This window comes from Triplophysa rosa, linkage group LG11 (assembly GCF_024868665.1).
Source record: "Triplophysa rosa linkage group LG11, Trosa_1v2, whole genome shotgun sequence".
NCBI classification, from domain to species: domain Eukaryota; kingdom Metazoa; phylum Chordata; class Actinopteri; order Cypriniformes; family Nemacheilidae; genus Triplophysa; species Triplophysa rosa.
In genome coordinates, this window is record NC_079900.1 from 17,546,293 (window position 1) to 17,617,466 (window position 71,174).

General features: G+C 39.3%; 4 protein-coding genes across 6 annotated transcripts in view; 3 read left to right on the forward strand and 1 right to left on the reverse strand.

Annotated features, from left to right (window-relative positions):
* The window catches only part of mafk (v-maf avian musculoaponeurotic fibrosarcoma oncogene homolog K), a 14,319-nt gene extending 13,520 nt beyond the window's left edge, over positions 1-799 (reverse strand). Inside the window, exon 1 of the mRNA XM_057345658.1 lies at positions 611-799. The gene's annotated coding sequence lies outside the window, so the exon portion shown is untranslated. The remainder of the gene's footprint in view (positions 1-610) is intronic.
* Positions 800-4,449: 3,650 nt separating this feature from the next.
* On the forward strand, positions 4,450-31,621 carry ints1 (integrator complex subunit 1). Of its 2 annotated transcripts, none has more exons than XM_057346462.1 (48): positions 4,450-4,533; positions 4,888-4,975; positions 5,068-5,355; positions 6,695-6,891; positions 7,060-7,197; positions 7,277-7,436; positions 7,507-7,612; positions 7,699-7,885; positions 9,811-9,956; positions 10,084-10,225; positions 10,714-10,890; positions 10,976-11,084; positions 11,167-11,287; positions 11,398-11,475; positions 11,562-11,719; positions 11,949-12,045; positions 12,262-12,353; positions 12,452-12,512; positions 12,592-12,789; positions 12,884-13,013; positions 13,096-13,275; positions 13,867-14,016; positions 14,112-14,291; positions 14,376-14,480; positions 14,645-14,812; positions 14,901-15,012; positions 15,092-15,250; positions 16,217-16,363; positions 16,463-16,561; positions 16,665-16,789; positions 16,887-17,141; positions 17,226-17,385; positions 17,534-17,665; positions 21,409-21,589; positions 22,728-22,851; positions 23,165-23,289; positions 23,366-23,453; positions 25,887-26,134; positions 27,644-27,773; positions 27,867-28,000; positions 28,742-28,934; positions 29,166-29,287; positions 29,398-29,507; positions 29,591-29,707; positions 30,013-30,083; positions 30,160-30,251; positions 30,330-30,439; positions 31,273-31,621. In XM_057346462.1, the coding sequence occupies exons 2-48, from the start codon at positions 4,921-4,923 to the stop codon at positions 31,386-31,388; spliced, it is 6,573 nt and encodes a 2,190-aa protein (XP_057202445.1). In that variant the 5' UTR covers positions 4,450-4,533; positions 4,888-4,920; the 3' UTR covers positions 31,389-31,621. The 2 variants fall into 2 exon arrangements, with proteins under 2 accessions (XP_057202445.1, XP_057202446.1); XM_057346463.1 differs by having other exon boundaries at positions 29,594-29,707.
* A 251-nt stretch (positions 31,622-31,872) lies between these two features.
* Positions 31,873-45,164, forward strand: si:dkey-43p13.5 (paired mesoderm homeobox protein 2). Of its 2 annotated transcripts, XM_057346968.1 has the most exons (5): positions 33,380-33,555; positions 33,664-33,696; positions 40,120-40,405; positions 41,657-41,814; positions 42,798-45,164. In XM_057346968.1, the coding sequence occupies exons 3-5, from the start codon at positions 40,180-40,182 to the stop codon at positions 43,206-43,208; spliced, it is 795 nt and encodes a 264-aa protein (XP_057202951.1). In that variant the 5' UTR covers positions 33,380-33,555; positions 33,664-33,696; positions 40,120-40,179; the 3' UTR covers positions 43,209-45,164. The 2 variants fall into 2 exon arrangements, with proteins under 2 accessions (XP_057202952.1, XP_057202951.1); XM_057346969.1 differs by lacking the exons at positions 33,380-33,555; positions 33,664-33,696 and adding an exon at positions 31,873-32,731.
* Positions 43,714-58,046, forward strand: micall2a (mical-like 2a). The gene is made up of 19 exons (XM_057346967.1): positions 43,714-43,737; positions 45,428-45,778; positions 46,615-46,663; positions 48,525-48,666; positions 50,406-50,737; positions 51,008-51,138; positions 51,718-52,218; positions 52,330-52,523; positions 53,189-53,264; positions 54,037-54,149; positions 54,230-54,328; positions 54,417-54,518; positions 54,753-54,808; positions 54,898-55,021; positions 55,930-56,032; positions 56,137-56,210; positions 56,696-56,810; positions 56,960-57,006; positions 57,115-58,046. The coding sequence occupies exons 2-19, from the start codon at positions 45,636-45,638 to the stop codon at positions 57,198-57,200; spliced, it is 2,487 nt and encodes an 828-aa protein (XP_057202950.1). The 5' UTR covers positions 43,714-43,737; positions 45,428-45,635; the 3' UTR covers positions 57,201-58,046.
* The last annotated feature ends 13,128 nt before the right edge of the window (positions 58,047-71,174 follow it).

Below are 71,174 nucleotides of genomic sequence, written 5' to 3' on the forward strand. Positions count from 1 at the left end.
ACACAGTGCCCTTTGTCCCAGAATTCCTAAATGCAGACCACGTGTTTTTTCGTGTGTCGTAATATTAATTATTTTAAAATTACCCGCAGTTAAAAAGCGACCAAAATATGAAATCGCATCGCTACGTTATAATAAAAGACAAGGCGCTGTTTACATGGATAAAAGTGAAGGCTACTGCCTACGACTGATTTACTTATTCCCTTTAAAATGTAACAAAATCGTATGTAAGCGATACTCGGGCTATTTCCCACTCAGATCTGTAATATACGTATAAATAAAAGTTATTGTTTATACAAAAGCGGAAAACAAGAAGTTGTATTTGTAAGGCAATCCTGTTGTCAGGTTGCAAAATGTAACACGTGTCCGTACGAGTCTTGATAGTTTGTTGTATTTACAATCAAATGTTCCACACATCAAATGCGTATGTTTCTTTTCAACGTTACCTTATAACTTCTTATTAAACCTATTTTAAAGAAAATTTGATTCGCGCGCGCTTAGCTCAACAACGTGAATATTACGGTCAGGCTGAATTCTTATCGATCATCGTGAGAACATCAGCAATTTCAACAGGAATTCCAAAACATCTCCCAGAAAGGCTCGTACACTTTACCTTGTGAACGCTGAATTTCTGTCGGGAATGCGCAGAATCTCCGAAAAGTGTCCTTTGATCAACAGGTTGAACCTCGGCTCGCTCGTGATACGCGTCCTGCAACCGAAGCGAAATGTTTCTCTGAACTAAATTAACTACAAAACAACAACAATGTATCAACATTCCACTCTCTGCTTCCGCAAGCACTGGCGTCACCGGCTCCTCGTGACCGCCCCCTCCATTCATGAAAATAACTTTATGCTGACGTCAGCCAGGCGGGAAACCAGGGGAGGCCAGAAATAGACGCAACTGGTGAATACTTTGGACGACTATGTTATAATAATCGCTAAAAATGACTAAATTAACAGAATGCAAAGGTCAGATCATACAAGCAACATGCTACAAAAATATATTTCTTTCCTTGCTGGATTAGAAACATGGTTGATAAATGTAGAAGTTTACAAGTCTGCCAAAGTATATTTGTGAGATGACAGGTCTGTTATCAGATCTCATCTACACCAATGTACTTCATTTTTTAGTCTATTTGCAATGTATTTATCATAAATATAACGTACGTCTAGGACAAGAATCCAAAGCGCCACCTGTCTTCCAGAAACGTTTCTCCGTTTTGCAAGTAGTTGGAAATAAGCTTACGAAGCAGATGCAAACACCTGCTATGGTTACACCTCATTTAGTACCACATGGAAAGCAACTGCTGTGTCAAAGTTAGACAGTAAGCCTGTCATTCTGGGTGCTTGTATTAATCCTGCATTTATTTCTAGTCACTGGTTTTGGAAGCTGACTGAGTGGATATTTTATGTCACACATCTTTATACGCACAATAAATAAAAACATGATTATACATAACAAAATACAAAGTAGGGACTTATGTAGTAATAATAAATAAATAATTGTATGCATTTGGCAGATGCTTTTATCCAAAGCAACCTGCAATAAGTGTGTTCCTCGGATCAAACCTGTGACTGTGCTAATGGGTTAGTTACAGAAACATTACATGTCGCTGCTGTCCTACTGAAACCTTGTATCTCTATATTTCGTGATTTTTATTTCTTTGCCATAAATCATTATTAGTCACCCTAAAAATAAAAACAGCAAATGTGTACATACAAAATTTTGAAAGGACAGTGACAATATGTTTAACTGCATTTATTTGTTCTTGTTATTTTATTAATTTGATTAAATGTTAACAATAACCATGTTCATTTTTGTATTTATAGTTTGTGTATATGACAGATTTAGTCCCATTCCTTCTCTATCTCCGCCAGTGGGTGACTCAATGCAAATATATTTTCCTCTGAGGCAGCATATGGGTTTAATGATATACTGTAAAAGTTAGGGGAATCTGCATTCTTTATTGTTTCATGCCAAATGTCTTTTATAAAATTTCCAGATCTGTATCACCAAGTGAATATAGAGTAAATACAATTATTCAAAGCATCATACTGCTTGTATTATATAGAATTTGATTGGGTACTGTGTGATGAATGAGTGTGTGTGTAAATAGTTTATAGATATTATACGTAAAGCACTAAAGTAAATTTTGAAGTTTAATTAGATTATATTTAAGTTTTGATAAGTTAAATTGTGTTAGAAAAATATCCCACACCTGATCTTCGGACCTTTTGTAAGGCGCAGCATAACCATTCATCTATATACACACCTAAAAAAGGACAAAAACCTAGCTCAAATAACACAAAAGAAGTGATGGACTCACATTTTGCTTCCCGTGGGATCTGTGGGAAACCACCATGTGAAAGTCAAAAGAGAAATCTTCTAAGTGGAAACACATCCTCATTTTCTTAAGCTTTCTTGCAGCTTATACGCTATATAGACAGACCTTATTCTTATTTTAACTTTTTGATTAAAGTTTAGACTATATGACAATTTGTTCATGTTGTATTTTCTTTATAATTTAACTATACATACAGTATAGTTTCTTCTAAAGAAATCCACAATGGCAGAAAATGTTGAGGTTGTCATTTATTTGTTCACAGTACCAATTAATTAGGAGACAGAACCCACAAATATAGACTTTTTTAATCTTGGTAAATAGGAGAATAATTTATTTCAGTAAAGTTTAATCCCAAGTGTCTAGTAGAGGCTTTGTAGAAAAACATTGGTTCTTTGCAAAATACTTGCAGGTTTAAATCTTCTATGACACTAAATTTATATTTGGTGGAATGACTAAGCGTGCCACTGACATTACTGAAAATATGTTTAATACGAAAAACACCTTATGTAACAAGTGGTCAGTTTTGTGTGGTGAACACGTTTAGAAATCCTGCCTGTTGACTTGGCTAAAATTGATGAGTATGCAATGAAAAAATCCATTAAAATATCTATTAATGTCTAGCCAAAAAACTTGAGGTAAGGAAACATGACGTATTTTGTTTCATTCCATATTCAACATTTTTGGAGAGGTATTCATTTTTTATAAAGGACATCTGAAAGGCTTTTGAAGAATACATTTTTAACAGTATACAGCAACTGTAACCAGGCACATGTGTACCTTCTTTGAAGAGGGCAGATTACAAGCATGTGTTGTTTTTGCTGAGTACAGTATGTGCTGTGTGGTTTTCTTTACTGGGTGAAAGTTGTGTTTTCATTCGGCTGGCAGACTGGCAGAGTAATGTCTGTTTCCATCTCTGACATCATTCACAAAGTCAGGTTTCTTGGAAACATCATTCCTTGTAGTCTCCAAAGGACCCATAGAAACAGTGCCACAAAGGGACATTTAGCCACCTTGATTTTTACGACAAGGGATTTTGAGACAATTGTAAGCTTGCTCACATGCCTGGGACAATCATGAACATTGATGGGTCAATTTTGCTATAATTGACAAATTTGCTTACAAGACATTAGATTAAATAATCAAATTAAGGCACAGATGACCATGGTGAAACAAAATCAAATGATCTATAAAAATTCTAAGTATAATGGCAGACTATATTTAGGCTATTTTGTGCTGACTGCAAAAATTGTATACTACTGTTCTGTTAAGTGAAATGGTGTGAACAGCATTAAAGAATCCAGGTAACACTTTACAATAAGGTGTCTTTAATAACATTAGTTAATATATTAGCTAACAAGAACTAACAATGAGCAACATTTTGTTAAATTTAGTTAATACAAAGCAAATTAAGAGTTTGGTTCCAAAATGAGATAACTCCGTTTTAAAAAAAATCAATAATGATGTTTTTAATTATGTTATCATGTTTTTATTTTGTTTTATTGTGTTAGTTAGCTGTATTTTTTATTTTTATTGCTTAAATAAAAAAACTGCAGTATGATTGATATTGATTGATATTATTTGGAATGTACAATAAAAAAACATGATTTTTGATTTTTTTAAGAGCGGAGTTATCTCATTTTGGAACCAAACTCTTCAATTGTTAATTCATGCTGTAATTAATGTAACATATACAACCACGGATTTAGTGAATGTTAAAATGAACATACATGTGGTGAAAGTATTGTTCATTGCTAGCTCATGTTAATTAATGTTTACAAGCAAAATATTTTTGTATTCAAATGTTGTAGCTGGTTTTGCTTTTAGGATAAATATTGAAAAACTACCAAAATTGTTAATAACATTCTAATTCTGCTAACAATGACAATAATTATATAAAAGAAATGTAATAAAAGAAATGTAAAGCAACTATTAAAGTTAATTTGATTTGCTGTTCAATCCATGCATCACTCAGCCAACAGATTCAAACTTGTATGCTTCCGCATGTTTAAGTCGCTTTGAGCAAACTGCTAAATGAGAAGAAATAAATGCATGAAACCCTTCCCTTTGGTGCGATCCTGTAGTTAGACTCCAGTGCTGCAGGTGGCGCAATCGAGCGCATAATATCTCACTGCAGCCGACGGAGAAACACAGTGCACGGCTAATCATGTAGCAGAGCCTTTGGAAAACTGAGGTAGCTCTTAAAATGTAAAATAAATATTTCGTTTTTACAGTAGTAGTCTATTGTATGTCCTATACTGTTATATTATGTATCGGACGATTTTTTTTAGCCAAAAAGTTTCGTCTAGTATTTAATTGGTGTATTGCTAATACATTAGCTGTCAAGACAATGTTGGAAAGACCAACCAATTACAGCTTGTGTTAAAGTTAAAGTAAGAACTCTTGAAGGACGTAAAAAATAAGTTTTATCATCCTTATTCATAGCAGGATTACTAAAGTGAATGCTGTGGGGGCCGAAGATAAATAACAAAATATATTTGTATAGTATAAGTTACATGAAAACAATTTGTTTTTTTATGTCTTACAGTTTCACTAAGCTCGAGCTTGAAATTGTGTCATAATGAATAGGCCAAAACCAACAAGCATCAGGCGACCTAGTAGTACTAAACCATCAGGTAAGTATTTTAACTGTGATTACATACAGTAAAAAGCCATAGGTGAAGTAGCCCTGCATGATGTGTCTTTATTGTCTTTTGATGTTCCTCAGGTCACCCACCTCCAGGGGATTTTATTGCCCTTGGATCGAAGAGTCAGAGCAGTGAGCCAAAAGCAAATCCAGCTCTTCTGAAACCGGCATCTACGGGTTTGCCTCCGGACCGCAAGAGAGAGCCACCCTCATCCCTGCCCTCATCCTCTGGCCTGTCCAGCCTATCAAAACGGCCAAAACACTCTTCTACTCCACCCAGCGCCCTCTCACGCCTCGCTGAGGTGGCTGCTGTTGACAAAAGATCAATTTCTCCCTCCATCAAAGAGCCATCTGTAGTTCCTATTGAGGGTAGGAATAATGGAGAACTACATGTTCTTTGACTGCAAAGAATCTAAAGAGTCTGACTTAAAGGGATAGTTCACCTAAAAATGAAAATGCTGTCATGAATTACTCACCCTCAAGTTGTTCCAAACCTGTATACATTTCGTGGTGTGGTTGAACTCAAAGAAAGATATTTGGAGGAATGATAGCAACTGAGATTTCTGGGTCTCCATTGACTACCATAGTAGAAAAAAATATACTGTATATATTTTTTTGTTCTGTTGAACACAAAATAAGCCATTTTGAAGAATTTACAGTAGTATTAGTACCATTTTAATTGTTTCAACAATGGCAGTCAATGTAGTCCCAGAAATGTCGGTTGATAGCAATAAGGGCTCGGCATACTACATTCGAAATCGAAAAACGACCGTCTGTGACCTGATTTCGAACAAAATCTGGTCCAAACGAAAATTCGTTTCACTAGTTCGCTGCAGCAAACCAAACAGAACTATCAGGGAAAGTTCGTGTTGGCCGTAGGGCTGAGCGATATATATCACGATTCAGGCAAATTATACACGTCTAAATCGATTCGATGTTTTATGCACAGCTATTCTGTGAACTACGGCTGTTTGGTCAGTAGGAAGTACTGCTCGTCTGCTCGATCTAAAATCACTTGAAAAAGCAACACTTGTCTATCATCATTACTATAAATCAACTTTATTATGAAAAAACCTGAAAAGGTTTGAAGAACAGCGATAGAATATGACCACAGGCATTTCATGGAACTAATTGTTCTTCTTCGGTTTCCCATATTTGGAGTTACTGCGCAAGAGCGCCCTCTGGCTTTCGGATGTGGCGGCATTTAACCGTAAGTTATTGAGAAACTGAGAGCATAAGAATCGTATGATATATCGGCCAGCCCTAGTTGGCCCGTAAACACCCTCGAGCCACCATTGGTCCATGGTCATTACGTAATAGGTGGGTGTGTTATGTAGCGGCGCCTGGTCTGTGGGAAATAACGCGTCCTTTTATTTGCCAACGTTATGTAAACCCCGCCTCCAGAAACAAAGGGGTGTTGGATTGTTCGAAAACACTATTCCGTCTCTCAACGTTTTCGAGCTTCGTTTTACCCCCAAATGCAGAACGAAAGCGCAATTCGCCTGGACTATGCCAAGCCATTTATTCCAAATATATTTCTTTGTGTTCAACCAAACGAATAGAGAGTGAGTAATTCAGTAATTCATGATTTTCTTTTTTGAGTGAACTATCCCTTTAAATACTTTCATAATCACTAGTTTCATCCATGGAAATGTTTTGATCCAAATGTTTTGACTGTATTCAGATAACATGTTTGCTTGTGTTTCAGTCTCTCCTGCTGTTCTTCTGGATGAGATTGAGGCAGCTGAGGCAGAGGGTAATGATGACCGCATTGAGGGTGTTCTCTGTGGGGCCGTCAAACAACTGAAGATGAACCGGGCCAAGCCTGACATGACGCTCTACCTCAGCCTCATGTTCCTGGCCAAAATCAAGCCCAATGTCTTTGCCACAGAAGGTGTCATAGAGGTAGATAACATTTTTGTCTTTTATAATATAAAAATGTTTAACGGTGCTACTGATAATGTAACCCATTCAAAGATGGTGCTTGCAAGACCAAAGTCGTGAGTTCAATTCGCAGGGAACACACAAACTGATCAAATGTATATTTCGGATGTGTTTTATGTCTTTGTTCAGGCTCTCTGTAGTTTGCTACGCCGTGATGCCTCCATTAACTTCAAGGCCAAGGGAAACAACCTAGTGTCTGTTCTGGCCTGCAATCTGTTAATGGCCGCCTATGAGGAGGATGAAAACTGGCCTGAGATATTTGTCAAAGTGAGGGTCAACGTCTGTGACATACGTCGATATAAGACTGATCATAGAATTGATTTACAGTCATTGTGTTGGTTACCAGGTCTACATCGAGGACTCGCTAGGTGAGCGTATCTGGGTAGACAGTTCGCACTGTAAAACCTTTGTTGACAACATCCAGACCGCCTTCACAACCAATATGCCTCCTAAGAGTATGCTACTACAGACAGATACGGGGAGATCAGGGGGAGATCTCAGTGCAGGTTGGTGTCCGTGAGCCTGTTTCTCTGTCAAAACCTGGAATATGTTATGTGTATATGTTTGGGATCTTAGGGAACAGCCCCCATCCTTCCACACCAGATGAAGATGAAGGTCAGACCGAACTTTTAATTGCAGAGGAGAAACTCAGCCCAGAGGATGATGGACAGATCATGCCCAGGTATTACGTCTGGTTTCGGTTGTTATATGTGTGGATGCTGCAGTTGGTGTTTGAAAGTTTGAGAGTCTTGAACTCTTTGGCTGCAGGTATGATGAATTGGCTGAAAGTGTGGAGGAGTATGTTTTAGAAGTTTTGAAGGACCAGCTGAACCGTCGACAGCCTATGGACAACGTGTCCAGGAACCTCTTGCGCCTTCTGACCGCAACGTGCGGCTACAAAGAGATTCGACTGATGGCTATCCAGAGACTTGAGATGTGGCTGCAGAATCCAAAGGTACATGAACATGCCAAATTGTGGAAATGTTGGTTTCTTAACTAATGTTTTTTGTTTGTTTGTTTTTGTTAATAGATGGGGCTGTCAAACGATTAATCGCATCCAGAATACGAGTTTGTGTTTACAGAATACGTGTGCAATATATACAGTATATACAGTGAGGGAAATAATTATTTGATCCCCTGCTGATTTTGTAAGTTTGCCTGTTTACAAAGTAATTAATGGTCTCAAATTTTTATGGTAGGTTTATTTTAACTGATAGAGACAGAATATCAAAAAAATTAGGGGGAAAAAATGTTATAAAGGTTAGAAATTGATTTGCATTTCAGTCAGTGAAATAAGTATTTGATCCCCAAGCAAAACATAACTTTGTACTTAGTGTAGAAACCCTTGTTGGCAAGCACAGAGGTCAGACATTTCTGATAGTTGGTCACCAGGTTTACACATGTGTCAGGATACATTTTAGTCCACTCCTCTGTCAATCTTTAAGGTTTCTTGGCTGTCGCTCAGCAAATTGGAGTTTTAGCCTCCTTCACAGAGGTTCTATAGGACTAGGGTCTAGAGACTGGCTAGGACATTTAATGTGCTTCTCCTTAAGCCACTATTTGGTTGTCTTGGCAATATGTTTTGCGTCTTTGTCATGTTAAAGGCTCATCCATGACCCATCTTCAGTGACCTAGTTAAGGGGAGGAGGTTCTCGTCCAAGATTTTAGGGTACACTGGCCCGTCCCTCAGCCCCTCAATGCGGTGAAGTCATCCTGTATACCTGTAGCAGAGATAAAGCCCTAAAGCAGAATGTTTCCAACACTGTGCTTCTCTGTTGGTGTTCTTGGGGTCATAGTCAGCATTTCTCTCTATTTTGTATTTCTTCTATTTCCAAATAATCGCACCAACAGTTGTCTCCTCCTTACCAAGCTTCTGTCTGTAGCCTATTCAAGGTTTGTGCAGGTCTCCAATCTTGTCCCTGACATCCTTTAAAACCTATTTGGTCTGGACCATGGTGGTGGAGAGGTTGAACTGGAAGATACAGATTCTGTTGGCAGGCATCTTTTATATACATAACAAGCTGATTTAGGAGTACTTTCTTAAAGTGACAGGACTAATCTGTGGTCCATATAGGCACATAACCAATCTGTGGAGCCAGAATCCTCACTGGTTGGTAGGGGATCAAATACTTATTTCACTGACTGAAATGCAAATCAATTTATAACCTTTATATACATTTTTTCGATATTCGGTTTCTATCAGTTAAAATAAACCTACCATAAAAATGATAGACCCTTCATTTCTTTGTAAGCAGGCAAACTTACAAAATCAGCAGGGGATCAAATAATTATTTCCCTCACTGTATGTGTGTGTGTGTGTGTATTTATAAATACAAATTAATATGCAGAGTACACAGACATATATTATGTTACCATAAACTTTTATTTTGGATGCGATTAATTGTTAGACAGCCCTATTAATAGACTAATCAATTGAACAATATTTTGTTCTTTTTTAGAATATTAAGAGCACTTGTATTCCCTTTTGGCTTAAAAAAAAGAAGTTGTTTCTCATCGAATCAGTTTTCAAATCTGTTTATCAATGTAATAGATAGTGAATTGATTTTGATATCAACGTTAGCCGTATTATATCGAACAACCATTAGTCAAAATATCGTCACTGTCAAACTGAAAGCTTGTTTATCCCAAACTTCCACTTTTGTAGGAAATAAAATGAACACTGTGTTGTCAAAGTTGAAAAGCTCGTATTTTCTGTTGGCTAAATTTATGCAAACCCCACAGACAAACATAAATTGTGACCAATTCTAATGATTTATGAAAAAATATGAAAAATGTAGAGACAAGGTTTCATTCAACACAGACAATATAAAAACCACTGGTCCGATGATTTGGTTTGGTGTTACTTGTGTTTTTTTCCAGCTGACTCGGCCAGCACAGGATCTTCTCATGTCTCTTTGTATGAACTGTAACACACACGGCTCAGATGATATGGAGGTCATCTCAAACCTCATCAAGATCCGTCTCAAACCTAAAGTTCTCCTCAACCACTACATGCTGTGTGTCAGGTGAACATCACTTTTTCTGTCCTGTGTTCCTGAGTATCTTTTAGGACATAGTAGCTCTATACAAAAGCATATTTACAATGTTATTTATTGTTTTTAAATTCACATTTGTCCATGTTTTTCTCTGCAGGGAGCTTTTGAATGCTCACAGAGATAATCTGGGCACCATGGTGAAGTTTGTGATTTTTAATGAGTTGTCAAATGCCAGAAATCCGAATAATATGCAAGTGCTCCATACACTCTTGCAGCACAGCCCAGAGCAGGCACCCAAGGTAACTTTGTGCTAATCCACCAACATCTAGAAACATTTAGATAGCTTTGGTCATATATCTTGATAATTTTCCCTCGTTCTTAAAGGGATAGTTTACCCAAAAATGAAAATTCTGTCATCATTTACTCACCCACGAGTTGTTCCAAATATGTATAAATGTCTTAGTTCCGATAAACACAGAGAAAGATATTTGGAAGAATGCTTGTAACCAAACAGTTCTTGGACCCCAATGACTACCATAGTAGGAAAAATTACAATGGTAGTCAAATGTGACCCAAAACGGTTTGCTTTCCTACATTCTTCAAAATATCTTCTATTGTGTTCATCAGAACAAAGAAATTGACACAGATTTGGAACAACTCGAGGGTGAGTAAATTATTACTTTAGTTTAAGACCCCATGAAATATTTTGACAATTTGATTCTCAGCTTCTTCCCCCGTGTTGACACATTACATAGTAAATATTCTTAGCCTTGTTTTTGTCTTCCAGTTTCTGGCCATGGTATTCCAGGACCTGCTGACCAACAAGGACGATTACCTGCGTGCATCCCGTGCCTTGCTTAGAGAAATCATTAAACAAACCAAACACGAGATCAACTTCCAGTCCTTTTGTTTGGGCCTCATGCAGGAGAGAAAGGAGGCCAGTTATGTAGAAATGGAGTTTAAAGTGAGCACTTCTTCTGGAGCTTCTATCTGTGTGCACTTTAGGACACTTACGCAGGCATGACTGTTATATTAATTTCTTGCTTTAGGAGCGCTTTGTTATCCAAGTGACAGATCTGCTGACGGTGTCCATGATGTTGGGCATCACGGCTCAGGTGAAAGAGGCCGGCATCGCCTGGGACAAAGGAGAGAAGAAGAGTAAGATCTCTTATTGATTTTTTGTGTGTCATATGGTTGGAACTGTTACATTAAGTAGGATCCATACGTGTCTTTGTTTCAGACCTGGAGGTGCTGAGGTCCTTTCAGAACCAGATCGCTGCCATCCAGAGAGACGCTGTGTGGTGGCTGCACTCTGTTGTTCCTACCATCAGCAAAGTCGGGGCTAAAGATTATGTGCACTGGTACGTATGGACCCCTATCCCATAGGATTGTACTGCATGTTACAGGACACATGTATGTTCAAGACTCAAAATGAATGAATATTGTTTTACTGCTCTTGTTCTTCGGACAGCCTCCACAAGGTGCTTTTCACAGAGCAGCCTGAAACATATTACAAGTGGGATAACTGGCCGCCTGAGAGTGAGAGAAAGTAAGAGATCATCTCCCTCTGGAATTTAGTGAATAATACATGCTTTTGTGTTCGATCTGAGCTCAGGCGTCTTGTTTCTTTGTTAGTTTCTTTCTTCGGCTATGCTCAGAGGTTCCTCTGCTGGAGGACACACTGATGCGCATCTTGGTGATCGGTCTGTCACGGGATTTGCCGCTGGGCCCTGCCGATGCCATGGAGCTGGCCGATCACCTGGTTAAAAGAGCCGCCGGAGTTCAGTCTGATGGTGAGATAATCCTGGTTGAAAAGAATGCATCTACGTATTTTACATTTACGTTTAATATACTGTGTAAAATGCCAAACTTTAAAAAAAAAATGCAGCGCTCATGGCGCTGAACACTGATGAGCAGACACGGCCAAAGGCACGTCCTGTTTGAAGAGCTGCTTTGTGTGTACTTCAGACATCATAATGTGAACACAAATGGTCATGAGATGATGTTTGCTGTTAAATGTAGACCTTGAGGTGTTGCGGGTGGAGAGGATCCAACTGATCGACGCTGTGCTGAACCTCTGTACGTACCATCACCCAGAGAACATCCAGCTGCCAGCAGGGTACGGCTTTCACCTTTCACCCACTTTATTCTGCTTTTCACTTTTGTTTCACTGTGCTGTGATTCAGCAGCGTTGTATTGCCAAATAATTACCGGGTGTCATGGGCTATTAGCATTGAAAGTTGCGGTTGGACTGATCCTGGCGTCCACCACTGTGTTTGCCTGGGATGTTTTTAACTCAGGGTTGGTGAAATGACTTTAGTGTGTTCCATGTTAGGTATCAACCTCCAAATCTGGCCATATCGACGCTTTACTGGAAGGCCTGGCTCCTGCTGCTTGTGGTGGCAGCGTTCAACCCACAGAAAATCGGTATGGGCGGATATTACGCAATTTTTGCATTTCACAATTTATCGTATTAAGACCACCGGATCGCCGTGTGATGTTGATGTTATCGCTGATGGTTTTAGGTTTGGCAGCCTGGGATGGATACCCCACTCTGAAAATGCTGATGGAGATGGTTATGACAAAGTTAGTGTTCTGCACATGATCCGATTGTAATGTGGCTGTCGTTACGTTTTTTTTTTTAAGCAACCTTCTTTTTCTTCAGTAACTACTCCTACCCTCCGTGCACGGTGGCTGATGAAGAGACCAAAACTGAGATGATCAACCGGGAGTTGCAGATCTCTCAGAAGGAGAGGCAGGAGATCTTGGCCTTTGAGAGCCACCTGGCTGCTGCCTCCACCAAGCAAACCATAACGGAGAGCAACAGCCTTCTGCTGTCCCAGCTCACCAGCCTCGACCCAAAGTATGACTTCCTGTTTGTTTCTCTAGTGATTAGCACTGAATGCATAAACGCAGGTTGGTGAATCATACGTTCTTTGGTTTTCTTCTGTGTTCAGGGGACCCCCACGGAGACCACCTCCTCTCATACTGGAGCAAGTGAAGAGCCTCAACCAGTCCCTGCGACTGGGCCATCTGCTGTGCCGAAGCCGCAGCCCTGACTTCCTGCTCAATATCATCCAGAGACAAGTAAACACACACTCACTTGCTGGTTTTTTCTTCATATAGAGTCGTGACTAATTTGTTAACGCTCATTTCTGATTTCATCCAGGCCTCCTCTCAGTCTATGCCATGGCTGGCTGATCTCGTCCAGTCTAGCGAAGGTTCCTTAGACGTGCTGCCCGTTCAGTGCCTGTGTGAATTCCTCCTCCACGATGCGGCCGATGACGCTGCTTCCGTTGATGATGAGGAGGAAGGAGAAAGCAAAGAGCAGAGAGCGAAGAAAAAACAGGTAAAGCTCAGGCTTACCTCACATTTCTGTTTTTTTAGCAACAACCTTCATATCAATTATTACTTTTTATATATCTTTAAGAGTTAATAATATGACAATAGTTTTTTAATAGTCAATCTAATTTAGTTCATTTGAAGCCCTCTTGTCATTTCAAACCTATATGAGTTTCTTTCTTCTGCAGAACACAAAAGAAGATATTTTGAAAAATGTCTGTAACAGAACAGCACAGCCCCCTTTTACTTCTAACCAATGCAAGTGAATGGGGGGCTGTTAACAACATTCTTCAAAATATCTTCTTTTGTGTTCTGCGGAAGAAAGATGGTCATACAGGTTTGACATGACAAGAGAGGAAATGATGACAGAATTTTCATTTTGAAAGTGAACTACTCCTTTAAGCTCAGTTTAGTTAAGCAGTTTTTTTATTTTGCTACTGTACCTTGAAGAATTCTTTAAGTAATTCACAAGGAATTCATAAGTAATTTTATAGTGTCTTGCTGCACTTGAGGAAGCTTTTATTTTTTATCATTTATCATTTAAACAATCATATTTCATGTTACTTTTAAAATTGATCATGATTTTCTCTTTTCACAGAGACAGCAGAAACAGAGGCAGCTGCTTGGGCGACTACAGGACCTGCTGTTGGGTCCTAAAGCTGATGAACAGACCACATGTGAGGTCCTGGATTATTTCCTACGCCGTCTCAGTTCTTCTCAGGTGGCCTCCAGAGTGCTGGCCATGAAGGTAATTTGGATTTCTTCAAAATCACCCATTTACCAACTTTTGGTTCATTTAGATTTGTAGGATTGTGATAAACATCCATGTGATGTTTGTATCAGGGTTTGTCTCTGGTGCTGACGGAGGGAGGCTTGAGGGACGGTGAGGAGAGAGATCAGCTCATGGAGGAAGACTCGAGAGATGCCGAGTTACTGCCAGGTTACCAGTGGCTCCTCCAGGACCTGCCCAAACTGCCTCTGTTTGACAGCGTAAGAGGCTTGACCTCCAGTGCCCTGCAGCAGGTCAGTCTGTATATGCCTCATGGTTTATGCTAATGCATGACGGTGTCAAATGATATTCATTGAGACATTGATTTTTATTTACAGGCCATTCATGTGGAAACGGATCCTCAAACCATTAGTGCCTACTTGATCTACCTTTCCCAGCATGCACCGGTGGAGGAGCAGTCACACCACAATGACTTGGCCTTGGTGAGGTCATATGATTTTAAAACAACAGGATTTCTGATGTTAAATGAGTTCTCACATCATTCACTCATGTGGCGCTCTACTGATCTCTCTATAAAACGACTTCTTGTCTCATTTCCTGTTTCCTCTGTCCTGGCTGGCATTTCCTCTCTCTGCATGTCTCGCAGGATGTGGCACGTCTGATAGTGGAGCGCTCCACCATAATGAACAGCCTGTTTTCCAAGCACTCATGCAGGCCCGAGTCCGAAGCCGTTCTCTCCGCTCTGATATCCATCTTCTCTACCTACATCCGACGTATGAGGAAGACCAAAGATGGAGAGGACCTTTACAGCTGGGTAAAGAGAATATAAGATGGACGCACTAATTCTTTTTCTTTTTGATGTTTTGGTTTATGAAAAACATTATTCATATGTTACTCAAAAGTCAGAGTCGCAGGATCAAGTGTTCTTGCGATGGACTTCAGGAGAAACGGCTACTATGCACATTCTGGTGGTCCATGCCATGGTCATCTTGCTCACACTGGGACCCCCTAAAGGTCGGTGTCTCTGCTCTGTTGGTGGACTTGGGTGATGGATGCTTTGTTTGATTTGTAGTAAGTGTGTGTTGTTTTTCAGGGGAGAGTGAGTTTTACAATTTGTTGGATATCTGGTTTCCTGACAAAAAGCCCCTTCCTACTGCTTTCCTGGTTGACACGTCTGAGGAGGCACTTCTGTTGCCTGATTGGCTGAAGTTGAGAATGATCCGCTCTGAGGTGTCCCGATTGGTAGATGCGGGTATGGAGGATGCTAATGTATTTAAGAACAATGATGTCAAAAATAGCACGTAATGATATTCACACAAGTTAATCTCTTGAGTTTTTTCCTCAACCACAACATTGGATCCCATTGACTTCCATTGTACAAATCGCAGAGACATTTTGAGGGTAAATAAGTGACAGACTTATTATTTAGGGGTAAACTATCCCTTTAAATTAGAGAAAAATAATACAATTTTTTTCCATAATATCAGTAACACCAAATCAGTTTGAAATGCAAGTCATGTATCAGTTACTGAATATTAAAGAGTAAATATTTTGTGATTTTTAAGGTCCTACTTTGGTTTCTGGACTGTCCAACAAGTTTACGTACATACACGGTGTAAAAACACTTTCATTTTCTAATAATAGGCAGTTATTATTACCTTACTTATTGACTGACTCTCAAATGATTCGTTCGCCGAAAAACACTCTTTTCTGTCAGCCTACTCTGATCTGATTGGTCAGATGGTCTAGTCTGCTGTGATTGGTCTACCGCGTGGAACGTACAGTAGGCGGGCATTACACGGAGTGACGCAAATCTTACGCGGAACTGAAATTAGAACGACAGACGAGTTCACGTGATTCAGAGTCGACTCCTTTTTACCCCAAGCCTTTGTTATTCGTTCACTTTCGGCTTTACCGCTTGGCAGACTGCTTACATTCACACACAGCAACATTACACACTGCATGAAATGTAATTTCAAGGACATTGTAATAGTTACGCTTTAATTTGGTTTTGCTGTTTTGGATTCAAGCAGTGGATTTGCTGTGGGTTGTAACATGCCATTGCGATTATTTTTTTTGATGGAAATGTTTTTATTTGGGTATTACAGTTTAGATATTGGAAATTTCCAATGTATTTTGAATTATTAAGGAACTAAATAGCTGGCTCACAGGCAGTAGTCATGGACAACTCTATTTGTTTCTCAAACTCTTTCCGCAGCTCTTCAGGACCTTGAGCCTCAGCAGCTTCTGTTGTTCGTCCAGTCTTTCGGGATCCCCGTCTCCAGCATGAGCAAACTGCTACAGTATCTGGACCAGGCCGTATCCCATGATCCTCAGACACTGGAGCAGAACATTATGGATAAAAGTGAGTATGTCTCATTTCACTTTGCGCCTCTACTGTCCCATCATTCATTGTGTGTCAAATGATCGCGGCTATGTTTACATGTTCATGACTCTTCTGTAGACTACATGGCTCATCTTGTCGAGGTTCAGCATGAGAGAGGAGCAACAGGTGGACACACGTTTCATAGTTTACTCAGTGCTTCACTTCCTCCACGCAGAGGTCAGCATCTACACCTGTAGATGAAGTATTTTACTGTGCTTTTACCACATAGTGCCATCAGGGCTTATGTGATAATAATTTGATCGATACGAATGTGTTACAGACAGTTCAGACGTGAGCAAGGCTAAGGTTACTGTTGAAACACCTCATGGCTCTGTAAAGATGAGAGCGGTGAGTCAGGTGCCTGTCATCGGCCCTGATGATGATCTCGCGGCGATTCTACTACAGGTACATCATGTGATTCTGATCTGTGTATTATCTAGTTCTAGTCATTGGCTTCAATCAAGTTGATTTGAAATTGTGGATTATCTCTCTCGCCCTCAAGCTTTTTCCACTGCAGGTGGATCCACGTTGGCCTCCACCCCCGGTCCGGCCCTTGGCTTTAGCTCTGCAGCAGTCTTTGGCCCAAGAGGTGTTACGTGCACGGCAGGGTCACATCCAGCAGGGCGGAGCTGCTGGACGACTCTTACAAGCCCTAGCAGCCCTTTTGAGTTCCACCCACGCTGGAGCTCTGGTCATGGCAATGCATCACAGCCACACGATCTCCTGCCCTCTACTGCGCCAGCTCCATCTCTACCAGGCATGACATCTACATATATTTACTTCATATTCATCGTTACAGGTTCTTTATCTCCCGCTCGTTCCCATCATTCTTCTCTTGTAGGGGTTGGTGTCTCAAGACGTCGGCTTCTCCACACTGTTCTTTAACACCGTCATTCAGACGTTGACCTGGCTGGAGAGATCGGCAGTAGAAACAGGACCACTCCAAAGCCTGCTGAAATCTCTGGCCGCTCAGTACTCTCACAAACATCGCATCACAGATGGTGAGTGGGTCTTTATCGTGTTATATTATTAGATTTGACGAAAAAACAGCATTGTAACACCTCAAACTTTGCAGCGCAGAGCTGGCAGATTGAAGTTAAATGTTCAAACTTTCTCTGTGATTGTGTTGACTCTTTTTTTTCTTATAAGTTCGTACAGGGTTTCTGCACCTGGCTGATGCTCTTGCATACAGACGTGACTCTGAGGTTGCGATCAGGGGCATTATTGCATCATTGAAAGCGGGAGAGAAATGCAACGTTGAACCTGAACTCATAAGAAAAGGTATTTAAGTCATCATGTGTTTTTCAGGTTGTCTTATCATGATGAATTACATTTTGATCTTATAAAAGAGAATATGTAACAATGTTAACTGTTATTACTAAATACTATTGTAAAGATACAAACCATTTGTTTAGATGCTGTTTGGGCAATTTGATGCAAAGGTTTTTTACCATACAGATGTCAATATTTGGTGGTATAAATACCTTCTCGTGATAGTGATAGTTTACCTAAAAATGAAAATTCTGTCATCATTTATGCACCCTCTTGTCATTTCAAACCTTTATGACTTCCACAGAGCACAAAAGAAAATATTTTGAAGAAAGCTGGTAACCGAACAGCACTGGACCCCATTCACTTTTATTGTATGGACACAAAACAAATGCAAGTGAATGGGGTCCAGTTATCAACATTCTTCAAAATATCTTCTTTGGTGTTCTGCAGAAGAAAATGACAGAATTTTTATTTGTGGGTTAACTGTCACTTTAAAAACTTTAAAGTACAGTGTTCCATAGTCAGATAAGTGAATTGTCACATCCGTAATGGTCCTTATTCCTCATAAATGGACACATACATTTTTTTAAAATATAATAACTATTTTGTGTACTATAAAGAGTGATCCCTTCTCCATTTGTTGGGTAATATTGCGTCTTAATTGACAGAAATTGACAGAAAAAAGTGTGTCACATCCATAATGCATGAATTTTTCTCTCTTGTAAAGGGGTAATATGACAAGGCTAAAACGAGTATTATCGTTTGTTTTAGATGTAATACAATGTGTATACACGATTTAAGGTTCAAAAACACAGTATATTTGTATCTGCTCTTTGCCCCGCCTCTCTGAAACGTGCAGATTTTTTACAAAGCTCATGGCTCTGAAAAGCGAGGTGTGCTATGATTGGCCAGTTAACCAGTGCGTAGTGATTGGTCGAATACTGCAAGTGTGTGACGGAAATGTAACTTCTCTTACCATATTCGGAACATCAGGTTCCAAAGCAATTGTACTGACTGGTACGCCCACCTTACTTGTGTATACATTTGGGTGGTCTTAGTCAAATCATACCACGAACTGATGTAGATTTGTGGGGGTGTGGTTACACGAGGCGTTTCAGGCAGGTCTGGGTGAGCATTCACTTTTAGATAGAATGCATCTTTTGTTCCCACACTTTCATTTTTGCAATTTTACGTGTCTAATACATGCATGGGCAACTTATAACACACCAAAGACACAGAAAAATTTAAAATAGACCCATTTAAAATAGAATACTCATGCATAGACTGATATTTTTCTGATTTCTGGAATCTATCATCATAGGTTTAATCAAATATAAACAGGTGGTTCAATGTGTTGGTAATAACTAATAATTTATATTCGTACAGTTTTGACTTAAACGGTCACATCCATAATGCTGGAATTGGCTATTTGTAAATGTAAGCTGTGTCTAAAACTACTACCTATCTCCTACATAGTGCACTATATCAGGTGTCTGCCATTTTGTAGTGATGTCCAAAACCTGAGTGAACTACTTCATTCCCTACATTCGTTCACTCTTTTTTACCCACAATGCACTCTGATTTTGAGTGTACATTCAATGTACACTCGTTCAATCAATATTTCCCATGATACAACACGAGACGACCGCTTGATTAGAATCAGCTGGAGGACACTGACCGTTAATGCCACAAATGTATGATTATACACACATATGTTTGTTATTCTTGACAGTTATTTTCCACTTTAAAGAATAAGCAGATCAAATACATGTGATAAACAGTAATGTTTCAGGGTTTTCCTGGCTCAAAATGAGGCAGAGGTGGTGCCATCCTGATCTTGTACACACACACATACGCCTACCGTACCTTTAAGTGGCTTAACCAAAGTGACTTTCACATATTAAAAGTTCTAATAAAATTAGATAAAAATGACAATTATGAAGTTATATAAAACATTACTTTTATTCAAACAAACAGAAATGTTTTTTTAATCAAATAAAGCTTTTTTTTTTTATCATTTTCAACTAACTTTTCAGCCCACAATAGCCAACTGAATTAACCAGTCTTACTAAATGAGCAAAGCTCATTCACATCTTTCATGCTCTGTGGTTCACTTTAAATGATTCAATGATCTCTTATATTCGCTAGTGACTGAAAAGTTCAATAGTTTAAATGAATCGGTTCAAATGAGTCATTCGTGTGCGAGTCGTTTTGAACGCAATGTGCAACTCGCTGTGTACAGTCTACGCTGATTCGACGATCTAACTGCACAGCTAAAGACATTACAATGATGTGCGGCATGTTAATTTAAGAAATTTCAAGAAGTTAAACGTACTTGGAATGCAAAACGAACTCTTGTTCTGCGACTCTTTTTAGCACCTCAGTGTGCTGATAATGAAACAGCGCCTCCACTGTGGTGTAATGTCGCAACTGCAGTTACAAATGACAGTCTGTTAAATGCACGCAGCATTTCTTGTGAAGACACCCCACATAATTTTGGCGAGAGTCTGAGGCGGCACAACATTTGACAGAGGCGGCCGCCTCCAATTTCTCTATGCAGGAAAAACCCTGTGTTTTATTTTAAATATATTAAATAATTTTATCAAAGGGGGTAAATAAGCATGCCTGCAAATAAATGTAACAGTTGTTTTTTCTCTTTTCTATTAAACTAATACAACAAACGTGACAAATAAAGTGAAAATGAATTTGAGTATTTTATAAAAGAATTCACAAAAGCCACACATGTGTAATATAAGCTAATCGTTATGTTTATGAAGAACATCTGCGACAGTACTATCAGACGCAGGCTATAGACGTCAGTGTCCGAAACCACTCACTCATTTTCATTCACTTCATCCCCATATAGTGGACTCAATTGTCATTCGCTATATAGGAAATAGTGAAGGAGTGAACGAGGGAGCGGTTTCAGACACAACAGAAGTCTCCCTTTTCATGTAAATGAATTCACCTTTTACGATCTTTTATAGTAGTTCTCGCTGTTTTGGTACCATTCACATGAGCTGTGTGAAACCGACCTGAGAAATTGTGCAAAATGGTCATGAAAAACAAAGTTAGGACTGTTTCGACACCAAACACACATTGTAAGTGGACCTCAGGGAAACAAAGAATCATAGAAGAAAACATATAATATGACACCTTTTAAATGCATTAGCCAAAACTTGTTATTAACTTTAATAATAGCCCCTCTTACAACCACACAGTGGGTTTTAAAAACAACTTATGCCACGGAAAATATTTTCAACTCGTTTTTGTCTGTAAAATATCTGTGGCTAACGTAGGTCTGACAGACGAGGAGAGGGGGTAAGTGAGATATCCAGTGGTAGTCGAGCTCTGCGTGTCGGTTGCCAGCATTAGTCAGTCTCTCCGGAAGGTTCATGAAGGCTCGTCTGACTCATGGCCGGCATCGCCGCCGCTGTCCTGAATGTGTTTCTCTTTATACGTTTTAATATGCCGCCCTAAAAACTCACTCAAAACAAAAACAACCACACACAGCAGGGCCACACATCAGAGCTTGTTTTTATGTCCAGCGACCGAGGTTAAGTTTGAAAGAGACATTAAACCCTCATGAACGTTACTGTGGGCTGGGGGCCTGGAGGACGATTACTCCGAAACGAAGCGTGAAGTGGTTCTCATTTTTGCAGTGTGTGATTGGCTTGTTTTTTATTCCTGGACCTGTGTGTGTTTTTCAAGAACACTTACCGTTCGATAAAAACAAATGTGTTTGTGTGTAGTGTTGCAGGGGCTGATAGAGATAAAGTCCCCGTATCTGGAGGAGCTGTTGTCCATGCTTATGACCGTCGGTACGGAGACCGGAGCCCCCAGAAACACAGCGGGCCCCGTCGCCATGGTGATCTCTCTCCTGCTGCAGGAAACAGAGGAGCGAGGGGTGAAAATAGAGGTGGATTCCAAAATGTGAGTGCGATGAGTCACTTTTGTCTCGTCACTGGGCCAACAACACTTCATAGGTTTTCTTACTGTGTGCTGGTGATACTGTTTCTAGGTGGGGATGGAACACAGTAAAAATTGGTTAATGCTTTCTTTCTATCACGCATCCAACAGCACAAGTTACCATAGTGAGACCAAAAACACATTAGTCAGTGTTTACTAAAGGATACTGGCTTTGCAGCAGGGGAACCCTGTCCACCCCTGTAGTTCCCCATAATTGGTCTTTTTTGAATGTTTTAAAGGAATAGTACATCTAAAAAAAAAGAAAATGTTATTATTATTAACCCTCTTGTTATTTCTTCAATGCAAAAAATGTCTTACTAAGCACAATGAGTTACTAAGAGGCAAAACTGGTGGTTTTTGGGAAAGAGAGCGGCTGCCATTTTGGGGTGAAAATGCTTGATAACTGACATGGTTTTTAGCGAGCCAAGGCTTTTGTCATCATGTATTATCATCATTCGGGTTGAATTTTGGCTTTAATGTTTTTATTTTTTTAACAAAGCAGCTTATATTGCCATCGCGATAGAAAAAAGCGGTCGCTTTCACCCCAAAATGGCGAAAACGCTGGTGTTGCAATGGAACGTTCTATTGAGCTTCTACTCTCGGTATCTATACTCTTTGCTAAGCATTTTTTTGTTGTTTTCTAGGACAAATATAAAAAATTCCTAAATAAAGATGCATTTCCTTGACAAGGAAAGTGACCTAAGTGACCTTAGTCTTAGAAAGTCTTAGACCTTAGAATTAGTAAAAATTCTGCCATTGGGGTAAGAAAAACAAACTTGCATTAGTTACTTGATGTCCCAGTGTGTGAAATTTAGCGGCATCTAGTGGTGAGGTTGCGAATTGCAACCAACGGCTCACTCCACCGCTCTCCCCTCCCTTTTGAAGCACTACGGTGGCTGACACAGAACTAAGATGTCGTCATGTTTTCGCTTCTTTGCCGAAGCACATAAAGTATTTACAAAATTCGCTCTATAGAGCATTTTGTCTGTTTAGGGTTACTGTAGAAACAGCATGGTGAATTCCATGTCTGTTATATTTTACTGACATTTATTGAGAACATGGTGTATTGTATGGGCTGATGAGCGTGCGTTCTCTCTGGCAGCTCTGAGTCAAAGAAGCCTGGCTCGTGTTCAGGGCTGTTGGTGGATTGGCTGGAACTGCTTGACCCCGAGGTGACCTCCGTGTGTTCAGATCTTCAGCAGAAGCTGCTCTTTGCTCAAAACAAGGTAAAAAAAAGACATTCCTGAACTGTGACAATGTAAGTGGGTGTGGGCAGTGTTTTAGAAGTAGTGTGTTGTACTGTTGGGCCACACAGATGTTTGCGGGCCGCCTGATGCATGTTTTGCATTAAAATGGCAAAGACCACAATTTGATCTGGTTTGATCTTTGGTTTTGCTTGATAATTTTAAAAGGGGAGGATTCAAACCTGAACACACCTGTGCGGTATAGTCTGCTTTGTTATCCACCCTGTAGAGTGGGAACCCTGTGATGTGGACTTGACATTATGCTAATTGTTAACTTTCCCATTGTTTGTTTCAGGTTAAAGGCGGTGGTGTGAATGTGGCCCCCTCCTACAGGCCGTATCTGTTGGCCCTGCTCACACACCAGTCCAATTGGAGCACACTGCATCAGTGCATTAGCTCTCTGCTTAACAAAAAGCAGAGGTGAGCGAATACCTCCCGGCACTGTCATCTTTCCTATGCTGTACTTGACTGAGTATGTGTTTCATCCGTTCTCCAGGCTGGACCCAACCTCAGCTCTAGACTTTCTGTGGGCCTGCAGTCACATTCCTCGGATCTGGCAGGGGCGAGACCAGAAAACTCCTCAGGTTTGGCTGGACTCGCATTTTCCTCACTAAAAAATAGTTTGTTCTTTGTAAACCAACTTAAAATTCCACTTCAGTCCACATGGACAAAAATTCACAGTATTGATGTTACAACTATTACCACGTTAATATGTGACTTCTCATATAAAAGGTGCTGTGTGTAATTTTTGGAGCATAAACTGACAGAAATGCAATATAATACACATAACTATGCCTTCAGAGGTGTATAAAGACCTTACATAATGAAGCGTTATGTTTTTATTACCTTAGAATGAGCGATTTCTATCAACGCGGGTCCCCTTAAATAGAATTCATCATGTTGTTTCTACAGTAGCTCTAAACCATGGGTCTTCAACCAGGGGGAACTGCAAGGGGTCCGTTAATTACTATTTACTCACAGGCAACTTTTTGTTAAAAATGTAAAGCATGGGTAACAAAAAAAAACAATGTTCTCTGCATTCTCATATATTTCTGAACTTCTGTTCAAATTTGTTAAAGCTGTAAAGCGCAGGCAAATGACACCACACCGCTTCTGCATTGTAAACTCGGACAGAACTATCTTACATGTTTAAAATCAATGAAACGCGCACCGTGTACTGCTTGTGCACGTCAAACAAGTTTCCCCAAAAGTAACGCGGACTCGTTGCATCATGTTGCTCTCCTTAGTCTGATATGATGCTCTGCAGAAAAAACTCATGAATTTTTGTGTAAGAAAGACCACGGAGCTCAGAATTATAAAATAATAAGCGGTGTGTTCTTCAACACACAGGGAAGCGGGAAAAAAGAAAAAAAAGAATTACACTTACTAAAACGGCCTACTTTTACAACAGAATGCATAACATCTTCACTAATTTCTTTCGCATCTACTAGAATAGTCTTTGTGCCATTAACCAGGGTCAGTCATCTAATTGAAGCCTTAAAGGGGTCATATGGCGCGAATATGTGTTATAAGTTGCCCATGCATGTATTAGACATGTAAAATTGCAAAAATTAAAGTTTGCAAAAACAAAAGATGCATTGTATCTAAACGCAAATGCTCACCCAGATCTGCATGAAAAGCCTCGTGTAACCACACCCCCACAAATCTACGTCAGTTCGTGGTATGATTTGATATGCCAAATGTATACGCAAGTAAGGTGAATACCTGTCAGTACAATTGCTTTGGAACCTGATGTTCCAAATATGGTAAGAGGCATTGCATTTCCGTCACACGCTTGCAGTATTCGACCAATCACTACGCACTGGTTACCTGGCCAATCATAGCTTTGTAAAAATCAGCGCGTTTCAGAGAGGCGGGGCAAAGAGGAGATACAGACATGCACGGTATGTGGAAAATACAGCGTTTTTGAATCCTTAAATCGTGTATACACATTGCATTACATCTATAACAAACAATAATATTCGTTTTAGCCGTGTCATATGACCCCTTTAAAAAAACGAAGGTTCAGGACAAGTAAATATTTAACTGTCCATCTCACAGTAAAATGAAAATGTATGATGCTGCAAATCCCTTAAAACAATCAAAGAATCTATATTAACAATAAAAATAATAAACAGAAAAGTATGTATGTGCAACAATAACATGCATATGACATAACATGTAATGTCTTAACATAATATTGCTGTGACATTAAGGGTTGTTTCTATTTAAATAGCTCCGTTTACGCATTTAGGTGGCTTTCACAGTTGAAGTTTAGTTCGGAACGGGGCACGGTTCGCTTGAAAAATCGCTAATGTGAAACCTGTCAAGCGAACCCAGGTGCGCGCCAGGCCACCGAACCTGAGACTACCTGAAGGAGGTGGTCTGAGTTCGGTTGCTGTCTAACTGGGGCAGTTTGCATGAATATGAAAGTAACACGGACCCGGGTGCGCATTTGATGAGGAAGTAAAGTGATCTGCGTATGCGTTTAAGCCGATTACGATGTATTTCCTTCAATAAAACAGATTTTGTGTTGATGATTTACCTTGGATTCAAGCAAGAGTGAGCCTGCATCGTATTTCTGCGTTGTGAGTGGAATCAGAGCGGCAGGTCAATGGTAATCCACTGTTTCCTTAAAATAGTCTGTTTGCAAGCAGCAGAAAGCCGTCTTCATGCAAGACGCATACAGCAAACCCAAATGCCATTTACAAATTAATAAAAACAATATATTGATCCGTGTTCTGTTTTTTGATGACGTAAGACAAACGCAAGCGCACCAGGGTTCGACATAATCAAGTTGAGTGTGAAAGCAAACCAATGCTGCGAGGGTGCCGGGAACAATTGCACTCAAGTTCAGACCGCAGCAAACGAGTTTTATTTTGTATACATAGTTTAGAAAACATAGGTCATTGTAAAGGTTTTAAAAGTACAGCCGGTCCAGCAAATTTTGACTCATCTTTTGTAAGATGTTCACAGCAAAGTAAGAGGCCGTGTTGGTTGTGTGTATGTTTCTGCAGAAACGCACTGAGAAGTTTGTCTTGAAGCTGAGCCCTGAAGAGCTAATAAGTCTGGTGGATCTCATCCTGTCTGAGTCAGAACTGAACTGCCGTGACTCACCGACCTCCAAGAGCAATCTGGACCAGGTCTCTTGTTCTCTCCTTCAGTCCCGCCTGCCTCTGCTGCACAGCTGTCTTCACTCAAACTTCGACAATGTCAAGAAAATCTCTGAGTATCTCATCAGTTGTGTTAAAAAGTGGGGAGACAGGTATGTCCTCTCAGTTCCTCTCAGTTCAAATATATTTGGAGGAATGTTAGCCATTTTCAGTTCTGGGACATCATTGACTACCATAGTGGGAAAAATTACAATGGTTGTCAAAGGTGCTGTTTGCTTTGAAATTCTTACAAATATCTAATTTTGTGTTTAACAGAACAAAAAAAGTAAAAAATGTTCTACTATGGTAGTGAATGATGTCCCAGAACCAAAAATGGCTCAAATTCAACAGAACAAAGAAATGTATACAGATTTGGAACAACTTAAGGGTGTGGACATGGTGACAGAATTTTCATTTTCGGTGTGAACTATCCCTTTTACTGTCAATAAAACACTGAATTAAAAGTAAAATACGTTGACCTCCAACCTCTGTTTGAAACGAAATTAAAGGTAACTTTATGTTCTTATCTTCACTTTGGTTTAGGCCAAGTCAGCATTTTCCATGAAATTGTACTCAAATTGTAAATCATTATTATAATATATTTTTATTTTTAATTCAAAAAGGTTATGGACTGCAGCTTTAAATTGACATAAAATAAGAATTTACACAAAATCTATTTAAATAAATAACCATCTTTGTCCTCCTGCCTTCATCACATTGTATTCGCTCATTAACTATATTGGCATTATATAGATCATCGCCCACACTGCTCCCTCTAAAAATCAGCCAATGAAAAACCACATGGACTATAAATAAAAGATACAACAAAGATCGCAGCCTTAAGCAGAGGTCAGTGTTTGCCCCATATGCAACCAAACACATACAGACATTCCCAACAGATAATCCCTGAACGTTCTTCCTAGAAGCCTCACATCATACAACAGAAGCACTCGCAGCGGGCACAATAGTGGGAGGGGCTGTAATTAGCTCTTGTGGTGTGAAATGAGAGGCAGCTAAAGTCATTCGCCGCTGTGATCTTCCAGAAAGCGCGGCGTAATATAATGAATGCAGGATTAAGACTCCAACTTTTCCTTTGGCTTCTGTTGTGAATCGCGACTCAGACCGGGCTGTCAGACAGATCAGACTGCAGCATTCGTTTCATGAATGTGCCTTTGGTTATTAAACCCCCTTAATGAGGGGGAAAACTTGGGACCGGGTCAGACGAAGACGTGCAGTAGTTTTAAGTGGAGCTAAGCTGTCTGTTACACAGGGTAAAGTGTGTTTAGTGGGAAAAACGCCTGTGTGTTTGTTGGGAGTTCAGTTTTTCTATCTGTTGCTAGTGAACACAACAGCGGATTAACAGGCATAAACCACAATTAGGCAACAAAATGTGTTTAAACAGGCCTCCGCTTGATTGGACAAGCAGTTGTGAGTGCTCTCGAGTGTTCTTCAGTGGCTGATAACACGAAGGCCTTGTTGTAAACCATCATCGGTGCTTTTTCCTAGTTACACCATGCAAATGTCTCGAGGGCTGTAGCGGACCTTTTCTGTTGCCTTTTTGTAACTTAGTGTTTGTGGTATTCTTATAAAACGACAGTTAAATGTTGTCTATCTGTTTTCAGTATAATGAGTAAGAGGTGTCAGACGCTGCTACTGCAGATCTACCTGCACTTTCCAGAGGTCATCCATCACGTCCGCCTACCAGAGGCCTCACTGAGCGGAGAGGGAGCAGCCGACGGCAGCACCTGCAAGGTAACACATGCACCATGTGACACCTGATATCATGAAGCTCCTGTTAACAGAGTTTGTGATGATTATAGTGGGTGTGTGTGGGCTTGTGTTCAGTTGGATGTTCTAGTGCATCGTCTCATCACCCTGCTAGCTGACACAGGAGACTCTAAATCTGCAGAGAACCGTGTGGCCGATGCTAATCTGGCCTGCAGGAAACTGGCCGTGTCCCACCCGGTGCTTCTGCTCAGGTTTGCTACATGGCACTTTTTCAAAAATCATCATTGAGCAAACAGGATTTTATATAGCAGTAGGTTTTAAAGACATGAAACCTATTGGTATTCATTTCCACCTCAACGTGACACATTTCCGAGTTGAACTTAATATTCAATAATTGTTGGCAGATTTGATTTATTGACATTTGACCTGATCATGAAATCATTTTAAAGATGCAAGTCATTATTTGATATATTTGATATAGATATAGAGTTTGGTTCTAAAATGAGATAACTCCATTATTATTTTTATAAATCATGTTTTTTTGTTATGTTATGTTTATATATGTGTGTGTGTGGCCTTGTTTTTATATCCCGGAGGGGACCTAAACCTGAATACACACCAACTCATGGGGACTCGTGTCACCGTGGGGACCAAAGTTGAGGTCCCCATGGGCAAAAAAGCTTATAAATCGTACAGAACAATATTTTTTTTAAATCTAAAAATGCACAAAGTTTTAGGTTTAGGGGATAAAATATACAGTTTGTACAGTATAAAAATCATTACTCCTATGGACTGTCCCCACGGAGATAATAAACCAGACATGTGTGTGTGTGTATATATTTATATAAAATATTATAAAAAGGCTATAAAAACAAGCACTGGTAAATTGTGCACAGTAAGATTAAGTACATTTATTAAAAAAGGTAAATAGATGTCTGTTCTTGTCTTCAGTGTTTATACTAAGAGTGTAACAGAGTGATGTGTGTTTTCAGACACCTGTCCATGATTGCTGCTCTCCTGCATGGCCGCATCCATCTGAACATGCAGGAGATCAAGCAACAGAACCATGTCACCTTCTTCAGTGATGTTCTGGCTATCCTCGAGCTGCTGCAGCCGCTGGTTTTCCATTCTGACCACCAGAGGGCACTGCAGGACTGTCTGCTGTCCTTCATCAAAGTCCTACAGGTACAGCAAGCCATCAACACACTAGATATAATATCAATTAAAAAATATACATTTGTTTAATGATTGTAATTCTTTTTTAAAAAGGTAATGTATGTCTCTTTTTTACATTTCTGGGGGATTAAATATAATATTAGTTTAATCTTTGCTGATATACTCTGAATATAACATATTCTTTACTTATCCGCTGAAAAATCTTAAACTAAGCATGAATCTCAAACCATTTTCTTGCAGAACTTTAAAAGATCATCCCGTTTGCCGATCATAAATAAATTCGTACGGTTCATCCAGAAATACATTACCCACGATGCAGCATCTGCTGTGCCCTTCCTTCAGAAACACTCTGATATTCTCCAGTAAGACTTCTATTTGTGTTTGTTTGTTTTTGCATACTTTTTTGCATGATTAAAGTCACTCTTTTTAGATCGTGAATGTAAATGTGCTCCTGGTGTTTTCACTCTTACAGGGGTCTGTCCACTGAGAATCCAGACCTGGTGCAGCTCAAGTCTTTGCTTGCTGGACTGGCTCTGCCTGTAAAGTCTGGTTCCTCGGAGAGCGCCGCAGAGGACAGAGATGGTGAGGAGTCGCACACCTAACATCACAAGGAAATGTGTGATATGTTCTTTTCCAAAACCTGTGTCTCTTATATGTACTTTCAGTAGATGATTCGTCATCAGGTTCCCTCCAGCTGGTCAACATCTCAGCCTCTTTGCCTCTGACTGCAGCCGACATGACCAAATGCCTGAAGAAAATCTCTAGAGGAGAAGCTATTGAGGGTGAGATCTGTACAACACTTCTTTAAGCAATCTGTTTTGTAGGGAAATGGAATGGGTTGGTTCAAACCAGAAATGGCTTTTTCCAGAAAATAATAAAAGAAAAATAAACAGAGCTCGGAGAACAACACTCTTTTTTTGGTAAAGGAAAGATGTGGTTAATAAAAATATATATATATATTTTTTTTAATATAGTTATTCATAAAATGTAAAATATATTACGTTTTTATTTATTTTTTAATTGAATACGTTACATTTTATATAATTAATTATATTATATTAATGATGTGTGGTGTATTTTGTTCTAGATGTGTTCGAGGGATTGACGGAAGTGGACGAGAAATCCAAAAGGAATCCTGAAATTATTCAGTATTTTGTGGTAAGTACATGGCAGCATTGCACGCTTAAAAACAACAAGATTAAACAGGTACATGTAACATGTCATGTTTTATCAGAACGATCTTCAGAGGCTGATGAGTTCACCTGAGGAGGTGTGCCGTAACATGGCGTTCAGTCTGGCCCTGCGGTGTATCCAGAATATCCCCAGGTGAGAGTCAATAGATTGTATAATGTTTATCGAACGTTACAAATACATTCTGACTCTTGTTATCTTTGTTGACTCTAGCATGGCTGCTGAATTCCTGCCAACATTCATGTACTGTCTGGGCAGCGGGAACTTTGATGTGGTGCAGACAGCCCTGAGGAACCTGCCGGAATATGTGCTGCTCTGTCAAGGTATTCTGTCGAGTAGGACTACAGTCGTGTGTGGATGTACTTTTGATTGTGCTTCACTGACGTAATTGGAGTGGGTGGATTTTTCTGTGTAAACTGTTCTTTGTGGATAGTTGTGTTCATCTCTTTCCGATATCCTTGCTGGTATCTGGCAAAAGTTTTAAGTAAAGAAAAACGATTTTGTCATGTGCTTGTTTTTACAAAATGAGAGACAAGCCATAATGCTTCTATGGTAGTCGGCAGCATGCCACAGATGTTCTTGATAATGTTTAAGGTGTGTTAAACCTGGAATATTTTCCAAGGGTGTGGGTTTCTTTTGTCTTATAGACGGTTTCATCGGACACATGCACCTGGCCCGAAGTTAACTTCCGGTCTGTGTGTGTTGATCGGTCTGGCTAGTGGCTAATAATATAACTTTATATTATACATTCATAAGTTTATATTTTATTTATATTTAATTTAATTGTATGATAATTGTAATAAATACAAATTTGTTAAATTTTATTGTATATAAATATTTTTTAAATAAACAATTTGTTGAATGGGTCGTGAGACTTTGTTGCATTTAAGTTTAGCCAAGTAACGGCTCTTCTACTGATAATAAAAAAATCACACTGGCTAGACATACTTTTAATTAGACATTTAATTAGACGTTAACTTTTAACTAAGCTAGCTAATGTAATTTCCCTTGCTTGTTATCAGAAATAATCTACAGGGACTCTATTCTTTGCGGATGTGTGCCGGATGTCAAGTTTGGGCCCCAAAAGTAATGTTTGTTTATGCTGTTGCCATGTAACTGTATCAAAAAGAAAATTTCGTTGCATTTTTCTTTTCAGAGCATGCTGATATTCTGCTCCACAAAGCATTTTTGGTGGGCATCTACGGTCAGATCGACACCAGTTCCATGATTGCAGAATCCTTGAAGGTCTTGCGCATGGAAGCAACAACATAGACATCCGTTTTTATCTTTGGTTTTAACTCCGAGTGTCATGCACTGTTGACACAATTCATCATCATTGATAAAAATCTGCATTGAGACATAGCATTGGACATCATCTTTTAAATACTTCCAATAAAAAATGATAAAAACGTGCTGTTCATCTGCTGGGAGTGTCTGTCATTTGTGTATGGCTTTAAATAATAAAACCACGAAGTTATAAAAGCGTCAAATCTTGTTTTTACTGTTTGCTTTTAACTAGCGTTCCATAACACCTACTGTAAGACTGTTGTTGTTTCTTATCTAAAATAACTTTCTATAAGAGAATGCGGGAAGGGTATAATCTTTCCCTGCCTGTTGAAAATGAGGTTTTCAGACCCCCCCTTCTTTCACATTTTATCCCTAACAGATCTGAGCTATGCTACGAATGCTGTGATTGAAGTCTATTTACCATGAAAGTGCAAGTTGTTCATGTCCAGTGTCGCTGATTTCATCTGAAAGCCTCTGAGATTGAAGAAGAGCGCGCCGGCATGCGCGCATCGCTCTCAGCCGCGGCTAAATTAAGCGTGGCGGTAATTGTTCAATCATACAGACCAAAGCTCTGTGTGTGAAGGGTGCATGAGGGCAGGTTGTTTAGAGCAGGAGGCTAAGAGTGAGTGTGTGGGTGTCAGGTTACGCTGGGCTCTGCTCTGCGGGTTGTAGAAGGAGAACGGCGGACATGCCCGCACTGGTGATGGGGAACGCTGTCCTCCGCCGTGACTGACAGCTCTCAGCGAGCGCAGCGAAGTCTGCCTGATGAAAGTCGTTTCGCGGTTTCATGCATGTTCTCCGCTCTGCTTTTAACGTGTCATAAAAGGAATTTGGGGGTGTTCGCTTATGTTTTCTGAAAACTGTCTCCTTTGATTTGTGGCTCCTAATTTCGAAAAAACGCCATCCATCCGTTTAACCTTCACGTTCGGTGATGAATTACTTAAACAGTCTGCTTTCAGTTAATTGTCAGCTCAAGTTTGTATGAAAACTTTTTAGATGCAAGGGTGTAAAGGTAGATGTCTTAATTGTCTTCTCGAGTCTACTTAAATGTTCCGCTAATTTCCTCAGAGAGGCAGTAGTCAATTCTCGCCGTCATTTGTCTTGCGCTGGATGCGCTTGATCGGTCTTAATTGCACCTGTGAGGTGTCACGTAACGCGCATTTCTTTCACAAGCACAGTTAGCGGAGTTTCATCGGTTTGCCCCAGATGCTTTAACCGCCCTTTGGTCAGATTCCCAAGGCAAGTTCTCATAGGCTGGCTGGCACTGGGGCGGAACGGAGATGAGTGACAGGATGGGTTGGGCGGACTTGATGGTGTACCAGCGAGAAGTGAGTTTGATGAGTCACTGACATATCAGTAAGCGCTGTATCATTTTCACGACATATATAATACAGCTGCACGTGTGTTGTGTTAAACGTTCGTTTATAAGTTTATTTGTATGCTTGTGCTGTTTTCTTTTTGTGTGTTACAAGCAATGACTAAATGTAAACTATGCAAAAATTACTGTAGGGATGCCAATGTCACAGCAGGTCAAATTTGAAGGGAAACCCCAATAATGTAAAAAAATAAAACTGAAATGCATTGTGCGGCACATTGGATGAAAGCATCTGCCAGTCATTTATTCACCCTCATGTCATTCAAAACTTGTATACGACCCTTTCTTCTGTGGAACACAAAAGAAGATATTTTGAGAAAAGTGTCAGTGGTTTTGTGTCCATTTTTCAATGAGTCAATGAGGGGTAATGTTGTTCAGTTGCCAACAACAATTTCTTTAATTTTTATTTATTTATTAGTATTTATTTATTTATTATTATTTTATCTCTGTACATATAGTTTAATAGGTATGTGTGTATGTATGTATATATATATATATATACAATACATCCATACACACATACCTATTAAACTATATGTACAGAGATTAAAAAATAATAATAAATCCATTCTGCCCCAGTGCCATACGTGTCTTTTGCATTCACGTTGCATGCATTCGCATTTATAATACGTCCGTCTTAGCAGCCAACGCGTCCGTTACGGCACCATACGTTAGCGGCCCACCAGGAAAACGCCCGGTATGCCAGATGGCCAGTCCGCCCCTGTAAATATATATATATTTATATGTTATGTTTTTTTCCTCTCTATTTTATCACGTGTAAGTAATATGTCTTGTGTTCTCTTATGTTTGAGTCTGTATGTGTTATACTTCAAGTGCAAAAAAAAATTATATTCAGAAAGTATCTTCTCCTCTTGTCTTCTGCAGAACAAAGTCATACAGATTTGGAATGACATGGGGGTGAGTAAATGATGAATTTATAAAAATATAAATAAAATGAAATAAATTATTTTACTCTATTAGCGATGCAAAGAAATGGCTAGTGTCATTTTCGAATTGACAGTTAAATGCAATAAATTTCTTGATTTATGCGTGAATGAAACCCGCTTATGGCAGCTTAAACAGTCATAAATATGTGATGGTTCGGCTGAAGTGGTCAAGGAAAACAACTCGATTGACATGCATCCTTATATTTCTACATTTAATTCAGGTTGGTTGTCCAAACCATTGCAGTCTTACTACTACCCTTTCCGTTTTCTTCCCACCTCTGCCTCGCTTTTGATTTCAACATGGAGGCGTGAAATCAGTCTATAGGGTCTGAAATGCCTCCCTTATGAATGTGCTAAAATTCTATTTCAACTATTCAATTCTAAACGTTAAAAAAAGCATCATTTTAATATAGTCTATATATAATACAGTATAAGTCTAACCGATACAGTAGGTTCCTCTGAACTTACAGAGCTTTATGTAATTTCTTTTCAACAATGCAATTTTGAATGTCGCAATGTTTGCCAACTTAGCGTGTAATTTCATTTTATAAAACGGTCAGTTCTGGTCCTTGATTCTGATTGGCTGAGCGGAGTTCTAAGCCGTTATAAAATACCTCAATATATAAAGACTGACCACACCACATAGCCTAAATATCATTTTATTTACTTTATTTTATGAAACCTTGCTAAGCATATGGAATAACCGTTTTATAAAAGCAATAAGCCCCACGAAGCAGTGGGTTACAGTGCATTTTATAACAGCTACGGGGTTTTAGGCACTCCGCTTCGCGTCGTGCCACAACGCCCTTAGCTGTTATAAAATGCACTGTAACCCACTGATTCGCAGGGCTTATTGCTTTAGTATAGAATTGAAACGTTAAACCAATTGGCATCTGTAAATAAATATGGCTAAACCTTTTCTCAAAACTTTTTATATCTTTTTATGTCTTTATATATCTTTATATCCTTATCTTTAGCCATTTTCCAAAACCATTTAAGAAACTGATCTAACTTCCTTTTTATTGGATGTCAGTTCCCCTCAAGTTAGTTACACTAACTTTGACAATCGAGTGTTCAAGTACATTTTGTTTTAATTTGGAACACTAAATCTATTGTTGTATAGTTTAAAACTTCTGCTGCGGGAGAGGCGGAGATGTGCCGGTACCTGCCCGTGCACACCTGTCGGCTCTGTGTTCCTCAACAGCACCTTCGCCTTAGATCATCTCTTCCTCCACGCATGAGTTGCGCCTGGCTAGCATGGAAAAAATGTGGACCGGCTCTCGCCTTCCTTTTCACTGGCGCTTTGAAGTGTAAAGTGTGATTGCTTTTGGATCGCGGCCGTTCTCCTTGAAGGTTTTGACATGAAAAGCTGCCTGGGCTCTCAGGTTTATCCCAATGCAAGTGAACCAATCATCTCTCTGCCTGAGAGATACAATTACTAAAGGAGTAGAAAGAAGCACTAAAGATATTTATCTTTAAACAGTTTTTTCCCTTTTACTGGAAATCACATTGTCATATTATTGAATGGAAATGTGCTAATTTTGGTTAGCTATTTTAATAACCAGATTAATACTGACCATAAATCTGACAAGTATTCCTCATTTAAAGGGACAGTTCACCCAAAAATGAAAATTCTGTCATCATTTACTCACCCTCAAGTTGTTCCAAATCTGTAAAAATGTCTTTGTTCTGATAAACACAGAGAAAGATATTAGGAAGAATGCTTGTAGCCAAACAGTTCTTGGCCACCATTGACTACCAAAAATGAAAATGGCAGTCAAAAGTGCCCCAGAACAGTTTGCTTTCCTACATTCTTCAAAATATTTTCTTTTGTGTTCAACAGAATAAAGAAATTTGAGCAATTTTTCCTAGTCAACGGTGGCCAAGAACTGTTTGGTTATAAGCATTCTTCCAAATATCTTTCTCTGTGTTCATCAGAACAAAGAAATTACACAGATTTGGAACAACTCGAGGGTAATTCATGACAGAATTTCTGTTTTTGGGTGAACTGATTCTTTTAAGAGAAGGTTTAGGTGAAATGAAAGTAAGCAAACAAAGTCATCCAGTTGTAACATTAGTCATAATGGATCTTCATTTTCACTTGCTCTTTGGACTCTTTGTAAGTGTACAGAGGTTATTTGTGTCTGCAAATTAAAGCACTTTCCCATGACTCATGGACGTCATCCATCACGTTTTGCTGTTTCAGGTGTTGTGCATTCTTGAGTGTCACTCAAATGAGTATTAATGATATTATGCATTGTTCCTCATCTCTGTTATCTGAGAGCCTGTGCTGGCGTATCCTCTGTAGACTTTGGCAATATAAAAGACTGCGTGAGTTGACTTTAATTCTTTAAGTAAAGAATTCTTAATTCAATGTCAAAGTGATAGTTCACCCAAAAATGATCATCTCTTTTTTCTCTTTCTGTCATCATTTACTCACCCTGATTTCAAACCAGTATGACTTACTTTCTTCTGCAGCACATGAAGATATTTTGAAGAAAGTTGGTAACCAAACAACATTGGCCCCCATTGACTTCCATCGCATGGACTCAAAACCTCTAAGACGTTTCACAAAACAGGTTTTGACCAACATGAGGGCAAATAAATGATGACAGAATTTTTATTTGAGGGTAAACTAACCTTTAAAGACTGTTTGTGTCGTAATGTGTAGTGGTTTATCCAATATAGTTCCATTTGTTTAGGAAAAAGATATCAGTATATGAGCCATTCGATGTCTTTCTGTGAGTTTTAATCATTTTTTACGTGTTAGTCTTCCTCCATCCGCCACATGTTAATGCATGACGCATTTCCTGCTGCCGCAGAAGCAATTGACCTTCTAAATGATGATCCCACATCCAAAATCCATCAGTCAGGGAATACCCATGCCACATTAAGAAAGTCACCTCCTCATTTACATGGGTAATGGCGTCTTAAATTAAAGAGCATATCAAATAGTGTGTTATGTTTATTGTTTGCTGTTGTTGCCGACCCATTTAGCCAGTCTATTTCCAATCTTGTTTCTCAATGATTTGCTTTAATTATGATTCTGAATTAAAACAATTGAGATTAGCGGCTTCATCCTCGATGGGATTGTCACGCTCTTGTTTTATTGTCTACCTCACTTAAGAGGTTTGAAATCTCAGCTTGTCCTATATGCAACAGAGACACATTTCCCTGCCAAACATTATAGTCCTCAGTTGATAGGCTACTCTTAACTTGTTACAAAGCCTCTTGTGTATTCAAATGACTACAATCTCATAGTGCTGTGAGCCTAAAAGATCAATATAGACCTGCAAGAACTGCTGGTATTCTTGCTTCTCTTTCATTTATATTCAATACAGATTCAAGTGGAGTTGGTTTAAAAATATATTTGAATCCTGTCAGTCTGTTGGTGCAAATGAATACAGTATAAAGCATGTGCAAATTATCATCATTCTAAAGGTATGAGGAAAGCAGGTAGGTTAGGACTTAGATCCCTCTATGTTTTGACAGATGTCGAAAAGTTTTTGTCCTGTTTTGTCCTTGTGGCCTAAGAAGAGAGTGACTCACTCAACCCAGATCAGGCCAGCTGTGTGCCGTCAATGTTGGGATGTGATCAAAGTTAGCAGGATTAGCGGTTAGCCGGTGCTGGTGACAGCTCTTGAATCTCTCTACAGTCTGATCTCATTAGCCGATAGAGCAGGTGAAGATGGTTGCGAGGTGAAATGTTCCTGAGAATTAATTGACGCACCTGCTTTTTGTTCCTCTCATCCTGCAGCGACAGGAATGCAGATGTTGTAAGATGAGAGTGATTCTGTCAGCTTGTATTGGGAAATTCTGTTTTTAATCAGGTTTGTAATCATTTTAATTACGAAACACTTCTTAAGGGGGCAATACATTTGTAAATTGTGTTTTGATAAATAAAATTATGCAAGTTGTAATTTAATCACAGTTGTATTTTTCTGGTGTAAAAGCAATTGGATTTTTGAATAATTGTTGACAGAAAGAGCCTCACAATCATCCTGATAGCACACATACATCTGGGAGAAGTCTATTTAATGTCTGCATTTACATCTGCAGGACGTATATTTTTATTGTTTGCTCATCTGCAATTCGTCAATGAAACGTCTGCTGTCCAGATGTCTAGAAAATGTCTGAAAGATATTTATCAGATGTTTTCCAGATCTCGAGATCTTTACCAGACATCTTTCAGACGTACCTGTGCTACTTGGGTCATCTGCAATACGTTTCTGGGATGTTTCCTGTCAGATGTCATAAAGACATGTAGAAGATGTCTGTATGATGTTTATGCATGTGTGTAAAATTGCGTTTTACACAGCAGATGTTTTCCAAATCTCCAGATATTGGGCATACATTTTACAGACAGTAAATTTACAATAAATGCAATGATTAACACATCTACAGCAAATTGTCCGCTAAGATAGTCAAAGTTGTCTCTTGGCCAGTGTCCGTTCTGCCATGGTACGCTTTTTATTTCTAAATGTGAAAGCTCAAAACAGACTAGCACTTAATGGACCAAGACAGGTGTGTGTTTAATGTGCAGTGACTGCAGGCGGTTTATGTGACAAATTAAAACTAGCTGTGTAGTAAAACTGCCAAATGATAATACAACGTGACATTAAAAAGAAGGCAAAATAAACCATGGATTTATTACAGTCAACGTGTAGTAAACATGTTTTTTTTGTTGATTTATTAACATATGTGTTGCGTTATTTTACTACAAATGCCACGGTTATTGTACTATTATTTACCACAGTAAATTTGTGGTAACAGTGGTTTGACTAAACAAAAAATTGTTAAAAAAAAGAGAGGTAGCATTCACAATATACTCCGCTAATCATTAGAGCTAGCTTGTTACTAGCTCCCGAAACAAAAGCCACCGTTTGTTAAAAACTGAAAAATGCAGTTCAGTTCGAAGCGTTGCTAGTTTTTGTTACTTTGAAAAGACTGGTTATCAATCATCCACTAACCGCTTCTTGAAAAACCGCTGTGTTTTGACCAGTCGTTTCAATGCTAATCACATCTTGACAATGCCATTGCAGCTGCTGAAAAGTTGTATGATTCGTCACCACAATATCTGTTTATAAAACACTCACAATTTCCCCAACCCGCGTTGATGTTGTAGTGAATAGCTCGGCATTCCTCTCAAAGTGCACTTTGGGTTTAGCTGGGAAAGTGATCTGTTTTCAAAGGCCAGATTTCTGTGACCCAAATCCATTGTTAGTGAACTCTGTCCGGAGGTCACAACTACACAATACAGCTTGTTTAGACAGGTGATCTTATTCCTAACGTGAAGAAGGCTTCGAGTGAGATAACAGGCTTAGGCATCTATTGGAACAAACGCATGGGTTTTAATCCGACGGCAGGATTCCCAGCTGACGGCACACGTTCTGTATTTCCGACACAAACGGTTTTGTCGAAGATGAGCATGTTGATTATGAAAACTCATCAAAGCTTTTCCTAAAGGATTTTTCATTCAGTCATGTTGTATCGTAAATGAATGTCACACAAACATCTAAATGCTGCAAATGGGCTTGTAAATGAATGTCAATTATGTGGCCCAATTAGTGTGATGTGTTTACTGTGTAAACAGAGGCTGTTTGTTTGTGCTCTCCGTAGATTTCTGCTAAAGCTCTGTTTGTGCTGGGGTTTCTTATTGAACATTTCTCAGCTGCGAAACCTTTAGATTTTCCCTTAATGATTTAATATCCATCTGTTATATCAGTGCGTTTTAATGACTAAACCTAACGGTTATAACAAAAAAGCGCATGAACAGGTCTCACCGGTGCTTGTTCGTGCCTTTGAAAGCGTCCACGGCTTTCTCCATTTCTTATCGCCACACTCCAATTCCAAACGTCGGATTTGTCATATTAATAAGTGAACAAAAAAAACGAAGAGTGCCTGGACTTGTCTATGGAACATTTCGGTATGACGGGCCTTTCTTTATCCCTCCCCAAATGGAAACGGGGGCTGTTACTCATTTGCTCCTTCAGAGGAGCTGAGGTGTAGATTAGAAGGCATTAGGTGTCACTATGGACAACTGCTGAAGAGTGATGCTGTAAGAAGCCTCTTAAATCAAGCGTGGAATCTGTGGTCTCTTATGATTGGGTGATTTACTCGAACCTGGCTCTGTTTTACTTGGATGCGTGGTCATAGGTGAGTCACGTGACTTGGTGAGGGGGTGGGACACCCATGAAAGTGGAACTCACACCTGACTCAAGTGAGGAACGTTGTCTGTGCTGTGGAGCATGATAAGTTCTCATGTCTTGCGTCTGTGGACAATTCTGGTCTACTAAGAAGTTCACTTCTAACTGGATTTCTTTTGATTTTCAATAACTCATCAGCATCTCGAAGGATCGAAACACTTTGTAGAACCTTCAATATTTCTCTGCAGATTTTGATTTGCAGCTGAAATTTGTCCAGAAGGAAGAAGGATCTTTGCTGAATCTAGGCCATGTTTGGCACTGGGCATCTGGTGTCTCCTCTGTCTCCCGCTGTCTTCCACTCCTCGGCTGCACATTTGTTCCCGGCCTTCCCCAGCAGGTTAGGTTCACCGCAGATCTTCATTCCCGGCCCCTTGTTCAGCTATGAGCTCCTGCGTAGCTACCTGCAGCCTGAGCCCTGCAAGCAAGCTTTGCTGTTGGCCTCTCAGGCCTCAGGACACCATGCTGAGAATATTGGTAAGCACGTTGTAACCATTGGTAACCATTGCAACCATCTTAAATGGGCACATTTAGTTCTATATTTTTTTATATCTGACTGAACAAGAAAAGCAAAATATACAGTTAAAAATATACTCTCAAATTTGAGAGTAAAATGTACTCTTAAGTTTGTAAATAAGTAATAATGTAATATATTTTATACTGTATATTACATAAACAGTATATTAATGCAAATATTTGTGTATTTATATAAAATTAAGAGACCATTTCAAAATTATTTTTAGTTTTTCTGAATTTACTATTTATAGGTATGTGTTTATGAAAAATGATAGTTTTTGTTTCATTCTGTAAATGACTAACAATATGTCTCCCACATTACAAAAATTTTTATTTATTTATCATATATTTGCAAAAAAACGAAAACTGGAAAAACAGGTCAAAATAACACAAAAGATGCTCTGTATTTTTTCAGACCTGAAATACAGCAAAGAAATCAAGTTCATTTTCATTTTAAGCAATACAGCAGTAATATTTCTACACATTTTTTTTAGGAAAAGTTCAAAAATGATTTATTTATGTGATAACCTGGATTTGTATCACAGTTTTCATGTGTTTTGTCGTGCTGTTTTGTCTTTCACATTGCTATTGGATGACTTTATGTCACTCCCGAGGTTTGATTTTGTTGAAATTCGACAAACACTGGACTGGAATGACCACAATACATCTAGAAATGCTGATTTTACATGAAAATTTGGGAAACTTATTTTTAGACAAATAAATTAGAGTTTGATATGAGACAAGCACAGCCATGTAGGAAATTGGTGAATTATATAGTGCTACAGCCATTTTACAAAACATTTGTCAGGCGAAAGCTGCGATTGACCAGTATCAAGTATTCCAGAGAGCCGTTTAATAAAATGAAATATTGGAAAGGATAAATAGCCTTTTTATATGGTAGTGCTGAAGAGAAAATGTATATTTGCCAAGGCGTTCATGCTTTAAATAATCCATATGTGTAGCTTTCATTAAGGGACACCGTTTATGAGTCATATTCTCTCATAATTATCCATACTCATTTAACAGTATTTAATAGGATTCTAAATGTTTACAAAGGATTGGCTAACAACTTGTAACTAACAATCAATTATCCGGCTCTGCTGAAGAGGGCTTAATGAACGCTGCACTAATTATCCAATCTAGAGCCATTAGTTCCTTGTCAGCGATAGCCTCTGGCAATTGTCTAATTGGTGGCTGTGATGTGGCTTCCAGATGAACCCCGGCCAGTGAAACAGCGGCGAGCACGGGCCAACTATAGCAGCTGGCAACTGGAAGAACTGGAGAAGGCCTTCGAGAGCACACACTACCCCGACGTCTTCATGAGAGAAGCCTTGGCCCTCAGACTGGACCTGATCGAGGCCAGAGTGCAGGTTGCCATAGCGACATTCTCTTTTATTATTGTAATGCACATAACAATATTATATTAAGATTATTATTTTGGTTTTATTTGACCATGTTGATCTTAAAAAATACTATGTTGAGCCAGCCCAACATGTTGCAAGTATGTTACTGAGCACATGTTGAAAATTTCACACGTTTTGAGAGATGATTGTTACTTCTTAAAGACTCCTTTGATGTGTTCCAACTTTTCCATGTTCATATGGCGCTACTGTATATATCAATACTAATAATATTAATAGTATGAATACCATAACCAAAGCTAAAATTAATTCTTAAACTAATACTAAAGCTGTTTGAAGTAATACGGTACCTACTACTAACAATAATGTGAGTGTTCACAAAATGTTGTAATATTTGCTAAATCAATATAAATGTAAAATTTAAGATTCAATACAAATACAAAATATAAAAAGGACAAAGCATCCTAAGCTGATACACAATTTGACACTTCGATCTTTTTCTGAATATTAATTATACTGTACGTGATATATATCTTATATTTTTATTAGAATAATTAAAAAAGATATTTAAATTATAAAAAGAAAGTTAATTTGCCCCAATTAAAGAGACACAAAAATTTGTCAAAAGTCAACATTTTTGACGTTTTTGTTGAGTATGAGGCATAAAGGGGGAGTGAAATTGCTTATCGGAGGCATCTTTGGCACATTACACTTAATTTTTAACAATATTCAATATGATCGATATTCTGTAATTTTATATCTTTAGTGAAATTATATTGATGATATTTAAAGGTGGCCTCTTATGCAAAATTCACATTTACATGGTTTGAACTCGGATCATAATTCTAAAAATCGACTTACTATTTAAAAAAAAAAATCCTCATCAATCAAACACAGTGTCTGAAAATGAGCCGTATACGATTTAAGCAGGTTTAAAGAGTACATATTATTAATCAATATATCGGCAATCTCCTTTTCCTTTGTTCCATCAGGTGTGGTTCCAAAACCGCAGGGCTAAAATGCGCAGACAGATGAAACTCCAAAGCCAGCCAGGTGAGCAGTGTAGCAGGAGTGACGGTGACAACAGAGCGGTTGACCCATCCAGCAGGAACCCCAGTGGTCCAGAGCTCCACAGCAACAGCAGCCCATGCTGGGAGAGGAAACAGGACAGAGGAAGCCCCATTTGGCCTAAACCCACTTCATCCTCTATCCACAGCCCCGTGAGCAACATGCAGGAGATGTCGGAGCAGTCCAGTCCTGAGGACTTCCGCTGCAGTAGCATTGCCAAGCTGAGGGCAAAGGCCAGGGATTATGTAGCGGAGATCCACAGCAGCGTGGCCAAAGCCAGCAGAGGGAGGCAACTGAAGACACAAGAATCTGCCACAGTCCTGGAAAGAGACTAAACAGATGTGACAGTATGCAGTATCACACAGGACCAGTGGATACATTCCAAATCCCATTAAATAGATAATTTATGTCATTTCAACATCATTCTGCTCGATGACTGAGAAAAGCAAAACACAAATTACATGGCCCTGTATTGTGTTTTCTTCTCTGATCGTCACAACATCATTCATTATATGTGAAGCCAATGTGTTCTGTACATTTTTTTGTACGTTGTCTTTGTCTGGTGGTGTTGCAAATATGATGTAAAAGTGTATATAAGGCATTCTGTACGTTTGACTTGGCTAGTAATATGAGAGGTGTTTGTTTTATACATGACAAATAATGAGAAGTTGTACTGTATTGTTTTTTTTTTGTGGTATCTAACTGGTTTCACTGACGTCATAATATCTTAATAATTACTAAATATTAATAATAATTACATAAAACAATCCCCTAAATTCACAGGTTTTCAAACGGGGGTCGGGAACCACTTTTGGTGGGTTGCAGAAATAAAAGTGGGTCGAGAAAAGTCACTTGGTTGTTGTGGTGAGTGATAGATTTTCTTTTCATGTAAAGTATTGCAATTAAACATATTTCATTCATACAATGACAAGGACAATAAAAAAAACTACTCTTACTAAATGACAGTTTCTATTTAAAAGTATTTGGGTGAGTTCTGGAATGAAAAGTTTAGGAACCACCAGTTTAATGTGACTGAAAAAATGAAAATAGCACACTACTGTACATAACTCTTTTATGTCTTAAAGTGTACATTGCATTTTTATATTGTATCTGAGATGTTTTATCACATTTAACTCTTACATCATCAATTCGTACAAATTCTGATGTTGTTTGCTTTAAAGTTTGCCTGCAGGGATCAACATTAATAAACGTTTTTTTTAATGTTGTTACTTTGATACCAACATCTATCAGCTAGTGAACAGAAGGCACTCAAAGAGGAAATGCTTGATGATGTCATTGATGGCCAGCTCTTCAGCTATCCTGTTACCCGGTGTGGAAACACAGGATGTCTGCAAGCTGCTACAAGCCCTCTATAAACAATGAGAATGTCAGAAAAGTGCTTGCCCTTTTTGACAAACATGCAAAACATGTTTATTTGTATTTTTCAACAAATTAATAATTACTTTGTGTTTTGTATGTATATTTTTAATGTTTATTTGCTTGGCAGTTATGTTTTTAAACACTGTAAGATACCGTAATTCTGGGGAATGGTTGTTGCCATCAGAACAAAATGACTTCAAAATTGTAAGAACCCTGCTGAAGTATTTGAAAATGGACACAGCACCTGTTCCACATCAAATCGATTTAAGCGGCCACTAAAAGGGTATTTCCTGTGGTATCAGAAATTTGGCAATGTCTGCATCAGTGCTTAACAATCTTTGGTCATGCAATATGCATGCAGTACAACTAATACCCTTGACTTGAAAAGCCAGGAATTAGACTCGTCTAGTTCTCATTAGAGTCACAGTGCCCTCCTCTGGGCAGCAGGAAATGTGTCTTTTCAAAGCCTGGTTTGTCTATTACGTGGTCTATTTTTAATGGAACAGTAGAGAAGTGAATGGGGATATCCTACATGTAAAATCAGGGGGATTTCTTTATTTTCAGTGTGCACCCTATATTGTGAGAGAGTGTCTCTTTTTCTCCACCAGACTCAGGTTTCTATCATTCACAATAATGTCATTCAACAACAATCTCTCTCTGCCTTAGCAGATGAACTGTTCATTCTACACATGGTTATGATGCATTGTCTTATAACCTCAAAAACAGTGTTGTGTATTTGAAAGATTACGTTTATTACTTTAAACATAAAACATATTTTTGTTTCGTTATTGTTAAAGTTTCATGTAGGTCAGTTCTTTTTTTCACAGGGCCTTCCTGTTTTCATATGCAAATGAGATGACCCCGTTTGGAGGCCTTTGTAAACACTCACATCCAATAATAAAAAAACGTCAAACTTACTGTTCTAAAATACCCCCCTGTGGTTTCATTAAGAATACAAATTTGTAGGTTTTTATCATCCTGGTTTTTTTTTTTCAAATAATACATGCTTCAAATAATAACATGAAATAACAATAAATAATAAACAAGTAAGTAAGTAAGTAGATTAGCAGAGGTCTAACAAAGTAAATTTATAAATACAAAAAAAGAAAAGAAAAGAAAAGCAATTAGCGTTAACAATGGATAATTTCAGGCCCCTCCTCCTGTATATCCACAGGTGCTGCTGCTGCTCTGCCGAATGACCGACACAGTGAAGGACGCCAGTGACAAACTTCAGATCCGCTTCAACTTTTTTACGCTCTTCTGGACTTCTTGAAATACATCCAACGTGATTTCTTCCACTGCCATCGTCGTTATTTCTCCGACCAAGCGACTTTTGTTTTAAGATCAAGTTTTCGCGGTATTTTTGTGCGCTCGTGGAGAGAATGGCGGCGATCAAGGCTCTGCAGCAGTGGTGTAAGATTCAATGCGAAGGCTACAGAGATGTGACCGTCAGCAACATGACAACATCATTCAGAGATGGACTGGCCTTCTGCGCTCTTATTCACAAATTCAGACCAGACCTCATGTAAGAGTCTCTTACTTGTAATTTTGTCTATATGTAGGTGTCGAAAACTGCTAAAATCGATAGTTTAAAGTAAAAATAATAATATTGGTTGAGCTTTATCGTGGTATTCATACTAGTCGGATAAATATCGACTATTTAATCGTACGCTAAGGGTTTTAAAGAATTATAAAACTTATGTGGTTTGCATTTGGTCACAAATGATTCTTATATTGGATTCGTGACAACATTAAACCATCTGGCATTTATTTTGAAGAAGTTAGAAAAAAAACGAAGTAAATGTGTAAACGTATTGACACATCCATATTTTATCTGACGAGCTACACCTGTTGCTACTTAGTTACGCCTGTGAAACGTTGAGGGGAAGTGACATCATACTGTACAGTTCCTGAAACATTATTAAAAGTAATAGAGAACGACTAAGAAAAGTGAAGTTATTTTGAGAAAAGGTCTGTTTACATTTGTTTGCCTTAATCCACAATTTATGAACTTCATTAACTGCATAAAGTGTCCAAATACATTCAAGAGACAAAGCTGGAAAGGAATTATAATAACATCAGGGATGTTAACTGTCACCACATGGCTTTTGACTGACTTGCGACCCTTCAGCTTTATAATACTTTTAATATTGCATTTGCTTGTGACCTTTAAAGTATGTTCATGTTGTATCTTTATATTGCTTTCGTGCATGGCAGTTTCTAATGTAGATAAATGTAGTAATTATATATATATTTTTGTGTGTGCTTTTGTTGAACTTTGCTGAGCTTGTCCCTGCGTTGTGACGGTTATCAAGACTTTTATCTGTCTGGATACTGACTCACATCCTTGTTTTCTTTCAGAAACTTTGAGTCTCTCTCCAAGGACAATGTGTATTACAACAACCACTTGGTAAGTTGTGTTGAATGTAGGAAACTCTGAAAAAACCTAAGCGTCCCACAACACGTTTTGTGTCCGAATTTAGCCGTTTCCTGTATAAATATGCAGTTGTTATAGTCCCATGATAATGCACACAATGAAGTTTTGCCCCAAGTTGTCTTCACGCTTGTTTTCAACATAATTGTTTAGTGATGTGCTTTGCTTTTCCTCTTGTTTTTGGCTGCATTTATTAATAGTCAACATGAACAATTATTGGTTACATTTATTGTTAGATTATCATTTTTTGGGGGTTGCGTTTCTAGGGAACGTCTAAATATACATGCATTTTTTGTTTGTCTGGTATGAATAAGGGCTTGTTGGAGCTTTCCCCGCTGCTTGAGAAACTCTTGATAATTCAGCCACATTCTTAAATGAAACCTGTTGCTCAGCAAAAGAATCCATGTTTGGAGTCATGTGTTGCAGCCAGAGCTGTTAGCTCAGTTTGTGTTTGAGATGTTTTGGTGTATGACCTCTTTTGGTTAAAATGTACAAGAATTGACACGGGTGTCATTTGCAAAATTAAATAATATATATATTATACACAGAATGCATCACACAAGTAATGTTTTTGTTAGAAAACATTATCGTAGGACACCAAGGAAGATATTTTGAAGAATGTTGTTTACTGGCACCCATTCAAATGCATTGATTTTGTGTCCATACAATAGAAGTGATTGGGTGCCGGCGCTGTTTGGTTACCACCATTCTTCAAAATATCTTCTTTTGTGTTCTGCAGAATAAAGAAAACATTACAGGTTTGAAATGACAAGAGGGTGAGTAAATGAACTAAATATGTGTAGCGCGTTCATCAGTTTGCCGCTATATGAATTTCATATGCCCAATTTAATTTCTGTTTGTGTGTAGAGGACAATGCCTGACCAAGACTGGTGACCTAATTATTTTTCAGCCCACCCTCACATTCCTGTCAGGATGTGCTTCTGCGAGAATGAGGCAGTGTGATGCGTCACAACTGGGACTTTTTTTATAATGATGAGCTCTTTCTCTGCGTCCTCTGAGACTTCAGATTATAGTAGGCAGCGTTAGGTTGTAGCTGAAACTTGAGTTTTGTGGTGTCTTTCCGGTGCGTGCATTATTTAGAAGGGTGATGGCCAGGCCACCTGATCCTCACCATCAAGATTAACTTACTTCTGTTCTACTACTGTCTTTACAAATGTCAGTTCATGGTGTGTTTGAACGCCAAAGGATGGGCCATTTTAATTCTGCTGCTTTAACTTTAAATAAATTTCGACTAGATTTAAACAAATAAACGCTCAACACTTAGTGTACAGTATCTCTCCAGTGATGTAGGTGAAGGGAGAAACGGGAAGTTGCAGCTGCGTCTGCATCATGGAGGATATGCACCCCCCTCGACTGTCCTGTCAAGTTTAATAAGTGTGTTCAGGTCAATCCTAAACAATGCTCTGGTATCCCCCCCTTTCTGTCCTCTTTCCCAGGCCACAAACAGGAAACGTGCTATTCATTATGCGCTCCCTGTCCAGACCTGCTTGATGTAGTGCCAGATCTCGCTGCGTACTGGCCTTTTCTATTTTTGAAGATGCCTTTCTTTGTGCCTTGTCTGTGTTTAGTTAATTGGCCAAGTGCCGTTCCCCTAGAAAACCGTTGCCACAGCATGATATTGGTGCACTGAAAGAATCATGTGAGAAAATTTTGAGCGTCTTGAACATACTGTACTGTATGTGCGGAACACTACTAACTTAACGCTGTGCAATTAAGTGTGCTTATCTTATTTGTTTGTATCTCAACATCTTCGGTGGTGGTGGTCTCGTTGTCAGAGATGTAAGTTTGATGGCAGGTCTTTTGTGGTGTGCTTCAGGCGTTCCGTGTGGCTGAGGAACATCTGGGAATTCCAGCTCTTCTGGATGCAGAAGACATGGTGGCTTTGCCTGTCCCGGACCGACTCAGCATCCTCACATATGTCTCACAATACTACAATTACTTCAATGGTCGCTCGCCAAGTAAGATTACATTCATCCATCACCTTGTAATAGTCAGATTAAGGTGTTGTTTGAATTCTAGACCAATGGTTATAGAGTAAGAAGTACTTTGTCAGTGTATTGACTATATTTTACTACCATGTACTAGTATGAGAAATTTCTTAGTAGATTCCTTTGCTCTATTGGACACAAAGATATTTTGAAGAATGTTGGAAAGCAAACAATTCTGTGACGCTTTTGAATACCAATGTAATTTTTCCTATGGTAATCAATGGGATCCAAGAACTGTTTGGTTACAAGCATTCTTCCAAATATCTTTCTCTGTGTTCAACAGAACAAAGACATTTATACAGATTTCCAACAACTCGAGGGTGAATAAATGAAGACAGAAGCTATCCCTAGTACAAGTAACTTTCACTTAAATCTGAGTGAAATTTACTTCAATTCATTTAGTTCTTTAGAATGGATAACTAGTGTATCGCATACGGTGTAGCGCACAATAATTGTAATTAGTGTTGTCACGGTACCAAAATTTCAGTAGTCGGTACCAATACCAGTAAAATTCCACGGTTCTCGGTACCAATTTCGGTACCAAAGCAAAACACAAGTACATGCTAATTGAAACAATTTTATTAATAAAGCTCATTGTTAATATAAATGTATAGAAAGCAATGTGATTTTGTATACATGAAGTAGAGTTAATTGTTGCTGAAACTGTTGTGTGCTCACTGGGGTCTTTCATGCTGATGAACATCCTCCTCAGTCTGCTGCTGTATAAGACAAATAGAATAAACTTCAGTAAGTCAACTGACTGAACAAACATGCATATGCAATATTAGAACAAACCTCAGTTTTTATACTGCATTTACACAAGATTACTTGCATTAAGGTAACTGTATATTAAAATAATAAATGCAACAGATATATTTTTCTTTAGTTTAAATGTGGCTTTTTAAACCTTATAGAGTCATCTATCCAAGACATACACATTGCTAGTCATGCAGTTAGTATGATAGTTTTCTAGCACATAGATTGCAGATAGGCCTATATAAAATACTAGGTACTGTAAACCCCACCATGTCCTCCCATTAATTTTACTCCATTACAGTTATAAAAGCATTAAATGGTTAATAAGTACACTTGACTAGCATTGGCGCTAACAAATTAACACGCAAACAGGGATGTTTATTTTGACGTAACCTTTAACTTAACATATGCTACAACATTCATAATGCAAACGCGAACAGAATTTGAAACTTACCGCTTGAACTTGTTAACTTAAATCCGGATGCTTCCTCGTTTCACCACAAAACTCTGTTCGTTTTCATCGTGATATGACTTTAATCTGAAGTATTTCTGCGCGCATCTCTTGTGGATCGGAGCCGCGCTTATCCGCTCATCACGTCTTATTGCGTCTATAAAAAGTTTCCGACTAACAACCTGTCAGACAGAGCATCAGTACCCGGTTGACCCGGTACGTCGGTACTACCGGGTCTTGTGAAAATTAGGTACCGACAACTTTTTTATTTTTAGGTACAGACTTGGACCCGAAGTACCGGTACTTTTGACAACACTAATTGTAATAAATAAAATATGATGTGGTATGAAGCACTTTTCTTTTTGAACATACCATGTAGTGGCTTTACCTTCAATGCATGCTTAAAATTTGCTTGCTACGGACTACAGTTGTGTTCTATGGAAACTGATTGTATGCAAATCTGAACATAAGCATAGTTTAAAGACTTTTGTCTTTTCTTCAGTCGGGGGAGTGGGAGGAGGTGTCAAGCGCCACGCAGAGGTCTCAAAGGAGGTGCCATCAGAGAAGAAGAATCTGCCTGTGGTTGCCAAAAATCACAATTTCAAAACAAATACAGAGAATCATCCTCCTAAAACCGAAATGCCAAAAAATGTCAGAGACAACCATCCTCAGTCTCTTAACATCCACACAACCACTCCAGAGAAGCACGCTCCAGCTACTCCAGCACGGCAAGCTGGCACTGAATGGCACAAACGTCCAGGGACAAAATGTGTGCAGACACTGGTCACGGCACTCAGGGCAGGATCTCCACAGTCACATAGAGATGCTGAGAAGGTATTGATTCAGTCTGCTTTTAACGTCAGCTACATTAAACACATTAGGTTTTTAAAATCATTTAGATATGTTAGAGAATGGTGCCAAGGTTGCAGGTTCAAATATTAAGATTCGCATGTACTGATTAAATATATAGTTAGGTTAGTAACTTCATAAGTGTCTGCTAGATGTCTAAATGTTAGGAAAATAATGTTAAACAACGTTTCACCCAAAGGTCAATTTACTTTGAGAATTTACCCCCCTCATTTCCGTTTATCTGCTCATTTACAGAAAACCATTTTGGTGGAGACGTCCAATAAAAGCAGCACTCTTAAAAGTGAATGTACAGTATGTGGAAATCATGTACATCTGGTCCAGAGACACCTGGTGGATGGCAAACTTTACCATCGGAACTGCTTTAAGTGAGTGTTGCATGATATGAATGTAAATCACATTCATAAGTGTAAATTCTGTCAGGTTCACTACCGTCAAAAATGATTGACAATTAGCACACAGTTTAGATTGGTTCTGTTCAAAAACTCCCTGCCCATCCATGCAGCCAGCATGAATAAGAGTAGGGAGCGCAGCAATAACCCCCCTTAGGGTAAACGGAACAGAACAACAGATGTCTTTAGTTCTTAATGACATTTAAGTGTAACGCAATATATAAAGTATTTGAGACTTATGAAAAAGAAAATAACAGAAGTCCACTCCCAATTGTAAATGTGAGGTGGAGTTGGGGATGGAGGAGGGTAATTTGCTCCTGAGCAACGCGATAAGCTGCTGTTAGCTGAATGAATTTTAAATCGAAAGCTGTGATAGCGTCATATTTCTATAGGTAGATGAGGATCAGCTGATGCGAGCTTGACTCACGTGACCTGCCAGAATTAACGCTATGTGCTTGACTTTTACTAACTATGGAATCGGTATGACTGCATGGGGCTTGTTGCAACTGTCAGAATGTCATGTTAGATGTTTAATGATTTGTTATTTCTGAATAGATGTAGCGTATGCTATGGCACGTTGAAATCTGGTGCATTTAAATTGGAAGTGGACCCCGGATCGCTGGTCTGCAGCGTTCACCAACATGCACAAACTGCCTTCAACCCCACTGTGAAACCTTTTAAGAACAGCGGCGTAACGCTTTCAGAGCCGACACCCAAATCAGAGACTGCTGGTCAGCCATCATCTCAGCGCTTCACCTCATTATCTACACCCATCATGCCTGTGCCCAGACCAGCAAACCTCCGTACAGCCACACAGTCATGGACCGCCTCCGCACAAAGGACTCAGGCGGCCCGGCAGAAGTTCTTCCAGTCCTGTGGCTCGGCAGCAGATCATCGCCCGACCGCGAGACAGCCCTCAGAAATCTCCACTGATCAGAATGCCGGTCTGAAGGTGGTGGACCAAGACGGAACAAATGCCCCGATCAACAGGAAACTACCTGAAGGAAACCGCAATAATAACAATGCACTGAATTCTGATACAGGAACACCGAGGCAGTGAGTGACTACATGTTAAACTTGATGTTTGTCAAGCTGATCAATTGTGTACATCCATTCGGGTCATGTACATGATGTAAATGCTGAACGTAAAAGTATGGTTTCTTTCAGGCTAATCACTTCTGATTCCTCCAGCTGGAGGCAGGAGTTACACAGCAGAGGTGTGAGAGAAATGAAGTCAAATCAGGCCGCTCCATCCTCCCCTGCTATCAGCTGCAGCCTCAGCACCAAGGAATCCCTCTACCGCAGTGCCATCAGCAAAGAGCGCACCAGACCTCCATCCCTGCAGCTTTCCACTGCCAAAGGTGCCGTTTGCTTCCTGATGACCTTTGCTTGTGCTTTTTAAAATGGTTTCTAAAGGTCACACTGGAAATATTATAATAAACATACGCAATATATAGGAGATGTGAACAGAGGCAGGAAGTGTTAAAATTAAACCATGGTGCGACATTCATTGAAACATTTTGGGCCAGGTTTTCAATGTAATCCACATGAATAATACTGAATCCTAAAGAGATACTTTGAATAAATGAAAGAATTTTTGGTTTTGGCCATTCTTTTGTCATTCCAAACCTGTATGACTTGTGCAGAACACAAAATAAGATATTTTGAAAAATGTTGGTAACCAAACATCGTTGGTCCCCATTCACTTCTATTGTATGGACACAAAACCAATGCAACTCGATGGGGACCAACGGTCTTCTGTTACCAACATTTTTCAAAATATCTTCTGTGTTTTGCAGAAGAAAGAAAGTCATACAGGGTTGAAATGACTAGAGAGGGTGTGTAAATAATGACAGGAGTTTCTTTCTGAAAGTGAACTATCACTAAGACAATGGTTTCTGGTACAGTAACTTGTTGCATGCAGTGTGGTATTTTTATCCATCTTATTTAATTGGATGGTTTCAAATGGCACCATGTGGTACCGTGACATTTTGGCCGTAATGTCCCCCTCTCGTCTCCACTTCAGCCCAAGATGTTCAGAGCTGCGAAGCCCTGGCCGACCTGAGATCAATGCCAAAGGCTCCAAATGGACCAAGACTGAAGTAAGTTTGATCAGTCTAGTTATCTCTAATGCAGTCTAATCCACACAAGGGGAAGCAGGCGGAGTCACTCGGGTGTGAGCTGCAATGACACTTGAGTACTGACAGTGGGGCCTTTCATGTATTCGTCCTCTAGCCCGCCGATGTCTCCAGCCCCGCATATAGTGTTTGACTGGCTCAGAGTGCATTCTCTCACTCTGTCCCCAATGCTCACCAGTCCCAAGGAGTGCTGCGCCTAAACAAGCCCCCACTGAGTCTGAAACGCTTTACTCTTATTTTATGTTCCTCTGATCAGACATTCTGTTTTGCTTGCATCTGCTGTACCATAAAAGGTGAGGCTTTGAGTTTGTATTAATAGTATTTGTTTGTTGCTGATGATCTGTTGCTGCACTTTGGAGATTTGATCTGTTTAATAGGGATAGTTCACCCCAAAATGAAAATTCTGTCATCATTTACTCGCCCTTTTGTCATTTCAAACCTGTATGGCTTTATTTCTTCTGCAGAACATAAAAGATATTTTGAAGAATGTTGGGAACAGAACAACAGTGGTACCCATTCACTTGCATTGGTTTTGTGTCCATACAGTACCGTGGCTGCTCGTTGACTAACATCCTTTAAAATATCATCTTTTGTGTTCTGCAGACGAAAGTCAAACAGGTTTGACATGACAAGAAGGTGAGTAAATGACATATTTTGGGTGAACTATCCCTTTAAGGTGATTATGGGCGAAAGACTATGCTAACCTCACGCTTGATGTGTCTATATATTTTTGAAGAGCTCAAGAGTCTGTCCAGGGTGTTCTGTTGACTCTTATGAAACAAGAAAGTGACTTGGATGACATTTATTGCTCCAACCAACAAAAAACAAATAAACAACCCAGCATCTGTGGTAAGGCTTCTCTTAACTTTTAAAAGCCAATATAAATGCATGTAGAATTTATGTTTGAAGTGTATAACCTTGTTTTACAGAAAGTGCTCAAAATACATCTTGTACAACACCAGGTTGGGTTGTGAACTCTCCCATCCAGACATTCAGTCCTGTTGTCCCGTGTGTGGGACGGGCCTGTGGTGGGTCTCCTGTACTGATTAAATCCATCATGGGACATTCGGACTGGGGATTTTGGTTGAGGATCATTAATGTCAGTTCTTTTCACAGGTTATAAAAGTGATTGTGCAACGTCCTCATGTGTGTCACCATCTCAGTCTTGTCACGGACCTTCCTCTCCAAAACAATCTTGCCGCTGGCCGGCGAGCACAAGTAAGCAGTTTCTCTAAAACGAATAACAGCGGAAGTTTATCCAAAAACTTTAGGCATGTTTTGTATCCTTAATTTATAATTGTGAATTAAGCAGTGTGTTATGATGTCATGATGGACACGCTGAGAATGTATGAAAACTTATTTGTGCTTGAAAAATGATATGTTGATGTTATATTATATAAATGTAAGTTTAGTGTACGTAATCTCTATATAATATATATATATATATTTAAGATAATTGGAATGAAACATCAGCTGAAAATGGCTTGAATGAGACAAGATCACCCACTGTAAGTTCACAAGCTTACAATAATCTTACAGGAACATAAATTTGCTTTGTATTAAAAAAAAAACAAACAAAAATGTTGTCTTTGCTCAGATCAAAACCCACCACATCCCAGCTGACCAGATCACCAAAGAATTGCAGGACATTGAATACAATCTGAATGATTTGGAGAATGAGGGTGTAGAATTGGAGTGGAGACTTCGCGTTTATGAGGAAGGTAAGGTATAAACATAAAATAACATTCCCTCATATCCCAGGATTCCTCTGCAGGGGTTTATTTGCAGAATTGTTGGCCAATCCAAACTAACTAATATAATACACAACGTATTTCATAACTATTCTGAAGAACCGAATCCTTCCAAGGATGTCTGGGACAAAATAAGCTGGTCGGATCATTCTGTTTCTTTTGGTGCAGTGTGAGAGCGATCTCTCAGCTTTTGAACATCATGCTTTAGGTGCAGTTCGTGGAGTCGCGCACTCATTCCAAACCTGTTAGCTGAGGCCGGCCACCTGGGAGTCGGAATTCCGATGTAGCCTTTAGGGGAAGGCCGTGGCCAATAAAAGGGCTCTCGTTTCCAGCAGCCGGGGTGAAATGAGGCGAGGCGCAGGGGAAGCTCCCCATCATCCTGTGGGATGCTGGGAAGGAAATGGAGAAAAGGCGGCAGGCTACTACGAGAGCCTGCTAGCCTAATGGGGAAATTGCACCTGATTGGCTGTTTTCAAGGTCACAGTAATATCATCTCTAGACTCACTTCTCCAGTCACCTGTCTTGCTTCTAGCAGCAAGTGGGATTTGATGGATCCTAACTGCCTCTCGGGCCCACCAAAGCAAAGACCACCACTTGATCAAATTACACGGACGCACGTGTGCGGCGTATGATTGTACTTGTATGTTTTTGTACCACCTCAAGGCAATGCCAATGGAAAACATGCTTTTTAGACAGTATTACAGCGCTCTATCAGGTGAAATATAGAATTCATCATCATAGCTCAAATGGAGGTTGAATGTTGGTATTTTGAGATGCTTGTCTCCAGAGCACTTAAAATTGCGGCTGGAGGTGGAGTGTCTACATGTGAGCGACGCAATCACGACCTCTAGCGTCTTTGACATTGGCCTGTTTTACAGAGGGTCATGGGGACCTTCTGATGGATCCCCTGATGGTCGACTGGTTTAACCTGATTCGGAAAAAACAAAGCTACATACGACGGGAGTCAGAGCTCATGTACATGTGAGTAAGCCTTTTTGCAAAAAAGATCTGGTTTGAATGCATAATGCAAAACATAACCAACATGTTAATTTTAACCAATAATAACCAACATTTTTTTTTTTAAGCATGAGGACGCAAGATCTGGAGGAACAGCAGCCAGGAGTGGAAGGAGAACTTAGGAGATTGATCAATAAACCAGGTAACAGTTTAATGTACAGATCATTCTTACATTTACTTAGTAGGCACTTTTATCAAAGCAAAACGAGAGCACATTTAACATTTTATCAACATTTTCTTAGTTAAAAACAGCAGGTAAGTGGCCCTCCAAATACACATCATAATAGAAATTTTCTGTTACGGTGCTTCATTTTATGCAAATACATGATGTAACTTCATCCTGTTGCTATGGTAAATCTACATTATATACTAATTATGAATGTGATGCTAATGTATATACGTCTTGTGACATGTAGAGGCAATTCTTGGACACTTATGCTATATGTCATACTGAAAATGATTTTCATAATTGCTTTGGAAATAAACAGTGCTTCGTACATTATGCACATTTCATACACAATTTCATAAAGGGTGAAATGTCGTCGCCTTATTAGTTTAAATGTCTTGGTTATATTTTTGCACTTAGGAGAAATGCAATTAAAAGAAATTCTTGTGTTTGACTGTTAGAACACCTGAAGAGTCTGGTTGAGAAGAGGAGAGAGAGCGAGCTGTTGAACAGATTGATGGAGATCGTGAATGACAGGAACGCCATTGTTGAGGGACTTGAGGAGGACAGGATAAGGTGAGTCCTTCAATTAAAACCAAATATTATTTGACAATTTAAATTTCATTTTTTATTACTCCTACAAAGTGAATATTAAATACTTTTCAAAGTTGCTTATTTAAGCGTTTACAATGGTTAAATGTATGTAATATTTGTCACATCTTAAGGGAGGGTGAGGAAGATCAACAGTTGAATGAGATGATGCAAAGGCTGGGTGAGTGCTGGGCTTTTGTCATTTATTTTGATCTTGTGTGCGCTGAACTTGAATGAGCTTCATGTGCTATATATGTAGTTGAACGTTCTGTTCTCGGTGTCTGTGCAGGTCTTCAGAAGTTTAAAAACAAGCGCAAGTCATCCTTCTTAAAATTGTTTAGACTGAGGAGTAAAAAAGCATCAGTTGGAGAGTGATGTTCAGAAGAGAGGAAGTGAAGTCATCTAGATGTTCTGCATGAAGTTGAATGTGGTGAAGTACAGATGTCACCTCACATGGTTACAAGGTGGGACTAGAATTATGAGTGCGCCTGGACACTCAGTTGGTCATTTTGACAGCAAAATAATGTTTTTCTTAAACACCCCTCCCCTTTTAGTAATTTTCTGATTGTATTTCAAGTCTTCATTTATTTATCTATTATAAGTTCTATTTATTTTGTTTCGTATTTTCGTTTAGCATTTTGGACATATGCAAATTTTTCTTTGTCTTGAATAGTTAGTTTGAATAATTATTTGTAAATTAGTTTACACCCTTTCACTTGTTCGGACATGAACCATAAGTTTTTATTAATGGATTTATACACAGATGTTTAAAGTACTTGAATGTGTTTCTTGATCTCAAGAGCACCCCCAGAAAAGAGAGAAAAAAAGTTGAATTTAGCATTCTGGTAATGATGTAGTGCCTGCAGTGAGCTGAAGGGGGCACTATGAGCTCACATGCATCTGTGTTTGACTTCTCCAGTTTTTTATTTCATATTTCACAGAATGCTAAATCAAGCTGGAGATTAGCCAGCAGAGGATCTCATGCTGGAAAGGCACGGATTGTTGGTTTTATTCCCTTTTTTAAGTCCTCTTGCCTAGTTCAATTAAATACGTACCTCATTTAACTTAAGAAATATTGTCCAAAGATGTCTTTTACATGGTGTTTAAATATCAGTATATGACTCACTGTTTGAAAAACATACTGAAGGTGTTTTATAAAGTTTTAAAAGTTCTCTTGAGAGATGCTTACACACAGATGTGCTTGTATTTATTGTATATTTGACTTTTAAACTAGTTATTCAATAAATCCTAATGCAATAAGTTCTTATTGTATTATATTAAAACCTGCTTCTAAGCTTTTATTCCGAAACGGTTTACTGTACTGTAAAGTACACATTCTGAATTTCATGTATGCATAAAAATCGCGAGGCCTAAAGTGTTGGGTCCCACAAACTGCAAAGTACCCAAAATGCCTTGTTTGTTCTAATTTTGGAGTTGAATTCCCTCTCGTTCCAAATTAAAATACACCATGCATGCCGCAGCGACCGTAATTGTTGCTCGCGCTTTAAAAAACCACCGTTTACATAGTTATCGTTTAACATGGGTTTTAATAAAATGCATTGCCATAATTTACTCGCATTTAATACCACGCCGCTGCTTAGTCCATCCATCCCCAATTTAAGATGCATGAAATTGTGATCATGAACTTGGAACACCATCTCTCTCTCTAGCCGAGGATGATATTGGTGCAAAACGCCACGCCTGATGCGGGTGACAGTGAGACTGAATACGTGTGATATTAGAGTTAATTAAAGCTTTGCGCCCCATCTCCCGCAAACGCTCGCACTCCTGCAATTAAGAATCAAAGGCGAGGGCTTAGTGTCAGGGGGTGTCTAATACACGGTTTTAACAGGAATGGGACCTGATTCGCCAAGCTCCTAGCAACAAGCATTAACAACAGCCTCAAATTAGGCGGACATTAATATTCATCAGTAAAACAATCGGTCCGCCAACGGCTGACGAAATGAAATAATTCTCAGAGGTGAGCTCGAGCCGCCCGTGTCCATCAAAAGATGCCATTACTGATGGAGTGCTTCATGTATACGGCGAAATTGAAGGCCGCTTCGCTCGGGTTTGTTTGTGGCACTGCGTTTCAAAATCAGCCTGCCAGCTCGACCGCGGCCTTCCTAACCTCGCCCGCGTCTATAACTCGCATAACCGAGTGGCATTTACATATTTTCTTGATCAAGGCCAGCTAAGCGCAGGTCAGTAATTAACCGGAAATGGATTTGAGAATGAAGAACTGTGTGCTTTGGCATGTTTTCACAGTTCTGTTTGGGTGAAGCAAGAATTGCACGCTAATGTGTCGCTCAATCGTGGCGCATCTCTGCCTGGTGTGATGCTTTTTAATTGTTTAATTAAAAGCATACGTTGCACTTATCTAACGCACAGTATATTATAAAGGTCAAACTCTGCTTGTCCAGTGATAGACACTGTGTGCTTATCTGTTTGTTCTCTTTCTGTTAGGGCTGTGTGTGTGTTGCAGTCGGTGCCAGCGTTTCTGCCACTCGCCCTGTAATTATGATCCTCAAGGTAATTTTATCAGCCTCATTAGCTCTGATGAGTAAACGAGAAGCGTGCTTCTAATTTATTAGCCATCCAGACTAGAGCCATGGCTCTCATCAGACAGATCATAATATTTGTATAGAGAAGCTGATGTATTCAGTGTATCATCAGACTGGAAAGCGGCTGGAATCATTAGTTGCGTAAAACTCGTTCGGTCGTTTTCTGTACCGTTTAATCTACAGCTAAACGTTTGGATTGCGAACTAAAACAGTTTTTTTCATTTCAAGATGCGCTTGCTTGACTGCAATCTCACTTAGGGGTCACCTTAGAAGTTTACTTTGTGCTTTTCATACGCTTGCGCATTTTCTATTACCCGCTCCCACCTGTTTGACTTAATTTTTTATTTTTCATGCGAGCAAAATTCATTTTGTCTCAGTGTCATTTGGTGTGTTTAAAGAGAGAGGGTAATGTGCTCGCGATTTCACCGCACGAACATTCGCATTGAGGGGAAAATATGCACGCCGGCTACTGGGAATGAGATGGAAAGTGCATGACTGGGAGACTTGACAAGTGCAGCTTTTCATCCATCTCAAATGAATAATTTTCTCTTCCCTTAAACATCACTAATCCAACCATGTTATCAGCGCCAATGCAGGATTGCGCCCGGCTCTGCTCGGCGGCACGGCAACTTTTCCTTCTTTACACGTTGGGCTCCTGCTCCTCACTGGCGCGGAGACTTCCCGCTTTATCCTTTCTGCTGGTTTTGTGGATCAGTGGAATAGGGCCCACAACAGAAGTGATACATATGGAAACTCTTCACAAATGCCAAAGTCTCTTTTCACCCGCAATCTAAGCTGGCTCACTAGATGTCCTGCGTTTGGCACTCAACTCCTGACAGAGATATCACAGCCCTGTGCAGAACAGAATAGTGTCATTTTCATCTGGTATCACATGTTCTGTGAATGTATGAGGGAATGTTTGCAGGCTGGCTTGAAGATTTTTTTCCCTCAAAGTATTTTAACTGAATATTTTTATCTTACTAATAAGAAGCAGGAATCCTGGGGCGGGAATCTGTTAATGCATTAAGTTGATATTCTCAGCATGAGAGTTCTTCTGTGACACTTTGTAGTTTTACCATAGTGAATGAACGCTTTGATGGTATTCAATTAAATAAAAGCTGTTTAGATCTTGTAGCGGGATCTGCGATTGGTAATGAGACATTATTGAAAGTGTTTAAGAATGCTTATGACAAGTTAACCTCGGTTCCAGGTAACTTTCGACTGCCACAACATCTCGTCTTAAAACTGTAGAGGAAGCTTTTAATTTTGTCATTTAGTGAAATTTTAAGCCTTTTAACTGAACCCAGACAGGGATTTACAGTTCCCTCCCAAGAAAAATAATTTTGTGCTCTTCATAGGAAAATGAGGGTAGAGATTAAGAGGAACATGCTGCGTTAGAATAGAATATTTTACACACTCTTTAATGCTTTAGGTGGGGAATTTCGGTGGGCACACACTAGACGCCTACTATAGCTTTACCAAGGATGCATTGCGTGAATCTTCATGAATTCCTTGGGTGCACAATGTTTCGATTTTCACAGTTACACTTTATAAACCCATTGCTAGGAACCATTAAAAGAAATTCTGTCATCAGATATTTTGAAGAATGTTGGTAACTGAACAACGGCGATACCCATTGACTTGCATTGGTTTTGTGTCCCTGCTGTAGAAATGAATGCGTACCACCATTGATCAGTTAACGACATTCTTCAAAATATCTTCTATTGTGTTCTGCAGAATAAAGAGTCATACAGGTTTGAAATTAGATAAGGGTTGGTGAATGAGGACCGAATTTTCGTTTTTGGGTGAACTATCATTTATTTTACTTGAAACTTTTTACCTCATTGGAGTCTCTGGGGCATAAAACAAAAGCATTAAAGCTAAACTCAGAACTAAAGGGTTAAAACAAGTCACAATTAACATTATAGACTTTCAGAAACTCCTCATGTGAAATAAACACAAGGATTGTTTTTAATCTGCCGTCCAAACAAGTAAATAAACCTTTTTCATGAAGGGTGTTTGCATGTTATCAAGTTTATAATAATAGTATCGATCGTTTTCGTATCATTAGGAAAGGTCTTGAACTATATCTCGATACTTCAGCTGTTGTTTTTGAGCTGTTAAATATGCTCATGGATCCCAACAGAACATTACTAAGAACTTCTGGTCTGTGTTCGGTTATAATATAAAAAAAGTTTTTAATATAAAAATATATTACATTTATATAAATTTATTTTTCATTGAATATCAATTTTATTGAATTAAATAAAAACTACTCGACCGTTATTAATTCTTTGCAGAGGTCTAACCGAAGTCAAGTTTAGGTAAAAAAAACACTTATACCAAACTGGATGCCAATAAAAACTTGATTCTGTGGGTTTTCTAGTCTTATCAACACATACATTTAGAAACGTACACGTTTTGTTTCCAGTGCTAAATGACAGGCTCAAGAGCCCACTGTGTGTTTTGCTTGCATGTGTTTGATGGCCGCTGTGTGGTGTGGTGTCTGTACTCCCTTCTCTCTGTAGGCTGGCTACTTTGATGCTCTACCTCTCTTATCTTGAGCCTGGCAAGGTTAATGAAGTGCTAGCGCTCTTGTAGGAAGTAAAAATGAACTGACTAGCAGAGACCAGAGGAAGCTCGCAGATGAAACGCACATCTTGGAGCGACTCTAAGTGGCAATTTTGGTGAATTACTGAGACAATGAGAGGAGGAACATCATCTTAGGCACAACGGCGGTGGGGATCAGGAATGGTCGATTGGATCTCTTTAAACTCGGCTCATGTGGAATTACATTAGCATTTTAGCCTTGCTTGTAATATGATCTGTCACACCTCTCCAACAGCCAGTGGTTGTTGGAGCAGAATGCTGTTTTTTTTGGCGAACACGGCATTGTCTTGGTGTTTTAAGGAATTAACCTAACCGGTTGTGTATTTAGGTATTGTACATAGGGCTGTAGCTATCGATTATTTTAGCAATCGAGTGTTACACCGATTATTCCATTGATTAATCGAGTATTCGGATAAGTACTTTTTTTTTATTAAAGAGCAATTCCAATTATACAAGAGAAAACAAGACGGGTCTCTTAAAATGAACCACTAATTTGTTTCCTTTTTAGAAAAATTAACATATTTATTGCTGAAATTGCAGACATTAATATCTGTGAAAACCACACACATTTAGTACATTCCATTGCCATATTACATTCAAAATGCAATATAATACAAATATATAAATAAGAAACATAAATAGAAATGGAAAGAATAATTTCAAAGGTAAACAACTAACTTAAGCTTATGCATGATGCATTTACTTTACCTAAATTAGTTTTAATTTTTCGAAGTTCTGTTTTTAATTTTTTACTATTAAATAGAAATATATATGTCCACATAAAAATACTGTAGTTAACCAGACTTTTATTTTGACAGGCCGTCGAAAGACGCTTATTTTTTAGTGCGTGTTTGACCGAGCATGTGAGCTCTCACCGCTCAGTCGCACCAGACCACTCCTCTACAATTTCATCCCGCTCCGGTGAAATCGCTCCACGCTCGCTCAAATAAAAAATTCCTCTACATGCCTAACACCTGCCATTTTCAACCGAAGCCTTACGCCTCGTTTACATCGCACGGATCTGCGGCACGTTACGTAACTGATCGTGGTCATTCTAGTCTATGCTTCAGCTGCGATCGGTGCCTCGATCCTCTTCAGGGGAAGCTGGAATTCAAAATACGTGTTCAGTGCTTCACGTGAACCTATGTGCATCACGCATCATGTCAAAATACGTGCCTGCTTTAGATCAGTCGAAAGGGTTTATGATAAGTTCAGAAGACACTGCATTAACACTTAACTCTGATTACACTTAGTCTTATGAGACTAAGCAAGTATCTAGCAAATGCGAGCGTCTCTTTTATTAAAACCCTTTCGACGCATCTGCAGCAGGCACATATTTTGATATGACGCGACACACACATGACAGGTCTAAATACATGTTTTGCCGAGCTTCGCATTACTGCTTCCCCTGAAGAGTCACGGATCGCCACTGCTATGCTTGTGTTTACACCAGACATAGCTCCTTAACAACGAACGATTTTTGAAGTGTAGGCTGACAGTTTTGTTAATTGTTGAAGGCACAGGTGAATTCTGGGTGGATTTGTGCATGCCCTAGACTCATGGTGTGAGCGGCATCGGAGCGGAACCGGAGCGAGACGGAGCGATTGCTCCGGCCTTTGGATAAAAACCCACTCCGGGCTCTCCGCTCAGCTCACATGCTCTGGTGTTTGACGATAGCTTCACTCAAACAGTAAAATGTTTGTGAAATAAACTCTCAGAGCAACTCATGCGTTCATGTCCTCTTAGCGCAGACAAATTCATGAGCATCACGCGTTTAGCACGTTAAACTGTGCAGTTCATTCACTCAGACACGCAGAACAGCCAGATGACATGTGTAAATAACAGGATTCGGCGTCCACAAGTCAGCATCTAGTTATGGACTCGATGCCGGAAAACAAGTTTGAGACTAAAAACTAAGTAAAATAGTGCTGCGCCATTGATTAACGTCATACTAGCACAACGACAAACGCATTTCACACAAACAAGTGGCTCTGTTTGATGCACCTGCCAAACTGTATCATTTGCATGCTACACTGGTAAATACATATGTTGCACTGTACAGCCCTGTGCGCACACATGCGTTTGAACAGCCAAAAGACCGCTTTCAGCCTTTGGACATAACATTATGTACTGTAAACCAGAGCCGTTCAATATGAGAGTTAAGACATTCGATCTCTCCGCTGTGTGGTCACGTGGTTCATGGAGCCCCAAACAAATCCGTGCGGTCAACCCATTTAAATGGATTTTAGCGGGACAGATAACAGCATCGGTATTTGCATAAATTTTGCTAAATATTAGCACATTGTGTACACTGATTACTACGTTGACTACATTTATAGCAGCATTATATCTTGGGAGTAATATGAATACAAGATCAGTCTTTGTTTAATTTTAACATTTAATTTAAATTGCCAACTCGTTAAAATGTAAAAAACGTGCAGTTATTTCACCAAATGTACAGCAAATCCGTTTGGGAGACATTGAAATGAATGGGATCCAGTGCAATGTTGAAACTATCGGAGGCTTCATGTCGCGAGTTACTTGCGCATTCCATTCTTCCTATGGTGGTCTGTGAGTGTCGTAACTCTCATATTCAACGGCTCTGCTGTAAACATTATGGGATGTGAGCTCGTCAGACAGGATAAACTTTGCCGGCTGAAGTCCTATGTTCGGTTTAAAGATAAGGAACGTACCGAGCACAATGTTCTCTCGCCATTTTAACACACACACAGTGTTTGTTGCAGTCTCGCGGTTGTCAGAGCAGAAATGAAAACATCTGCCCTCTGTATATTTTTCTGTAATTTATTCTGCAGCGTCTTCTGTGTTTACATGACATGTCCAGAGTTTAGCGTGCTGTGCATCAGTAATAATGGCCCGTGGGGAAATGCAGTGCTCTGTGTGTACTGTAGTTAAATGGATTAAAGAAGCTTCGATGATTTTTTTGTATTCGAATTACTCGAGTTACTCAAGGAATCGTTTCAGTCGTAATTGTACATTTAGCAAAGTAACATTGCAATGTTGGAAGTCTTAATTGGTTGGCTTTATATATATATATATATAACAGAGAAAAAAAAACATTTCAAGGATTCAAACTACCTTTAAAGGGACAGTTCATCCAAAAATTCAAAAGTTCATTTACTCACCCTCAAGTTGTTCCAAATCTGTATAAATGTCTCTGTTCTGATGAACACAGAGAAAGATATTTGGAAGAATGCTTGTAACTAAACATTTCTTGGCCATCATCGACTACCATAGTAGGATTTTTTTTTTTGTAAATTTCTTTTTTCTGTTGAACACAAAAGATATTTTGAAGAATGTAGGACAGCAAGCAGTTCTGGGGCACTTTTGACTACCATTGTCATTTTTTTCTACTATTGTAGTCAATGGTGGCCAAGAACGGTTTGGTTGCAAGCATTCTTCCAAATTTCTTTGTGTTTATCAGAACAACAAATTTTATACAGAGGGTGAGTAAATAATGACAGATTTTTTTGGGGGGTGTACTGTCCCTTTAAGGGCTAAAATCAAAAGCAGATCTTAAAAGTACATATTTAGAGAACTGTCTTTTGACATTTTTTGGTTGTCTTCAGTCAATTCCAAAAAATGGTTGTTTTCTGTGTGACTTGTAGCTAGCTTGGCTCTTGGGTTCTGCTTAAATAAAGCCGAAATGGCTCATAATATGAGATTAATAGAAGGCATTCTGCTAATACTTTGTTGCCCATAACCTCCCACCCACCCCCATTTCCAATATTCTAATGTCCCTTCGCATCTATACGCACTAATAGGTAAACATGAATGTGGAAGGTCTACATTCCAATGAATTAGCATATAAATGACTTCATCTTATACAAATAGAGCTCTTTTGCCCATAAGTCCCAGCGCTAAGCGAAAGATTGTGTATGTAAAATATGTCAGGGGAAAATGTAAATTAATCTGTCCCACTCATCGTTCAGTCTAATGAGAAAATGGTTTTACCTTTAACCCGACTTTTCTATTTCCAACAGCTCGCTGACATCACTTTCACAGATATGCGCCATAATTGTTTCAACCGAGCATGGAGCAGCTGTCAATAGCGGGCGGATCCGGCAGCTGCAGCGCGACAAATCAAAGTCCGAACAGAATAAACTAAACAAAAGCATGCGTAAATATATTCCGCTTCGTACGTCTGCGTGCAATAATTCTGTCGTGGCCCTGCCATTCTTCTGCTTAAAAAATAAAAGGATGTTAATAGTCTCAGACACAATAACGTTGGTACGGCGCCGGCCGTCTCATTTAGTTTCTCGCGCTCACGGTTGTAATTAAAGCCGTACTTTTAACAGGAATTCCAGCTATTCGTTACATAGCTAGAGTTAATATGTTAGAAGAGGCTTATCGAATTGGGTCAGCTAATTAAGCAATTAGCTTATTTCAGCTCAGTACTGACACTTGGCTAATCTAGGCCATTGTGCTCACTGATACGCCAACAGCGAGACTGTGTTCGTCTCTACCACAGCAGGGCTCTCTCGCCCATCTCTGCCATCCCTCAACCGTTGAACGCGCTAATGCTCCCATTTCTCATGCAAATCCATGGAATTGAATAGGTTGTTTATTGTGCTGTTAATATATTGAGACATTCATGCCGTGTTGTTGGAGTGTTTGCCTTCTACGTTTGTAGCTGTGTTAACACGTGTGGAATCCCAGACAGATTACGGTCTGATAGTGGTAAAGCCCTGATGAACGTCTGCTCGCCTTTTTCCGCAGCATTCAAAATGTTTCATTTTTAAGTTTTTGCCTTTAACGATCTACGTTTCTAATTACAACCTCTTGAGGCACTTTTACGAACCGATTTTGACTATCTCTGGGTTTGGTGGCTTTTACCAGGAATTAGGATAGCAAACAAACAGTTGGGATTGTGTGTTCAGAAGATCTGCGGCGTGCTTCCTAAAGTCACAGTCCAAATAGTTTGATCTGAATATGCTACACGGCACACTCTATTGGCGTACATTAACTTTAATTGGCCATGGCTCGCTGAGAAATGTTTTCTGTTCAGATGTCTATCATGAAATGAATGCTGCGAAGCAGCGCTTGTTTAATGAATGAAAAGATTTGCAATTAGAGCCTATAGGCTAAGGAATGGTAGCTGAGGCTCGGAAAGCTCGTAATTATATCGCAATAAGCATCTCTCAGCAGCATTCTGGTGTGAATGTGCGAAACTGCGTTTGAGATGAGGAATTATTGCACTTTCAAGTTCAAAGCACACTATTACACCTTTATCAGTTGGATTTGTTTATTGCACGTAATGCTTCTTGTGACGTCTCATGCATGTTGTTTGGTTTTTGCTTCTCTTATTTGTTATTCCATATGCAAACACACAAAGGCAGGTTAAAACTCTGTGGACGAGACATTTTTAGTATAGAAAATATCGTTGTGAAAAGGCAATTCAGCCTGAGTTGTGCATAGGCCATTGAATTCTTAGGTTCAATTTGTATATTAGTGTCAAATGGGCTTGACCTTTCTGTAGAGGACAACAGTGCTTTGGTTTAGTATAACATTAGTACATCAGAAAAACAATGAAAAATACCTTTTTTCTCTTGCCATTTTTTAAGCGTTGCGTCAAAAAATCCCCAAGTTTTGCTCATTTGAGGTGTTTTTTTGACTAGCAAAGACTTGGAGATACATTTTTCCAAATAAAGTCTGACGTAGTGAACATAAAGAGGCAGTTTCCTGGACAGGCATTAAAACTCTAGTCCTAGACTAAAAGAAATTGTATAGCTGTCTAAACTGACAGCAACCTGCACTGAAATAAGTGTCAGTGTCATCGTTTTGTTTCTAATTTGTTTCTAATTTAACTAGGGCCTATTGGTCCTTGCTCAAGTTAATCCCTGTTCAGCAAACTGCCCCAAAATCCATCACTAAGCGGCTGTTTTTGTTGATGTCGCTCCCGTTTCTGGCTCTTGGTTGCTCTAGTCAAGACCACTAGCTGATAGCTTGATAGAAACCCACCTGTTTCCCATTTGTTTTGTCTTTTTGTGAACTTTCAAAAGATTTGTTTCACGTTTGGATTGAAATCCAGCTACTGCAACACAATGCTGTTACAGTTTGTTAATTCACCTAGAGGAAATATTGTGAATATTTGTGACAGACGTTGTCATGCTCAAGAAAGGCCATATACAAGCAGTCAATACACCTCATGCAATGCGTTTCAAATTTTCTAAGACCAAAGAATTGATTTGCAAGAGAAACAAACTGAAATGTAAATCATTATTCACTGAAAATCTCCCACTCTGTGGATCTTGTATCTAATATAATTAATAACCAAATATTAAAATGTGATTGAGACAGCAGTGCTTTTTCAGTGAATTTATACAAACACAAGTTTAAGAATTTCAGAAAATAACATCCTTCTTTAGAACACAAAAATGCAAGTCATAAGGGTATGAAATGACACTAGGATGGGTAAACAATGAAGTGTTTTGTAGTGAATGACTGTTGTCAGTTTTATGAGGGATTCTGGTTGTCAAAACGTCAAACGTGGTAGATATGTGGCTTGGCTTCTGTTGGAGAAAAAGTAGACAACAACTACAGAAGATAAAGCATACAACAGTCCCTTTATTTTTTTCAATACAAACTCTCTGATTTTTCAAGTGTCAGGGGTTTGATTTTCCATATAGACAGTCTGAGGAAGTCTGTGTGGGGGGTAAGTAGCCACAGCTGATCACAGACGTGCAGGAGGACGCCTGCGGCAGGGGTAATACATAATGCGGGTCATTGCTCTGAGGTGACATTTATCACATGCTGTGCAATGATCTCCTTTTTGAATATGAGAGAGCGAGCGCTTCAGTCACACGGGTATGGTAATGCGTCCAATATGATCCACTTATTTCCCAAAGCAGAACCGAATCCAACATGGCTGACTCGTGCTTCCCTTGAAAGCATTGATTTGACATGGCAGATCGGAGAAAACCCCGCTGAATGGATCAAGCTTAAACACTCGTCTGGCAGCTCTGTTTGGCTATGCAGAAAAACCAGCGTACAGCATTTTCTTTTGTAAGAGTCAGGGGAACGGTTGTTTCTGTACACGCCGTCTACTGTATAAGGCCCTGAGCGCCAACTGTTCTCTCTTAAAGCTTGCTGTAAAGATTTCTGTAAAGCGACCGTTTTTTTAAGTTTCAAAATCGATTGCGATGGATTAAGTTGTTCTAGGCGGATTCGACACCAGTTAGCGCTTTGGCAATGCATAACGGTCATCTTGATGATTTTACCTCCCGGGAGACTGTGAATGCAGAGACATTCTGGAAATGACTCTCTGACAGATCACACATTAACAGGTTTAGTTCACCCATAAATTAACATTTTGTTATCTGTTACTCGCCTTTTTGTTTCAGCTGGACCTTTAATCGCATATTTGGCTAAATGATTGAAAGAATCTAAATTTAGGAAGTAGGCAATTCCAGCGTTATGGATGTTCATCAGTTTGTATTTTACTAAACCCCTGATAATAGAGTCCAGACCTCAGAAAAATATCAGTCTATGCTTAAGTTTACATTTTAAAAGATTGTAGGCGTTATGGATGTGAAAAAAAAGGATGCATGTTTTTGAGACGACGTACTTCGCATATTTGCAATTCCCCAAAATCGTATAAACCAGAAGCGATAATACCAAACAAATAGAGAAGGGATGACTCTTTATAAAACACAAAATCGTTATTTAAATTTTCGTTATGGATGTGACAATTCTGTTACGCAGGTGACAATTCACTTACCTGAAATCTCTTTGCATACTCGCCAACTACTAAGACAATTAGCAAAAGTCAAAGGGGTCAACTGTTGTTTGGTTACCAACGTTCTTCATATCATCAATATCATCTTTTGCGTTCTACAGGAGACAGTCAGACATACATGTTTGAAATGGCATGAGGGCGAGTAAATGGTATTCATTTTGGGTGAACTATTCCTTTAAGGACGTTCTGGTTCTCTCCTTCTGTCCTTGACGAAAGCAAATGATCTAAACTAGCGTGATCGTGGGTGAACGCCTCCATCGCCAAAACTCTTCTGTCAATTCTTCCCCAGTCGTACGTGCAACCTCATCCTGCATTATATGATAATGCTAAAATAGCGATCCGTTCTAGTATATACAGTATGTAGGCCACAGTACCCCGCAGCCTAAGTGATAATAAGATTTTACAGACTAACCTGTGCGTTGTAGATATGAGATGTTCAATCATCTTGAAGTTGCTCTATTTAATAATCCATCTGCCAATTAAGGCAGTCAGTGGTGTTCAGGCCCACAAAAGGTTAATAAGCCTCAGCTGCTGTGTGGTTATCCTGGGTAAATGTCACTTAGATGAGGGGCACACCGGGTCAAGATCTCCCTCCAGATCTAAATTTAATCACACCGCGTGTCCGCTGGCCTCCTCTTCACCCTAATTAGTGGCTGGCCTGAGCTAGAGTGTGATCGTCTCTCCTCGCCCCCCCCTCGCACATGTGACCGGCTAAAAAAACCCGCTCAAAGTCAAGCACAATGCCACCGGGGCCTTAATTGCATGCTGGGGCCGAAGGTGTCAGTATCTTCATAGAGGTTGTGAGATCATCGGTGGGGTTTAAAAGCGTTGTGTTAGAGGTTTGTTTAGTGCTTGGATATGCCTGGCTAACTTCATTAAAGACTTTGTCAGAGTAGTCGATGCGGCCGATGGGGGTTAATGCGGCCATATTGTTTGTTTGCGAGGGAGGTGATGTCGCGTCGTGTCGAGTGTGCGCTTAGGCTCACCGCGCGTACGTGCTTTCTATATGCGGGCGAAACAGATGGACCGTGTTGCTGAATGATTTAATTCTGAATATAAATTAGACGCAAAACGGGTAATCATTCTCCTGCCCTACAGAAATGATTAACATAATTCGGATAAATAACCAGATGGCAGAATTGAGGTAGATTTATCTTAATTAATATCTTGAATGTACTTGGAGACAGGTAAATCACTCTGCTGGGGCGGAGATGTGTGTCTATCTGCGAACCTTTCTTAAATCGGGCCGTGTAGAGGCAGCCGGGAGAAGTCGGCACATTCTGTAAGTGCTTCAATCCGGCTAGCTCGTCGCACAGATTTTCTCTCTCTCCGTCGTCTCAGTTTAATAAGCCACACAACAGAGTCTGTCAAATCATTTTAGCCTAATGGAAAGGGGATTTACTGTAGAAAAAGTACCTT

Coding starts and splice junctions, on each gene's coding strand:
- ints1 (XM_057346462.1), top strand. CDS start 4,921: ATGAATAGGCCAAAACCAACAAGCATCAGGCGACCTAGTAGTACTAAA. Junction 5,356..6,694: donor ATCTGTAGTTCCTATTGAGG/GTAGGAATAATG, acceptor CTTGTGTTTCAG/TCTCTCCTGCTGTTCTTCTG. Junction 30,440..31,272: donor ATATGTGCTGCTCTGTCAAG/GTATTCTGTCGA, acceptor TTTTCTTTTCAG/AGCATGCTGATATTCTGCTC.
- si:dkey-43p13.5 (XM_057346969.1), top strand. CDS start 40,180: ATGTTTGGCACTGGGCATCTGGTGTCTCCTCTGTCTCCCGCTGTCTTC. Junction 40,406..41,656: donor ACACCATGCTGAGAATATTG/GTAAGCACGTTG, acceptor TGTGGCTTCCAG/ATGAACCCCGGCCAGTGAAA. Junction 41,815..42,797: donor TGATCGAGGCCAGAGTGCAG/GTTGCCATAGCG, acceptor TTGTTCCATCAG/GTGTGGTTCCAAAACCGCAG.
- micall2a (XM_057346967.1), top strand. CDS start 45,636: ATGGCGGCGATCAAGGCTCTGCAGCAGTGGTGTAAGATTCAATGCGAA. Junction 51,139..51,717: donor TACCATCGGAACTGCTTTAA/GTGAGTGTTGCA, acceptor ATTTCTGAATAG/ATGTAGCGTATGCTATGGCA. Junction 57,007..57,114: donor TGAGATGATGCAAAGGCTGG/GTGAGTGCTGGG, acceptor GTGTCTGTGCAG/GTCTTCAGAAGTTTAAAAAC.